The following is a 72,089-nucleotide window of genomic DNA, read 5'->3' as shown; positions in this document are numbered from 1 at the left end:
TCTCACTCTTTTGCACCTCTAACCTTCAGCTGAGGCTGAGCAGTCATTTTAGAAAGCTATTTCTTCTTAATGAATTCCAGTGAGTTAAAATAATTCATTCACTGCTAAATGTTTCTAGGAATTCTCTTTAAAACTTGCTAGTTCTTTCCAGCATGAGTTTATGCAGCTTCAGCTTCCATTCCTTTGACTCTCGTTACACTTTTGTCTTTTATATGGATTCACCACATCAAATAAAGCACTAAAACTCAATATAATGATTCTGTATCAGAATGCCATCAGATCTATATCAAAATGTCATCACATGCAGATAATGCTGCAACACATTGAGGTTCCTTGGGCTCAGCGAGAGTTTTCAAGAAGAAAAAAAATCCTGCAAGTGGAACAAGTTTGATGAGAAACAAAAAGATTTCCATACCCTGGGACTCACCCCCATTTTAGTGTGTTCTGTACAGGGGGAATATCCAGGATGGATATTTTTTCAATATGAAAATTAAGAGTGCTGCTCTAAAACTTGCAACCTTTACTCTGTGAATGGTTGTGTCCCGACTGGGTTTGGGGAACTACTTGAAATGTAGGAAAATGTGCAATTAAGAGCTTTAAAAATACGATTTGTTAGGAAACATTTAATAGATTAAATCCGTTGTGCCTGTTTTGCCCATAAGATGAAAGAGGAGACAAAGAGCCAGAGCTTTATCCTGGTACAAGTGGTAAACACAGGTCACCCTTTCCAGACTAAAACACAGTTGGTGGCCCCAATATTTTCAGGGTGTGTCCATGCAGGAGGAATCAGGAAACGCCCTGGATGGGGAGATGCACTTTAAATCTCTCCCTAAGAAGCAGTTTGAGCACTCAGAACCCTGCAGAGCCTTTCCCAGCAGTTCCATTGGAAGCTGACACCTCCTGACAGGCAGAAAGGGGGTGTGAAGCGGTGCCTAATTCAGCAAACTCTCCCTGCACCAGTGGGTTGTTGGCCACGTTGAGCAAGAGAGGGAGAAAAGTTCTTGTGTTTATTCAGCCACAAAGATCCAACAGCTTCTGCTGAAGAGAGAACTTTTTTTTCTCCCCCCTGCAATGGCTTTCTCCCACACTTCTGGATCTGTGGATCCACACCATCTAAGGATACAATTCCCAGTCCCATAAATACTCCATATGAAGAAAGTGATGCAAGTCTGAGTTTGAAAGTTCTAAGTGCCTGTGAGAAAACACACCCTAGAGAACTTAGAAATAGGACAGAACCTTAAAACACATCATTTTACTTAATAGCTTTTTTTCTCGAGGCATAAAATACACCCCATGTAAATGCAAAGAACTGACAGTGACAGTGTACAATCCCTCAGTCCTACAGTCGCTTTGTTTTCAAATTTAACAGTTAATTTTTTCCATCAGTCATTTGAGCAGATGATAAGTGGGAAGGGATTTTAGTCATAAAAACTATCATTTGTAAAGGCCTCATTTAAATATGCCTTAATTAGCATTTTCATAACTGAGTTATCAGGTTTCCATTAAACTCTGAAATTCTCACTTCTGTTCCCACTGGACAGATGTCCACATTGCAAAAATAAAAACTGCACAAAATCTTACAACACTAGAGTTGGCAGTAGCTGGAAAACAGTCTGGGAAGAGAGAATGAACAGGGAGAGCCAATCTTTCACCACCGTTTTCTGCACTGAATCCAACCATTGAGACAGTGTGAGAAAGTCGGGACTGTTGGTAAATATATCGTTTCTGCAGCGAGCAAAAGACAGGACTCCTGTCCCCTTGGCAAGGCAGGCTGATGCCTTCAATTTGTGCTGTGTTAAAGGAAAGCAAATCAACAGGAACTCTGAAAAGTTATAGGATTTCTCAAACTTTTTTTCCCCCTCCAGATTCTATCACATTTAACAAGCGAAGATGTCGTTCCTGGGCAGTCTTGGAATGATCCAGATCTGGCACAACTTATGAAACTGCTTTTCCCCAAGACAGAAAAGTACTGAACTTTCTTCCTGCACTAGAACTAAAATGTTTTGAAAAAAATCCCAAACCCACAAAATCCAAACTCTTTCTAGTCCAAAATTCTAAAGGAATAATGTGCACTCAAGCTAAAAGCAAAAGCCTAAATACATATAACACTTAACAATTATATAAACAACCTTTTACCTCTTTAGAAATACAGTACAGAGAATAATCAGCTACAATCATTGCTTTTGAAAATGCAGGATTTATACTGCACAAAATACTCTAAAAAGTAAAGAATTTTCTCCGCTCAACAAAGGAAAACTATCAGACTAAATCAGGCCATTGCAGTATTATTTGCAGCAATCATGATAAGTCAATTTTGGCTTAAACCATGATTGTTATAAACACTCACATAACATATTATTTCCCAGATGGCACCTCACTGAAGCAAATACATCAAACTTCTGTTTCCTTATTCTCAAATAAGGGTGAACTTGTCACTGGGATAACCTCCAGCAGCTAAACAAACTCTCCTCTTGAAGATGATCACTCTGGGTTGTGTTCTTGGAGATCCCTGACTCCAGGGCCAAAGTTTGGGCAGGAATACCTCAGTTTCCCTACAAAGTTGGATCATTCCCAAAAGGAGGAAGGCAGGGCAAGAAATGGCAGCAGTTGGTTTGGATTTGACTCCCAGCTGTGGTGGTGGGACCCAAGTGAAGGAAGTAGAGCACTGCAGGGGTTTTAATGCAAATGCAAGGTTGCCTTCAGCCACGGCCCAGGAGGGAAGAGGGAAGTGCTAAGACACCAGGGACTGAATTAATTATGTACATTGAGGCACAGACAGACGTGTTTATGGGATGGCTACAGCACAGCAAACTCTGCATGGCTGCAAAAAACTTGGCTGCTAATGCTGACTCTGCCACTGATTTGCTCTGTGACCTGAGGCAATTCACTGAAGCCAAAATCTCCCACCTTAGGCACCTTATTCATATTTAAACCCTTAAACAGTGACCTGATTTCCAAGGTGTTGAACATGCACCACCCCCACTGAATTACAGGTGACTCTAGGTATTAATACAGGAGTTCAAATTGAGGTTTATGTTGGAACAATTCAGTTATGGTCACTCTTGTCTGAACCAACGATGTTCCCCAGTGAATCCAACTTCCCAAAAGAAAAACTCCTGCCAAGAAATGCAGCAAGATAACACAAAAGACACAGGATCTGCATTTCTTGGTACAGAATATATACAAGTATGCAAATAAATACTATATATGTGCATGCATCTGTGCCTATATATGAAGACAGGCTTAAGGAAACTGATTTTTCTTCTATAAAGAGTCGAATGTTTATTAATTAAAAAAATTGAGAAAAATTAAACTAAATAAAGTAGATGATTTAGAAGGAAGATACAGCACTGCTATAGCTTGCCTTCTTTTCCCCTTGAATTTCTTCCAGGATTCTTTAGGTATCTGATTAATAACAGGGATGAAGACAAAACCAGGAGGCAGTGACTTAAGTTTCTTCCCAGATGAATGAAATTCTTTCAGCAAATTATGACTTCTGGGCTCCACCCTGCTCCTTGTTGCAGCAGGACATGGAAATAAGGAATGTCTTTTCAGGAAGCTCCAGCTCAAAGGCTGGTAAGCACAGGGTAGATATGTTAACACAGAGTTTCCCTACAAGTTGCAGGGATAAACCAGTTTATGGGAACAGGCTCTGCCTCCCCACAGCCTGCCACACCACACAAACCTCTCCCTTGCCTTTCTCCCATCAGCACTACCAGGTATGCAGAAACCAGGCTGCAGAGGAAATGTGTATTTTAAAATCAATTAATTCTTATCATCTACTGTGTGTCTTAAAAGAACATTTTACCACAGTCCCATCCTTAATACAGAAATATCATCAAGTAATGAAGCCTCCAGTTCAGGGATTCGATGCTTTTAATAACATTTATCAAGCAACTACCCAGACACCTTGGCTTCCATTTGAAGATGTCCCAGTGCCTCTGGAGAGAGCAGAGCAATCGTGGAGTTATAAAGGCACCCTAAGGACATTGTCTAAAATAGTCATTACACATCATTTTTAATCCAAGTATTCACAGTTATAAGTTTAATAGGCATTAAAGAAAAAATAAAAATGAAATATTTTTCCTCCTGCAGAGGATTAAAATGTGAACTCCTCGTTTCCTCTTCTGCCCATTTCCCCTTCCCTTCAGACTGTACTCCTGGGTGAAGTGTATCCCTAAAATCCAGATGTCCAGGTGAGCACAGGAGCTGCCATCACATCACTATTCCAACTCCATCGTGCAATGAACTCCCAACTTCGATTTCTCCCTGTTCAGCTCATCTTTGATTAGGAGTTGCTCATGCTGAAGATCTGCTCAGCAAGAAAAATTAGCCACAGTGACTTGCATTATTTATCAGCACTAATTCGGATGTACATTAATCACGTGCCATAAGTGGCTCCACAGCAGAGAAAACAAAATTAAAAATAGGACTGGTCTTCTCAGAGGGAAAAAGTTTACCTTGTGTTGTCACCTGTGTAAGAGATTTGCCTCCTGCAACTGGTTTGCATCAGCTCCTGCTGAACAGATGACACTGGTTGCAGTGAGCTAAAGCTCTGTAGTGGGTCTGTGTGTCAAACAAGAATCACACCTCAAGTTTGGGGCCAGATTCCTCCACCTCCAATGACACAGAAACCAGATTTAACACTAATCTTGTTAAACCACAAATTACAGCCCTTGTTAAATTATAAATACAGGACAGTGTGATTTTTTTGTTTTTAACTTTTGAACTGATGTGACAGCCGAGGTCATGCAGGGCAATGTGGACAAACACTCACTGATCCTCCTACAACCTGACAACGTGTAAACAGCAAAGATTTAGAAGATGATCAAAGACCACTAGAAAAAAAAACAAACCAACCAAAATCCCCCACAAAACTGTATTTTTATCTTTGAGAACATTTTGCACAGTGGGACAGTAACATTGACTATTCAAAATGAGTAGCATGAAAATCAAAAATTCATATATATTCCAATGCCAGAACGCAGGTGGCAGCTCAATCAGCCACGTGTGTGTCCACAGATCTCCCTGTCAAGGGCAGGAACATTTAAAGGCATTTGCAGCCCCAACATCCACCACAGCTTCAGGAAACCCTTCAGGTGTGAGGCAGAATGGAACCTGCCTTCAAGTACTCTGTCCTAAAATAAATAATCCAGATTTTTCCATATGCTTACTGGCATCCAGTTGCTTTATACTTCGGGTCAAGAAAGAAATGAAAAGCCTGACAGATTTGCATTCAGAAGAAGAAGAAACTGTTCTAGATGCTAAAACTGCACATGGGGAACAAAGAATGATCATCTTTCCCTGCACCAATAAATTGTTCAAACAGCTCAGACTGTAAAGCCACCACAGCCTGTCACAAATTCAAGATAAACCATTCCAGCAACAAAATTCTGTCTTCAGCTTTTGCCAATACAAACAAGTGGCATTAGAAATTCAGTTTTTATTTTTATATATGGCCTCTTGTTGCACATCTGCACAGAAGCTCCTGTGCTCTTGAGCCTAAGTGATAAGATTGGAAACAAAGTACATCTTTACTAAAATAAACATAATAATCCTAAAATAATTAGTGGTTCTCTTATGCTTTTGATGGAGAATATTTTGTTCCATGCTTTTGGTTTGGTTAATACCAGCAAGGAATTACTATTCAGCAAAATAAACATATTTCACATAATGAGCAGTAGAGAAGGAGTTTCTACATTGTTGGAAAGACGGAAGAAGCAAACAAGAATATTCCTGACATCCTCTTACCCTTAGAGAATTAAGGATTGATAATTTTTTACAGCATTAAGTACTTATATTTTTTTCTCCACCATTCCAACATCAATACTAAACCATTCAGAGAAAAAAGAACCCTTTGGCTCCTTGAATGCCTCTGTTAATATTTATTGGTGCAGATCTACAGTATGAGGCTACTCCAGCAAATGAACACTTACAGACAAGGAGTCTGAGGTCTCAAAACTTCTACCAAAAAGAAATGTTCAAGCACAACATTTTTAATACATGAGAAAGTTAAATAAAGCATATCACCATCCTCTACTTCTATCTCAGCCATAATTGCACTGAAATTCTTCTTATCACTCCAATAACTAACAGTATCTTATCGTGTAAGTGATTCTACATGACAATTAAGATCTGTTTGCCTTCAAGTAAATTTAAAGAGTGGTCTTTAATAAAACAGAATAAAGCAAAGAGATGTCAAGTATCGTCTGTGAGCCCCCCCATGCTCACCCAGAATTCTCCAGGATTAGCTTGCCTGGCAGTTTGAAAGCTGCAATCTGGACTTTGTCAACTTTTTGGCACTAAAATTCAAATGCAACCCAAGAAGATTAGAGCTGGCAGCATCACTTTAATAGCAGGTTTGCTGAGCAGCATCCCAGGGAGTTCAGCTTCACCTGAGATAAACCCCTGGATCGGGAACTTCTGCTCCCTGGGAGCCTGAGGGGCTGCCAAGGCCAGGAGGCCACCCTGCAGCACCCTGCTTGGCTCCTGAAATCTGGGATAATGGGAAAGCTCCCTCCTCCTGCCAGAGTTTGGGAATGGGCTAGGATGGGAAGTTTTGAAACCTCAGACACATTGACTGTAAGTGTTCATTTGCTGGAGTAGCCTCATACTGTAGATCTACACCAATAAATATTAACCTGACTGCACTCTTTGGATGTCTTTACACCTTTTTTTGACTTGAGTAAATCCAAACAGCTCCACCTCCACAGCCTCCACTTCTCTGCCCAGGGAAGAAAGCAGGACAATGAGATGGGCAGACAAATCAGGGGGAAGGGTAGAGCACAACTGCTGCACCTTCTGGTGGCACAACACACAGATCGTGCTCCTCAATTGCATCAAGAGGCTCTGGCAAAACTTCTGCTCCCTGGAATTCTTCTTTGAATTCTGCCTCTATTTTGGACTTGTGCTCTAAAAGTAAAATTCAGCACTGACAGCACATAGCTGGCTGGTTTATAGAACAGTTGGTGCAACTTCCCCAACAGGGTTACAGTGCTTAGGAGTTAGGGCCAAATTTTGTTCTTCTAAAACTGCTCATCCTTTCCCCAAACGTTCTGGGAAAGGAGCTCCAGCAGTGTCCAAAAGCAGAAGGATGGAGCAGCTCCCAGTGGGCTCCACAAAGCAGCAGGGTGGGGAAGAAACCTAACTTGGGATATATTCCCCAAGCCCCAGCTCTGAATGGAAACTCTGCCTGAATCAAGGCTTTCCAGAATATCTCCCCAGGCTTTAACACACAGGCAGGGGGGAAAGAAATAACAAATCCATGGAAGTGAGAGAGGAACAAAAAAAAAAGAAACCAGTGCAAGTGGGACTGAAGGAAATAGTTCTCCCAGCCTAATGCCTGGCCTTGGAATGAGCATAAAGAAGGACTTCTCACTTCAATCTACCGATGAAGAAAGTTAAACAGTTTGTAAAAGGCAAGTCTATACAAAGTGCTCTCTTAGAACCAGCTACAGGAGCAATAGATCTAAGAAGTCTGAATTTTCATATTTCAAAGACTATATATTTTTATCTCTAACCCCAGTAAGTGCAAGAGAAACAGTTACCAATGGGGAGGATGGGGGGGGGGAGAAAAAAACTAAAAACCCAGCCAAGGATAATGCATAATTCAGAGTCAGGAGTACTGGCCCCTGCCAGCTGGACAGCTCCAGGAACCTCTCCAGTGCTTTATTCAGAATTTCCTCAAGTGAAAGACGACAGTTTGTTAAAAATGACACCTTGGGGATGGATAGATAATCCCTCTCTGACTTCTATGTCATGTTTCCTCAGTTTACTTCAAGTCAAACTCCATTTCTCTGCCTTGCTCCCAGGTCAGCCCTGCTAATGAAAATCAAGTTGTCTTTTTGCTGCTATCAACAACAGTCAGAGAACAAAATGCAGGTTCTGAACTTGGCATGTTTAGTGTTGGGGATGATGCATAAGCCAAGAGCAGACAGCTTCATTTTCTTTAAGCTGGGCTGACCCTGCAGAGAGAGAACTGAGGGGGAAAAAAAAAGCCAACAGAAAAGTTTTAGTTTTGACTCGTAGTAGGAGAGTTGAGCAAACACGACATGACGTGGATGTCAGAGTGCATAATGGGACTGCATGAACTGCAGTGACAGCAAGAGGATATACAGAAATGCTCAAATTTATGTAACTAACCTTTGGAATACAGTTAGGATCTTTCATACCTTAATTACAGATATTAATATACTGATCAGAGACAAAATCAGAAAGAAAACCAGGGAAGATGCCTACACCAAAATCACTGTTTGGTTTTTTTTTTGCTCTTCTTTGTAACTTCCAAAGCCTACTTTTAAAGCTTTATAGCACATGGCACAAGTTACCTGACAATCAGAACAAAATCACATGCTGGATTGGAATACATGTTGCAATTTGCATGTCCCACCTTCCACTAGCCCAGGTTGCTCCAAGCCCCGTCCAACCTGGCCTTGGACACTTCCAGGGATGGGGCAGCCACAGCTTCTCTGGGCAACCTGTGCCAGGGCATCACCACCCTCACAGTAAGGAATTTCTTCCCAATATCCCACCTAACCCTGCCCTCTGGCAGTTCAGAACCATTACCCCTCATCCTCTCATTGTCTGCCCATAAATAATAAGACACATCTTCCCTCCCATATTCATGTGACTCCAAAAAACAAAGTTCAAAGCAGACACATAAACGTACAGTTCCAACAAGTCAACCAAGCAAAGGACCAGGCATTAGAGACTTCTGTCTATGTTAATTCTAAAGGATTGCCTCTAATGAATGCCACCACTCTGCATTTTATTTCTGCCTTTCCTTCATAATTCCTCTGATAAGAAGCGGATAAAAAGGTGCCAAAATGTTCCTAAAGAATTGGAGTGCAGTCCTATAAGCTGGGATCCATAGTTTTTACAAAAACAGAAGATACTCCACCAAGACATCTCAAGAAAACTCACAATGAGAGTTTAGAAAGAATATCAAACTGCTGTGAGTGTACACTGAATAAAGACAGGAGTTTATGTGGAAAGATAGATGTGAATTGGTGTGAATTTGTACCCATGTCAGACTTGCAGGAAGACAAGTTTTGCAGAGTGAGGCAAGATCTTCTTGTAGACATAAAAAATTCTAGTTAATTTTATGTAGAATAAAAATATGATTTTTTTTAATCTGACAAAATCAATTTTCTCTTCAATCTGATAATTCCTCATACAAATCAAAACCACACCCCTAAAGAGTCTGAAATGTTAGTTCTTTAGAGCATATCCATTCACAAAACATAGGAATTTGGTTATGGAGGTGTTCCAGCACAGGATTTTAAACAGAGACCGACTGCCCAGGGGAAAAGAAATCCTGGTCTGGGAGGGGATATCACAGCTCAGCCTCTCCACTCTCCTAGATAGAGATGCTGGGGTTAGTTATCAACTCTCTCAATTTAATTTTAAAAGCACTGATATTTATTTTGATTATTTTTATGATAGTCTTGGACTTCCTCCAACAGCTACATGCCTTTTTTTTTTTAGTACCAAGATTCGCAGAGAATTATAAGACATTTGTAACTCAGGGGCAAAGAGAGGCCCTGTACTCAAAATAAACGGTGGAGAGAACTTCTTGAAAGGAGTTTGTTTGTGGGAACTGTGTATATGATGAATTAAGGCAGGAATAACAAAAGAAACAAGTCTTGGATGCTGCAGCTCTTACAAAGTTGTGATGGATTGTCTCTTGCTTTCTGCGACTGCCAAAACCGTTTTATTTTTGCCTTTGCTCCCAGTCAGAACTGAGAGCACGTGACTCACCCACACAAGGTGGCAACCACTTAGGTTTTACTGGGGATGTTTTCCCAGACAATGCAAACATTCTGGGGGCTCAGACTCCCCAGCATATGCCAGGTTTGTTCACTGAGGAAGAACAACAGTGCTGCCAGCCCTGGCTCAGAAGCTCCCTGTTCTCCAGGCCTTCTTCCCCCGAGTCACCCAGCCTGGCACGATGTGTGACAGGGATGATCCCTTGGGATCACTGACCCTGAGCCCAGCCAGACTCTCTTGGCACAGATGGGCTGAGTGAACCCTTGGGTTGTTAAATTCCAAGCAAACTGATACCTGGATCTGTTGGAATCTGCATCAGAGAAACTGGGATTTCAGTACCAGGCCTCAGCAAGTCATTATCAGCCCCAAAAGGCTCATTAGCAGCTGTCCTGGGTTAGACTTGTTCATTTTTCCATCTTTAACACCAGATTTTCTACTAAGAAACGTGAGCAGAGCTTTCTGAGTCTCCACATCAGCCTGACTGAAGGCAAACTTCCTGTAAACTCACCTCAAACTTACGGCAGTCTAAGAAATAGTGATTTTATCACCTGCCATTTCTTTTTCCTTCCCAAACTGAGCACTTTTAGGAGTCACAGGTTTTAAAACTGAGCACGAATTCTCTAATAGTGTTACACATACTTCTTTCCCCCCCACTCCCCACCCTTTTTCCAAAGCTCATTTGAAAGGCATCTCCCAAACACCCCCCCTTTCCCAAGCTGTTCTCACCCTCATAACCTGAGCAAATCTCCTCAAATCAGGGGGCTCCTCACCTGCAAAGGACTTGGTTGAGCTTTAAGAGCAAATTTAAGTGAAGATTTTAAGCCCTGCATTTTTGCAAATACTGTTTTAAGACACTAAATGTCCTTGTTATATTTCAGTGAGGTTTAAATTGCTGTTAACTAGAAACAAACAAACAAAAAATTGTACTTTCCTGTCTCAGGACAACATACCATTCTATAATACATCATTCTTTAAATTAGGAGAGGAAAAAACCCACACATTCAGACAACACAAAGCCACATTTTTTAAACATCCCCTATTCCAAGGAGCACACTGCATGTTACACCCAGTGTGACAGGGATGGAAACTGTGTGCTTGGACTGAGTAGTAGAATTAATACACCCCTAAAACCTGCATAAATTAAATACTCTTGACTAAAATTACTTGTATTTTTATAGTATTAACATTTTTTTACTCATTGCAGGATGAATTACAACTTTTCCAGGTAAACATTTCCCTACCTACCATTTTCTCTCCATCCTACTTTTTTTAGTTATACTACGAGATATAAAAGGCATCCTGCACCAAAAATCTAAACCAATTTTTATCAGGGTGGCTTAATATTATACCATTAATGTCACTACTAAAAAACACAGGGAAGGAAAAGGCAGAATTGAATCTCACCTGCATTTTACTATTCCAACTTTCCCTGTGGAATGGGGAGTAAACCCAAAATTGTCACCCTCCCTTCTACAAAGTCCTGCACAGCTGGTACATTGTTTCCCTTCAGACACAGAACAGATCTATATAAAAGTGATGCTTAACAGTTTGGGGGGTTTTTTCCTGTCTTTTATCCTCTGGGTTTAATAAGCATGAAAGTTCAGGAGGCAAAAAGAGAGAGATATTTAATTGTTTTCATCCCCAAGTATGTTCTGGTGTGGGGCAGTTGCCAATTCCTGCAGATAATACACAACTGGACATCTTCATCCACGCATTGCCACCCTTCCCCACTTCCCAGCCTAATTAAGAGGCAGGTTGCACAACTTTGGAAACAAAACATATTGACTTTTGGTTTGCCCATCCAAATTTTGACACGGAGTGATTTGCCAAGGCAGAAAGTCCAAGTGCAACAGGCACACGTATCACAAACTTCCCCAGAACGGGCAGGCACTCACCCATTGGATCAACATCTTTCCATTTATTAGCATGACAAAGGACACAATTATTTTGGATATGCCTGAATGCAATTTTCATTAACTTTGCAATGATTTATTAACAAAAGTGTCAGGAATGTAATAAAAGCAGCAGGACTCCTCAAAATGCCAAAAATAATAAAAAAAAAAAATAAAAAGGGGGGGGAGGAAAGGAAGAAGAATACAGCAGAATTTCCAAACATGCCTTGCAGCATCAGGTCAATAAGGTTGCTTGATTCTATCAAAAGCATCACCATGGTGAGTGAACTCTGCAATTAACAAAGAGTGAGCACAAAAAATGCTAATATCTCATTTGAATGTAATTATGCACAGATTACTGTTCACTGGAACAAGAAAAGGGATTTTAATTGTCACCCAAAGTTACGTGTAAAAACAGGATTCCATTTAACTTTGCTGTTTGGTGGAGTCTCTACAAGACTGGGAATGCAGAGTTCAGGAATTTGGGTGTTCGGTGACTTTGTGAAGCCACTGCACTGACTTTTATCCAGAGTGCAACTTCCTGGAGTCCTTTTTGTCACCCCCTCCGTGGATGTTGGCAAGGTTAGTTTGTAATAAGTTTCCCCATCGTTTGCATTTTAATACTATTTGATCTCATTTACATGTTTAAATTTGTTCCCGTAATAAAATTCATTAGTATGTTTATCATAACCACATAATGAATATAGCCCTTATGTAAAATAAAAAATTGAAAGTACATTAGAGACATTACAAGCTGTTTGAAATTACTGTGCTTTGCATATTATACCTTATTAATTAAATTATAAATTATTTATTTATGTATGTCTTTAATCAGGGGCAAGCACTAGAACAATATTATATTAGTATAAGAAACACAATACAACTCCAAGCTAATTCACACGTGGAGCAGCTTTGCATCCATAGGATTCCTTCTGCCATGGGATGGCAATCACCATTCCCCCCACTGGGCAGCAGGGGACAAGAAACAGTTATTTAAAGGGCAGGGAGGGGAAAATGTTCCTTGTGCAAGTTAAAATTTAACTTGTTAAGATAATATCTCCTTTGCCTTTCCTTCTTCGGAGCATAATTAAATCAGATACGCAGATGGAACTGGAGAATAAATCATTATTCAAGCTAATGTGCCACATTCACATTATACAGAGTCCACTGATTTAAAAAAATTAATAAATGGAAAAAAATTCTGTCAGTGTTTTGAAGTGGTTTCTAAAGTTCAGCGGACAAAATTTAGCATTTTATAATCATGGAGAACGTTTGGAAAATACCACGAGGGTGTCAAGACAGTTGTTGGAGTTCACACTCCTTTTAACTAAAGTGTTAGAAAGAAAAATTAATCCACTGATGTGCAACATTATTACACCAAGAAAAATAGAGTTTATCAAAGAGAATTAATATTTGGAAGAAAACTATTAGGTATTAAAACCAAAACTCACATGATTACAGAAAAATGAGACTTGTATGTTTAAAGGTCAGTGGAATCTGCAGAAAATATCGAGGTATGAAGCAACTGAGAGAAATTAAAACAAGAAGCCAAGAATAAAATGACCAAATGCATAATTGAGAGAGAAGGTGAGAACAAAACTTGCTCTATTCTGATATTGAGAACTGGGGTTCAGGTACAATTTTAATCCCACTGGGAACTGTGACTTTCTCCACTGCCAAGGGGAGGAATATTGCTGTTGTGGTTGATGCCTGGTGCTTCTCCACTAAAAAACTGCCCTGGTAAGTTTTTAAGAAGTAGCCTGAGGAGAAGCTTGGATGCATTTCCCTGCATTCAGTATTCCCTCAGGAGACACCTTGCTCCGCTGTCTTGGATCTACAGCATCTTACCAGGATGAAGGTTTTTAATGAATAATCATAGAAGGTTGGAAAAGACCTTTAAGGTCAAGTCCAACTTTGTGAGGCCACCAAACACATCTCTGAGCTCCACATCCACACGTCTTTTAAATCCCCCCAGAGATGGTGGATCCAGCACTGCCCTGGGCAGCCTGTCCAGGGCTTGACAACCCTGGGGTACCCCCTCAGTGCCAGGAAACCACCAGTCTGTCTGAAAGATGTTTTTGTTTTGAGTCCCACAGTAGAAGACAAAGCGCCCTAGGAAGCTTTAGGAAGTGAACGTTTTGCTGGTCTAAAAAATAATCAGATGCAAATGTAAACTCCGTTTAAAAAAAGGCCCCACCGAGAAACCCCACAAACCAACCACACCCACACAAACCATCAACTCCACAAAACCCAACCAAACCAACCCCAAAACACAGAGGTTTTCCTGGGTTGCCTGTAGGTGCTGTGGTCGTATCACATCCCCACGGATGAGAAACATGCTGAGATGAGATCCCTGGGAAACACAGAGTAGGAGGCTGGGAAACTAATTCCTGTTTGAGGGATCTGGAAGCAGTACACTTGGCAATGCTAATGGTTGGACTGGGTCTTAAAGGTCCTTTCCAGCCTATGTGATCCTGTGATTCCATTCTTTGTGCAGAGGATATTGTCACAGATTTGGACTTCCTCGAGATGCTCTTGGACAGCAGGGGGATTTGGCTGAGCAGCAGGTGCAATTTTGGGTGTCACTCCCCTTTCTCCCACTTGTAGGCTCCTCCAGCCTATCCCAGATGTCCAGTGGGCACAGGGAAAAACATTTAAGTGGCTGAGGAGAAGGAGATATTCAACAACCTGCCTCGGGTCACTGTAAGAGAGGTGCAAAATTCACAGCACAGCTACTGCTTGTGCTTGAAGAAAGGACTAGAAACCATCTCATCTGAGCAGGGTGGGGTTGGGAACAGGCTTTTCCCCCCTGCTCTGAAGGAATGTTAACTCAGGGACACAAATACTGAGGAACAAGAGAGGAAATCTTCCATATCTGTGTGTGAAGGGCAGAAGGGACATCTCACCTGCCCTTCTGCCCAGGAGGCTTCATTATACACCAGCCTCCATGGATTAAAACAGGGGCAAACTCCAGGATTTGGAGTTCTTGGAATAAATGAATTTATCACCTCTTCTCAGTATTACTGGGAATTCAGAGTTCAACAGGAGGTCTATGCAAGAATGCAAAGCACCTCAAACACTCAACGTTGTTGAATAACTTAACAGATTAAAGTATTTATTGGTTTGGGGTTGGTTTTTTTTTGGAAAAAGGAGGTGGTGGAAAAACATCTCCATCATTACATAGAGCAGGCAACTGGTGCAGCATTTTGGAAAAGCCATCCTTTTAAATAAAAACATGAACAGAAGTCCATAGGGATGTCAGGATTTGACCCAGAAAGGACGTGGTCTGAGCTAAGTTCCAGAAATCAGTTTGGCCCATTTCACTTGGGCTGTAAGTTAAAAGGCCCAATTCTCTTCAGCAATAACACACTGAACAATCCAAAGACAAGCTGAAATTCCTCTCCAGTTCAGCCAGAAGAAAGCACTTTTAAACACCACGTTTCCCAGGAATTCCCCAATAAGCCAGGTAACATGAGCTCAGGATGGACAGAACACAACTGGTAGGGACTGTGCCCACTGAAGGTTGACACTGCAGTTTAATTCTGATTTTTTAAGGTCATTCAACAGGAGATTTTATTTTCCCACCACTGAACATTTGGCTTCATCTCCCAACCTATATCAGATACAGGACTCCCCTCAACCAGCCAGTTGGACTCATTGACCTGCTTTCCTCCTCCTGCTGCTCTGTCATACATTATAAAATTAATTTTAAAATATGACTCCTCTAGACTTTAGATAAGAGCTTATTAATACCTTAAGCTATGTCAGGATTAAAAAGGAGAAAGATAGATAAGCATTGATAAAATTGCTCTATTTCAATCAGGAAAAACATGCTTCAAGAAAGAAAATCTACTCGTTAATTATCCTGGAGAGGATGGAGAAGGGAGGATACATCTGGAAAAAATTATTTGCAGAGTTAAAAAAAAGAATACAAATATAGAATGGACCAAACTTAAGACTTTTACTGAAAAAGTGAAATACTTTAAAGTATTAGAACGAAAGGGAAAAAAAAAAAACAACAAACCCCAAAATATTTGTCTTTATTACCTTCCTTTTGGTCAGCAAAGCAACTATTTAACAGGCTATTTTGGACTGTCCTTACTCAGGTATTCTAACAAGAGAAGGAACAATATAATTTCTAGAAATATGTATTAAAAAAAAATTTATGTGTTCTTCAAGGTCCATGGTCAAAGTCAGAATGTAGTTTCCTTCCCAAAGTACAAACAACTGTACTTTGAGAGCTCAGAAGATTTCAACTTCAGGGATGAATGTTCAGGGAAGTTCTGAGTGTGATGGCAAACGGGGAGTTATGACACAAAATAACCATCACAGGAGGTAGTTGTGTCTGCTGTAATAAATCCTTCACTGGACTGAGTAGTAAAAATCTATTCAACTGTCCTTAAAGTATTAATTTGAGTGCCATGATTACAAGACTGTTATTACCTCAATAAAATTCATTCTGTTTACCAGTTAAAATATCTACGGTTTGAATACTGGAATAATCCAATTTAATTTGGATAACAATGTGAAAACTGCTCACATAACAATTGTGAACCATTTTCTAATGGACTTAAATTATGTGTTTGTAAAGGACATTGACAGAGAATGTATTTAATTTTCCTGAGAGAAAGCTGGAGATCTTTAAAGAAGAAACGTCTAAGCCAAAGTAGATTTAGATACTTCAACATGTCTTTAAGTTGGGGATCCAAAACAAAGGCATTATCCAGGTCCCCTCTGCCTTTCGGGGTAATAAGTGGTAATAAGAACAAAGAATAAAGCCCAACTTTCTCCACTTCTCTTGAAAATAAAGAACCACAAATATGTCTTAGCAGCAAGGCTGATTAGTGTGTATTTAGCCATTTGCAGGTGGGAAGGGCTATCCAGGTAATTAGAGAAAGTTGGATCAGCCCCTTATAAAAAGTTAGAGCAGGTACAGATATTAAAAAGCCCAACCTTAGCGAAGAAGCATCCTGGCAAGGAGAGAAGAGAGGGGCCCTGAATTTCAGCAAAGCCAGATGATATTTCTTTCCACAAACTGCTCTCCACACTGAATTGTGGACAGAGCACTCTCCAGGATCACAAGGAATGTTACTCTCTGATCTTCGAGACCTTGTGCTTGGCTCAGTCTGGAGCAACACATGTTCTGAACATACTGAGCCCGCTGACAGCGCTTGAAAAATCACTAATAATTGTTGAAATCTTTGCAGGACTTCTTCCTGTGCCATCACAGCGAGTTACTGCAATCTGCTCCTTCTAAATTCCTTAAAGGATCGTTCCTGTGCTCCTGGCAGGCTCCCAGTTGGACCCTGATTTTGGCAAAGCGCTGGGTCTTGAGTGTTACACACACACACAGCTTGTAAGGAAGCGTTTCCTGATGAAGTTCCTTCTCTCCCCTGTCTGAGGGCAGCAGCTGACCTTGGGTTAACTACACTGATTTCAAGGAAATGGAGCTGAAGGGATGAATTTGGAGCAGAGTCAGAGCTGAGTGCCATCGAATCACAGGGCAATTCAGAACAAACCCGCCTCACATTCCTTGTGCCTTCTGCCGTGAGCAAAGGCTAAGGATGAGAATTCTTGGGTTTGTTAGTGGAATCAAGATGAACAGGAAATTAATTGGATTCAAATCATGACAGTAAAATAAAAATGAAAAAAAGTCTACCTATCAGAAGCTTTATCACAAGCTCATCATCCTCGTTTTACCCCCCAGTAAAACAATCCGTGGCTGGCTTTGTTTTCAAAAGTTTTAAAAACCCAAAGGTAAACTCAAAATAATTACACAGGCAGGCCCTTCCTTTAAAAATGACACACCAATGTAAAGTAATAATGTAGGAGCCGATTCAATAATGGTCCACATTTGGATAAAATATGGTTCTGTATTTCATCATTACAGATTTCGGAGCCTGGTGACAAGAGAGAGATAAAGAGCCTCCAGACTCTCCACGACCATAACCAGAAATGAAATTCTCAAGAAAAAAACACAATAAGATTTAGTTTAGTGCAATGAAAATACAGGTCTTTCAAAACAAATATCTACATGTGTTTTTGGAATCAACACAAATACATAGAGATATGAGGGGGGTATGTGCACATACACATATATTGTTTGCATGTTTGCAAGCCCTGTGTATTTAACACACACATTCATTAATTCCTGCACAGCTGTATGAATTCCCAACATCTTTTCCCGTTGTAAGTGAAGGGTTAAGGATGTGATTGTTTGGAAAGAGTAAGTTTGTAATGGAACACCAAAGTTAGAGGCTACTCAGGCTTGGTTCGTTTTCACCTTCATTCACAATGGTTTTGAGAAGCCAAGAGAAGCTCCTGTAATATTTTCTCTTGCAAAGTCTATTTGTTAATCAGTAGTGGATCTAATCAAAGACCTAATAAGTGCATAATGGTACATTTGCTTCCCAGGAGAAACCACTGGTTTCTCATCATACCAGAAAATACCCCCTCACAAGGTGTAACCAGGATCCACAGACTCACTGCAACAGTCTAATAATTTAATTGCAAGCCCTTAGGCAGGGATAACTTAAATTACAATTAGAGAGCTCTAGCACTGCTGCCAACATCTGTGTGATGAACACTGCTCTGATTAAAGGTTTTTAAAAGAGAACTCAGCACTTCACACTCCAGAACGAGTCACTAGACTAACTTTGAAGTCCTCTCGGTGACTATTTTAATACTTGTGATGCACTCTGCCTAGTCCTTCCTGGGGGGATTCAAAGGAGCTGGGCTCAGTGTGGGGTCTGCCCTTTGAAGAGGGCCGTGCTTACATGAGAAATACCTTTTATGCAGGTGGAATGCACACAACACAAAGGCACTGACGGCACCAGAGGAAAAGCACTGGGCACAAACACTGCCTTGCCACCACCTCCAAAGACACAATGAGCTTGGGAAGAAGGCAGAGATCCCAGAGCAGCAGAAATACAAGGCCTGTCCTCATTCTCTGCACCCAATCCCAGTGGGATTCTCCAGTGGGCACCCCACATCCAGCACCAAGGATTGAGAGGTACCTGCAGGAGCACCCTGAGCCTTCCAGGGGAGCTCCCTCTGCTTTTACATCCATGCAACAGCTCCACAGGAGGCAGTTTTTTGCATAACCCAGTGATTTTCCTGTTGGCCCACAGGATTACAGCATGGAATATTGTCAGTCACAGAAACAGTGGCACACACGGAGCATGGAAGCAAGTCAAGGCAAACCTAAATTTGAGTATTGATGAATGTTGTGACTGCACCATCACACTCCCAGTCCCACACCAGTGACCACAGGGGGCAAGAACTGTTGTTTTAGAGCAAGAAGACCCCAAAGACCCAATTTCCAGCCCACTACACAGGTCCCAAACTCCAAAAGCAACAAAGGTCCAAGTGCCAAGAGGGCCATGAGTTTATTCCAATCCTACCCACAAAAACATTATGTCCCAACACGTGGCCTCCCATCCCAAAAGCAGTGACCTAGCAGTGGATGGTGGCATCAGGAGCTACTCATTCTTCATGGCCTGCCTGCAGAGCAGAGCCACTCCTGTGTGATTCCAGCTTGGGAAGCAGTCTCCTCTGCTGGAGAGGGCAGCAGTCCCGGGCAAACACAAGTTTCACACACGTGAAGCGAAAGAGCCACGATACGTAACTTGGATTTTGTGAAACACGATGCAAAACTCAGCAATGCACAAGGGTGACAGCTACACTGAGCCTCCAGTGTGTGAATAAAAACAGTTTTCCTTTTCTGACAGGAAATCCCACTGTTTGAGACAACAAAACAGAAAGAGCAGCGGCCCTTAAGATACAGCCCGCACAAAATAAACTTTTTTTTTTTTTTAAAGAAGAGGAATCTTGGCACATGGTAACAAAAACTATATAATTCTCTTGATCTTTAATCTCTATGCCAATGTCTGTTTTACAGATTATGGCCTCAGCTACTGACAAATCTGCTTAGTGAGTTTTTGGCTGACAAATCTGGCAACACAAATGCTGTCTGAAATACATTCAAAAGGCTAAACATTTTCATAATAGCTACTTTACACAGCTTAGTAGGTTTCCCTTTAGGACACCAATTTGATTTTTTTAAAGTGACAGTGTTAATTTTTATGATTACGCACAGAACTGAGATTTTTATTTAATACAGTGGGTCTTCTAAAGCTTTTCAAGGGGATCAACCACTTTGCCAACAGACGGGTGTTACAGCAGGGGTGATTATAGTAATTTTTCATGTAATTGGGAGTCACCATTTGGTTGCTATCTTTCACATGCTTGTTGCCTCATCATATAATCCTTCATAATGGGGGTTTGTTGTGCATCACAAGAACGTGCCAAGCAGCCAGGAAATAATAAACAGAGGAACCCCCTGGCTCGTGGGTAGCACGAGCGTTTTAACATCTGCCCAGCTCCCTTCAACTGCAATAAATTTCAGCTGATAACAGTGACCCAATACCAAGGCATTTTGTTGCTGTTGTTTTGAGGACAAAATCTTGAACATCACACTTCATTATCTCAGCTGCAGAGGCACAATCTGCGAGGACACAACTGGCTGACAAACGGCATCGCCTGATGTGAGAGGCCGTCACTCATCAGGAATTAGCAGAGACATCAAGTTCTTGCCCCAAGATGTCTGGGCTGTGTGTGAACAGCAGGAGTTGTCCTTTACAATTAGGGGCTGCAGTTGCTTGTATTAAATAATAAATAATTTCCCTGGGAATTCTGAAGCCAATGCCACCCCTGGTTGGGATTTCATCAGGTTTCCTCCAGCCAAGGAGGAGGGAGAGGGGGCAGTTGGCTGCAACAAGAGTTCTCACCACAGTCAGGCTGACACCACAGAACACAAAAGCACCTGCTTAACACCAAACCCAGGAACTGCACCCTCAGAGTTACTGGGATCACTCATTGGCTCCCAGTCAAGGAAGCACAAATGCACTCCACCAATTCCAAGTCCCTGGGAGCCTGCTGGAAGAAAAGAATTGCCTTTGGGCCATTTATGGGACATGACTCCATCATGGAGTCTGTTGTACTCCCTGAAATTGGACTTCACTGATTTATTGTATAAAACAATGGCAGAGGCACCACAAATGGTCCTGATCTTGTGCTGCAGCCTTTTCTCTGAGCCAAACTGAGATACCAGCACTCGGGAATGAACGACCAGCAACATAAAATTCAGGTACCACGAAACTGTTTTCAGGGGTTTAATAGAACTGTGACTCAACAGGAAGTGAAGAGCCAAGAAAAGAGATCCCTGTGTCACATCCCAGGTAAGCTGTGCAGTTCAGTCCTTGTCCTATGTGTTCAGCACAGATCCTACAGACACACTGAGCAGCAAAGCAGGGTTAGTCCTGGGCAAACCCAGGCCAGGGAGGGGAGGTCTGCAGAGTGGGCTTAGATCCAGCTGTGGTTGCTGCAGGGACACCATTGCTTTAATAGCACAGCAAGCACATGGAAGACTCAAATATGAGTGTTTGGAATATTTGGCTCCCATCAGCTTCAGTTTGGTGCTCTCAGTGACCTCATTGGAGTTCAAGTCTATTTAGCATAGCCCAAGATAATCCCAAAGGATTCTGTAAACTTGGGGCTTTATTAGTGATGAAAGAGATGGGATTCACCTTTTTGTTCTTAATTTTCTACATTACAACAAAAAACCAACAGATTACCATTAAAATAAACCCCCCTCAACATGTTACTAACCAGATCACCACCTACCACACTGAATTCTTCCTCTGACTGTTAGATTTATGCTTTTCTGTGTTGTCTGTTCAACTTTCATAGACAAAGAGATGGACAACACACAGCCTGATACACATAAGCCCTTTGGAGCTGTCTTTCCCACAGGCAGCAGAGCAGCCCATCACACAGAGCATTTCACCTTGCCTGGAGCCAGTCCCTGGAATTTCGCTTCCTACATCATTAAGATGAGAGGGCCATTTCCACAGCTATGCTTCAGTGCAACCTCCTCATATTACATCCACCTCTTGTTGCCTAAGAAAATGCACAAAGATTCCCATTTCAATTCCTGAAAAGCTTCTGAAATATGCACAAACAAACAGTACTTAAAGCTGTAGAACAGAGTCCCTGGCTGAGGAATAAAGAACACAGGTGACAGCCCTACTGGCATGTCCATCTTTCCCATCCAGCTCCAGAGCATGGCAACGTGTTTTGGCAAGTCCAAGAAGCCTATTTCTTCTGTACTTGTAAATTAATTCCAAAACAAAATGCAGTTCGTGGTTGGCCGCTTTCATCCTTCATACAGGCACAGTAATCCAGCACCAGCGTGTGTGTGGTTTTAATTACACCAAACAAAGCTAAGTGAGAACCCAAAGTACAAGAGGCACTACTTACTCCAATAAGACAGACACAAAACTGGCTCATGCTCAAGCAGCAAATTCTCTTTTATGTTCATTTAAGAGCGGTAATAACATCTCTGAAGGCACTGAGGAGGTGATGCAATGCAGGTAAAGAGATAAAGACAGCAGTAAATTCAGGCTTTGAAGGCAAATAAATTAGGGAACTTGTCATGTAAAGGAACAGATCCTGGAAAAATCAGACCAGAACAAAAAGCAGGGTCAGAAAAGAAATCAAGAGACTGCCAGGTAAGGGTGAGAGCCAACAGGATTCAGGTGGATCCCAAGGAGATGTGCAGGAAGGACAAGCTCAAGGAGCATAACTGAAGCAGCACAGAGTTATAGGACCTGCCTCAAGTAAAGGAAAATGCAGAGTCCACATCACACAGCACTGGAGGAGAAAACCCAAGAGATTTCAGGTTGGGACAATGTAAAAAACCACTTTCAACTCCAGAATGACCCTATTAAAATTAAGTTTCACTGAACTTGGTAAGCTCAAACACTAACATCCTAAAACTGACAACACTTACCTTGAAACCAAACTGATTTTTATTTCCACTAGTGCAACAATTCCAATATTCAGTACACCAGAAAGTTCTTACGTTGATTTTCGACCAGATTTATAACAGAAATTGTAGATCCCAGCAGCAAATACCACTTGCTCTGTACCAGAGTGAGCTCGGAAAGGTAGTCTGGGACAGCAGGACAAACACATTATCTTGACATTCCTGCTAACTGATGGGTTGTTATTAACTGTTGAACTGCTTAATTAGGTTTCCTAGTTAACAGGCTGTTTTGATTAGAGGGGACAATGCCCGAGCGTGGCTGAGCTATTGTTTCAACCCATTTGCAAATTCGGAGGCACCATCACTCAATTCCCACTCGGGAGGGTCTCAGGGAGCCGGGAGCAGAGCAGCTTTCCCTTCTGCAGAAGAGAACTCTCACTTTAGGCGTGAAGTGGGGGAATTCCACAAACCAACTACACCCCCAAAGGGCAACAGAGCTCCTGGGTCTGGCAGACGGGGCTCTGACTCTCTCCCCCACACCCAGGTGTGACCCTCCCTGCACAGCAGAGCTCACTGGCCCCATGACCAGGGCTGACAGCACAGCTTCGGTGGAGTCATTTCACTGCATTTGAGCACCTCAGCTTGGGTTCCATTTCCTGAGAGTTAACACTTGCTTGGTTCACCTGCTTTTTAAATGACATTTTCCCTTTGCATCTCGATGCCACAGCACAATCCTTTCCTGCTATTTTAGGTTCTTTCATACTCTTTTTAGAATCCTGCACTTTTCCTGCTTACCTTTTCTAGTCCCCAGCTGGTGCTTTTCATCTTTCTCTAGAAACCGCTCAGACTCCCAATCTAACTCCACGTTCACTCCATTTCTCCTGGCCAGCTGCCACACCTTCCAGGCCTGCTTTGTCATACTCCTCTTAAAAGACATGAAACCTTGACACAACCTCTGCTCAATTCTCTTGCAAATCCACCCCCTCCAGAAAGGCTGCAAACTGCCCAAAATTTCACAAGGTACCACCAATTGCCTGTTGAACTCGTCGCTGCTTGTTGTCCCCCTTTCTTCTTACTTCTTGTATTCATCATTTTTCCTCATTTTTACCCAGCCATGTAACTGAGAGACCATAACCACAGTCTTGATTTTATAATTAGACAAATAGTGGCAAAACTCCCAAGGAAATGCTGCTGAGTGAGGATAACATCGGAGGCTGCTCGTGGGGAAAATCAGGTCAAGTTCCATTCTGCATAACCTTCACAATCCTCTTTGCTTTAACACAAAGGTAACAGCGGGCTAAAGAATATTTCAAGGCATCTGATTCTTCCCCTCCAACTATTCAGATCTGTTCCATGAACTTTTGCCACGTTTTAATGTAAGCACAGGTCAGCACAATCACCATCTGTACTGCACAGCTAAAATAGTGCTCCCTGCCCCTGGAACACCCCCTTCTAAAACCCTGCAAGGGCATATCCTCTCCTTTGTGAGAAAATGGACTTTTATGTAAAATGCATAGTGCTAAGGAGCAAATTCCTCCTGTTCCCAGACTAGCCAGTAAAAGAAGAGTTCACTTTCTTTCCACACCGAGTCTTGACCTTCCCTCAGGTGGAAATTATGTACAACATGAGGCAGACATACCTGCTGAAAGACACAGTGACTCTCCAAATTATTGCACAGAAAACAGGTGGTAACGATTTTCATTAACTCCAGCTCTTTGCCAGAGTTGATCCCACAATCCCACAGTTGGAAATCTCAGTGCAAATTCCCAACTGCTGCCATCATTCCACTGACTTCAGTCTCAACTGATTGCAATCGTACCTCACATCCACAGATTTTTGTCCCTTATTCCTGTTGTGTGAAGGATTGAGTCTTGAAAATGCTGAAATCAATTCAACACTAACAAATTCCTCCAGTCACCAAGTAATACCAAAACCACCCTCAATAATACAGTCGTGTGGTTACTTGGTGACACGAATCCCTGGCTGTGTGCAGAACAAAAGCCCTGCATGTTTCAGCTCTTGGGAATGGCACGGAATGGATTCCAGACAAATCAGGTTTGCCAGCTTGTTGGGGACACAAGGCTGCTTTCCCTCCCCATTTCACTTGTTGCTGTCAGAGGCACAGATTTCTGGATAAAAACTAAACTCAGACATTAAATCATTCAGAAGCATCTTGGCACGTTCAAAGCCTGTTTTGGCAACCCACAAAATCCTACAAAGGCATCAGGAGCCATTAGGGTCCCAGCCTGGGAAATGTTATTCAATACCAAGATAACACAAATCTTGCACCTCACTTCTCTAAAAACCTTTAACAACTTGGCCCTTATTTGTCTTACCTCTCCCAGTCCTCCTAAATATTTTAGGCAGTGCTTTCACACTGAGTGATTTAAATTAGAGCAAAATCCAGCATGTAAATCTAATGAATAAATTTCATCAATTGCAAGCTCCCTGCTGCAGGTTTTTCTGAAAGTTCTAGAAAAAAAAAAAAAGAACTTCATAATTGCATGTTATTTATGAAGCTGGAAGACAACTGGAAAGCTTCAGTTGTCAACCAGCACATGGAACTCTGCTTCCAAATGGAGGAAGTTTTCAAGCCCTCCCTCCATGAAGCAGGAGTTCAGCTGAGTTGTCAGGCACCACCATTAGTGACCACACACAAATTGAAGCCTTTTTCCACATGTGCAGGCTAGACAGTCATTTTTCTGTGCTGTAAATTAATGGTCTGGGTTCTTGACAGACATGATTTTTACTTTTCTTAAGGTGCTGATTTTTTTGCTTGCTTTAAATGAAGATTTCAGAAAGGGTTATAAGGGGGCCTCTGAGATAATTGTTATTAATTAGTAACTATTTCCACAATACACTGGATTTACACAGGAAGCCCTGATGGCACATGTTGACCTGCTGCCAAATGATCTGGATGAGGGGATCAAGGGGACCTCAGTCAGTTCACACATGGCACCAAGGACAGAGAAAAATAGGGGGGTTATGATATTAATAGTATGATATTAGAGTGTATTACATACACCTTGGCAGTCCTAGGAGCCTGGGAATCTGCAATAAAATCTCTCATGAGTACACAGGAGAAAACAAAATTGCAGTCAACTGCTATGTCCTAAGGAAAAAAACACTTAATTTTGACTCTGCAGCAATTGGTGCTACCTCCTGCAACATCTGTCTTGCTTCTTCCACTGCACTCCAGCTTATTTCTAGGAATACAAACATCATCACTGTCTTCTCGGGCTCCACTGCCTGTGCTTTGTTCAGAGCCAGTCTTGGGAAAAATCATCTTTCTTCTGCTGCTGAAGTGGCTGCATCTGCCAGACACAGACAGTGCTGACAGCTACACATGGGTCAAGAGTGGGATTCAGCTCCTATACAGCAAGGAAGAGTCTTGATGTTGATGTTAACAGGGACTGCATCCAGATCCAGAAGTTCTAATTTTCCTGCTGGAAGCCTTCCAAAAGCTCCCAAATGCCTGAGCTCAGGCTGGAAGAATGAAGATAGCCTCCATAGCCAATAAAGATGCAAGCACACAGGCAAATCCTTGGGAAAGGGGTAGGAAACAGAAAAGGGGGAAATAAAAAGCCTTTTTGCTCTATATGTCCTCAGCCAGCCTCTTACCTGGCTGTCAGGTCATGGCAGAGCACTTTGCACTCACATACACAATTTGTGAGGTATAACATTCCTGTTCTATTCTGGACAGGACATTGTGTCCTTATCGCACAGGTGGGAATGAGGATCCAAAGGGAAAGGCACTGGTGACTGGGAGCACTGTTCAGCACTTGTGCTGCTGTGCTCCCTGCTGCAGGAATGGGCTGTCACCAGCTCTGCCCTGGCTCCAGATCCTGCAGATACTCAACAGCAGCTGCCAAAGCCACAGCATTTTCTTCCCACCCTCTTGCCAAGTGCACCTGCTGCCCAGAGCCCTCGCTCTGCTCCTGCCACAGCTGCTGGTTGCTCTTGTTCTCTTCTTTCCTCTTGTGCCTGAGGTGTATAATGCATTCCTCCAGCAGCACTGGAAGGAATCTTTAATCCTTTTGATTATTAAGGATGGAACGCTGCTGGTCAGTGACTCACGGGGCTCGTGCCACATTTTGAGTTGTTTGCCCGGCTCCAGTTTCCCCAGAGCAGATCCTGGTCCTGCAGAAGGAGGGATGAAGTGGTTCACCTGGACCTTCTTGCAGCATCATAATCTCATCTGTGATGGGTGTCTACAGACTGCTGTTGTGTTACATCCCTGCTGCTGCACCTTTGTACCTCTGCTGATCCTTTTACTCTTGCCACTTCCATCACAAGCTTTCCAAATCTGGATTTGCTCACAAAAGTAAACAGTCAAAAAATACAGCCCCTCCAGCCACCTCTAATTGCTGCAAAGTCCAAACCCATCCATCCTCACCACATAACCAAGGCAAAATGACACAATCAAATGGATAAACCCCACACTTTAGCAACACTGATGGCCAGCACCACGAAAACAAGCCCAACCTGTGAACCAAGGGCCTCATTTGTGCTTTGCTGTGAGTGATCTCGGCTTGTGCTGCCAGGGATCCATCACATTCCCAGCATCACTTGAACTCAGGGGTGTCTGTCTGTGAGTGCACAACACAAAGCCCAGCAAACCCCCTTGAAAGTACAAGTGGTGGCACTCCCTGAGATCCAGAGCCTGCAGGGAGCAGCTGCTCACTCTGAGGAGCACGAGCCTTTCATGACAGCCCCTGGCTTTTGCTTTTCTTAAAATAAAAATAAGAATAAATAAATAAAAAAAAAAAGAAAAGGCAAACAAACCAATGGCACAAGTGCACCACTGCTGGTGCTAAAAGGATCAGGCCCCTCTGGTGATTTCAGATGTTGCTCATTTACTCAGAAATTAATCCTCCCTCCCCTCATATTCAGAGCCACTTAACGCCAACCAACAATTATGCCATCTGATCACTAAAAATAAAATAACTTTTCTTCTTTGTCTCCGAGTGTATTCCTTCAGGACCCATTTTTTTCTGCTGCTCAGTGAGCCAGAGAGACGGATATTATGAGTTCTGGGTGTTTAACAAACAACATGACATGCCACACTCTTGAAGAATACAAGTGCAGGTCTTCAGCTTTCACAACAATGGGTCTCATTTTGGGAGTAAAAATAAAAGGCAAGATTTTAATTTGTTTCATCTTTTGGTTATGTAAGAAATGTAGCCATAATAGCACTGAAATGTGAGCCATGCTCTGTCCAGAGAATGAATCCTGTTATGTTTTATGAGCAACGTTGAAAAGATAAACAGCATTAAAAAAAAAAATAAAACACTCCTGAAAGACCAGAATAAACCTTACGATACTCTTGGTACATATGTAACAATTAGGAGCTGGCTCTTACAACCTTTATTCCCAACAATATCAATAGGATTACTGAGTAATCCTCAGAGGGTTTCAGGATCAGACAATAGTGTTCTGCTCAGTTTTCATAGAACAACATATCTCAACACATCTTTAGCCAGAAAGTAAATTGGTCGCGTAGCAATTCTCCAGGAAGGTAAAACAGAAAGGGCTCTCGTCCCTCTCTGCACAGAAAGGCACCTTAATACTTAATGTGATTAATTGAGGGGAGATTAATGACTGAGTCAACAATAATTCCCGGCCGGAGTGTTTGCATAGGAGTGTGTGGCTGTGCTTGCAGGAGTACACTTGTGTGCAAAAATCAAACACAAAACCTGATCACATGTTCACAGCTGGAAACTGTGTTCGGCTTTATTCAGTAAGGTATAAGGCACTATCATTTAGCTCTCCCACAGCAGGAGGAAAAATGGTGCCACAGAAGAGAACTATCACATCAGACACACTCCAGGGGTCTCTTTTACCTACATTGTTCCTCTCCCAAATGTAGCTCTTTAAATTTTAAATAGAAAAAGAAGACACGGAAACATTGTGAGCTACAAAAATGTCACGGGGGAAAAAAAACGCGGCAAACATTTCTCATTAAGCAAGGTAAATACCCCAAAGTTCACCTGGGCCTTTGATGGTGCACTGGGTGCCTTTAAGACTTAAAGAAACACCCACATCAAAGTGTTGTCTTAAGATAGTGGGGCTTTAGTTCAAACATAGCCAAGTTGTACAATAGCTGATGTGGTGAATGTCTACACTATTTTTATACTGAATAAAACATGGCAAAAAACCCCAGGCTGGACAGCACATCTGAAATTTGTCTCAATTTTTTTCAAGTCAGACAGGATGATGTGTATGTTCATATTTTCACAGCAAGCTACACCCAAAACATCAGCTCAGCCTTACACTTCTTCCTTGCATTTTAAACACTGCCCAAAATGTTCAGAATGCACCAAACCCCAGTAGAAACACAGGCAAAGCACACAAATCTCACCAGTGCAAATAAACACAGCAGAGATTTTTTTAATTCTTGGTGTATTTTCCAAGGTAGAAAACACACCCTGAGAATTCAGAGGAATATGGCTGAGGAAGAGCTTTCCTCCAGAAGACACTCAGTGTCTTTCCCCCTCATCTTGCCTATTTGTGTGCATCCATTTCCCAATACAACTTCACTGGGCTTATTTTAATTCCAGGCCACAAATATTCTTCCCCTTCTGCCACACCTGAGCCCGTGCCCAGCTCCTGAGGAGTGTGGGAGCCCCTCTGCATCCCACTACCAGGGATAAGGATCCCACAGTCCCTCCCATCTCCTGCCCCAAGGGAAAAAGCTGCACAGAGCCAACAAAGGTGCTCTGGAAAGCAAGAGGGACATCACCCAATGGAAGAATAAATGCTTTCCACATATCCTCCAGGGAAATTTGGTAGCACTCAAAAAACTTGGAATATATTTTAATCTACCTGTTACCAGTGATAACCATTAGAGCTTTCCAGCACTGGCTTTGGGAAACCATGACTGATGGTGGAAATCCCACCTATGGAATTACCTCAGTATTAATACCTTTCTTAGGAGATGCCTTGGATCTTAATGATGGTGCCCTGAGCAACTATTGCTTGTTTTTATGTTTATCACATTTAGTGGAAATTGAAACACAGCTGAAATAAAACAAAGTAGTGCTCATTCTGCCTAATACATTCGTTAAATATCAATATAAGCCACTTGAAATGATCGACTGGGTAATTAAAAATAGAGATGAAAAAGTGTAAAATTACTGTTTATCTAAGAGAGCTAAAAAAAGTTCACATGAGAAATATTGTCAGAGTGCAAACACGAACTGCCAGACCTACCTTCGCTGGTATCAAATTCTGAATAAAAATACATCCATTAAACAAAGGTTTAAAGATAAATTATTTAAAAATACATCAATAAAACATTAAGCAACGCTACTCACTAAAGAAATACAAGGCCAGGCAATCATACCTTCCTTAGCCATGATGAAATCATAGAAGGAAAAAAAAAAATGCATAAACCTCTTGATGTAGCTCAGTGATGTATTATTTGATAGGAAACACTTTCCTGCGAGTGTCCATTAAGTGATGCTTACACTGTAACTCACAGTCTATGGCATCCATATGAATCTCAAATGAATTCACTCCTATCACTGCTGGTTAAATGAATACTGTGTGGATTGGGGCTCTTTTCTGAGCAGATGCAATCTGTTCATGTATGATGAGCTGTGTCTGAATTGCAGGGGTTGCAGTGGGCTGGCTACAGGAAGGTGCAGAAAGCAGCACGAGAGGTTTATCCAGCGGCACGAGGAGAGCGGGAACCCGGGGCATGTTCTGAGAAATGGGAGGGGAAAAGCAACGGCAGAACACGGCACAAACCAGATCTTAGCAGTGATATTAAGAGCAACAGGAATGCACACACAAAGAATAAGAACTGTTATTGTGTGTTGACAGGAGAGAGAAACAATGCACCAGAGCGTGAGGGAAAGGTGCTGTTGGGAAAAAGAATTCGGAACAGAAGGGAACAGCCTTCTGGTGGGTAAAGATTAGGTAGTGATTGAGGACATGTTGGAAAAACAACCTGTGAGGGAGACTAATTGTGAGCAAAGATAAAATAATACAAAGACCTGAGAAAATGGCAGAAACAGGTAAAAACTTGTTTCTGAGAGAGCAGCACAGGGCCATTCTACCCTCCCAGGCCAGGGATTCTCTGAGAATTGGCCACAACAGGAGGAGGGGAACAGAAATCAAACAGGTCTGAAACACAGGGAGAACCACCTGCTTTTTCATAAACAGCCAAACAGAAAGAGTCACAGAACAGCCAAAGAGTCAGGGCTCAGTCCCACAGAGAGCCCTCCTTTAGATTCAGCCAGCCTGCCAGGGGAGCTAATCCTGGAACCAGCCATGATCCAACCCTAGAAAGGATCCTCAGAACTGCTGCTGCCACTTGTAGCTCCCGCTGCTCCTTCTTCACTTCACAGTGTTTCTAAAACAGATCGTCTTGGGCTTTGAAGAGTTTACTCAACAGGGAGATGAGCAAAGAAGAAGGAAAAGATGTTAAGGTTCCACTACTGCTGGGGCTCAGGAGTAGGACTGGTTTACTTGAGCTGTCTGCCAGAACCAACACTGCGCCTCTTAATGAATGGATCGTCTGGGGGATTTATTCCCCATAAATGCTGGCTGACATGGAGGCAGAGCAGGGAGCCCAAACAGGCTGAGCCACTCTCTCCCTTCCATCAGTGCAAACACACACAAGACTGAACTACAGCCTGAGATTGGCACTTGTCAGCAGATCAGTCTTTGTCCTCTTGTGCCCTGTCTGGGCCATGAGTCATTCCAGTTCTACCTCAATCTGCAATAATCAAAATGAACATATTTACAGCAAAGGGGGAAAGAAACACAACATACATACAAGAATGGTATTCCCTCTTTCCTTATTTTCAGGAAGAAAAAGGGTATAGATATAGTATCTTTCCCCCATGCTTCCATAAAAGCACATTTTGTGCCAGCATTTTAAAAAATTGCTTTCTGCCTTTCTTTTTTTGATGTTTTCCCACCTTCCTGTTAAGGTAGCTCCTTTCTCACAGAGACACACACCAATCTTCCCTCAGGATGAATCTCCTTGCCAGAACCATAAGGAGAGGTTTGGAAATTGCCATAAAATAAAGTCTGTTCTTAAATAAGTACTGTTTGATACGGAGGCCAACAACTGAAGAGCTGGAGCAGTTTGTCCCTGGTTCACAGTCAGAACAGCTCTGATGGGCTTTGTTCCCTGGGTTTGGAGATGGCAATGCTGGATCATCCTCTGATGGATGTGGGGCCAAAGCACAGGGTGTAGGGCCAATGCCATGGTCCCGAATCCCACCAAAACCCCAGAGTAGAGACACCCAGCTTGGGCTGGTAGCCTTTTTGTACAGTTTAGTTAAAACTGTCTCCCACCACATTTTAAAAATACATGACATCATTGAAAAACTGAAATCTAGAAGGGGGAGGGGAGAAAAAAAAAGATCATAATTGTGCAATAGTTAATGTTACATTCAATAGTAATTACTTAACACACACAAAGCTCAATTGCATAACCTACAATTCTCCCACTTTGTGTAGGCTCCTTTGCTTCTACTTTAAATAAAAGAAATTCTTTTCATTTTGTCAAGAAAACTTTTCTCTACCTCACTACTGCATGACAAGGGAACAGATGGCAATTTAAGGGGAGAATTTATGAGAGCCACAATCTTAATGTTGCATAAAGAAAAGAAAAAGACTCGCATCAAAACCACTGACAAATGTACTTGCTAATATTAATGCACTCCCCATTCATCCAATATGCTTCCTAATTGCTTTTCTGTACATAATAATGTGGCACCTGCTGCTCAACATTGCAAGCGCATCAGGATTTCTCCAAAGTCAAACAGCTCTGCAACTGGCCCTCTCCCAGTGATAAATGTAGAGCACTGTATCACACACAGTTCCTGTCAGTGGCATAATTAAAATTTTATACTTACAGAAAAAGATAGTAAACAATCAGTTCTTAAATGGATTCACAAGAGGAACTCTTGTTACAGCCAACTTTATAATTAGTATGCATCATGTAACGCTAATATATCCATGACAAGAAAATAGGAAAAATGTAGGAACTCGGTTGTTCTCTTTAATGCAATGTTAAACTACACACCAAAAAATGAAAGCAATCAGCCTATTGTTATTTCAGTCTTCTATTTCTGCTCTTCATTTTCCATTGAAAATAGCTCGGCACATTTTGCACTGGAATGATGGTCGCTCCCCAGTGCCACATCTCTGGAATTTTCAAACAGCCACTAGGATGGCTTTCAGCTTTATGATGTTTATTCATTTTAATTTTACATTAGACAAAAAATGTCATTTATTTTTCACAGAGTCCGGGCCAAAAACGCACGCAGTCTTTATTAGCTGACAAAACTCCCACTGACAGAGACATCCCAAACATTTCCCTGGATTTTTGTGCCGATGTTGGTTGTGCATCATCCCAAATGTGACAGGTTAGAAGCAAAAAAAAAAACCAAAAAAAACCAAGAACAACAAAAAAAGAAGCCTCCACATGAACTGTCCTAAATGAACTCCCGAGCCTGGCCATATTAACACAGAGATGCCACATGCTTTCTGCTTCCCAGGGAAATATCCTGTATGTGTCCGAGATGGAATGCACAGATTTGCATAATGCGTGGGGACCACGGACACCTCGGATTATAATCTGAATATTTATGATCCCGTTGCAGCCTGCATCTATATGCACCTTATAGATACTTCTGCTTACAAATATGCTGTTCACACTCCCTGTGCTCATTCAGACCTGCACAGTTCTGATTAGTTTTCTAATTGTTTATAAATTATTTGATAGAATAATTCTGGCAATATGACTGTATGAGAGTCTGCTCTCACAAAATCCAAACACTGTATGTGTGCAAGTCCATACTAATTTAGTGCTCCAGAGTTTATGCATCCCAATACATATTTTTTTAACTAAATCAGTGGTTTGCTTTTTTAAATGCAAGCTGGGTACTATAGTTAAGAAACTTTTTTTTTTATTCATGGTTTCTATTACTTCAATTTGTAACAATATTTTAATTTTCTTCTGAGAAACAGGGTGGGAAAATTATCCTGTAGCCTATTCAAAGGAACATTTTCAAATGCTGTCATTTATGATGTTACCAGCCGAATGCAAAAAGAAACGCTTCCATCCTTTTTCAAGAGGAAAAATTTGCAAAAATAATTTTGAGGGGAAATTTTTTCCAGATCCAAAAATGAAAAGAATATTTACTTTTTACCAATCTCAGTGAAATATAATCCATGCTTGGAATGTGAATAGGCAGGGAGACAATTCCAGATGCCCCCCATTTTGACAGACTGCTTAGAAAGGAATAGTTCAGATCGAAAGCTCCTTTATCTTCACTTGGTGTGAGGATGGGCCTGCCAAAAATTAAAATACCCTTCCAAATTCCTGCTCCTGGGTCCCAGAGAGGTGAAGGCTCCCGAGCTGGGAGGTAACACTGAGGTCTGAGCCACACCTGCATTTCCACGGGGGTCTTTTCAAACAAGAATGGGGGGAGATTATCTCCATTTATAGCGCCAACATTTTCATTGAGAGTGCTATTCCTTCAAAGGAATATTGCAGAACATCTTTTTAAAATGTTCAGGAATCTGAAAACATGAATAGCAATGAACCCATTTCTATCTAAACATCCTCAGTGTCGGCCTAACCAGAGCTATCAAAAGCTTCATTCTTACCAGCAAGTGAAAAATCCTCAAGTCAGGCTCCTATCACTCAGTTCCAGAAATGGCCCCATTTCAGGGGTCAGAATCACAGCGTCAAAACAACAAAAGGCAAATATTTATTTTTATTCTTTTTTAATGTAAATTCCCACGAACAAGATGGTCACAGGGTGTAAAGAAAACCTGGAGGTGACCTCCGGGATTTTTTTTCTGAAGATGAACAGAACAACTGCTGAATTACAAAGGTTTGGGGAAATCTATCATTTCAGCCTTTGCCAATGTAAAAGAAAAACAGAGAAAAAAAAAAAACAAACCAGCACCCAAACACAAGCCACACAACATTTGCACAAGAGGTTGGAGTGGGGCAAATTCAGGCACCAACTGAACTCCATTCAGAATAATTTTGATCAGTAAATATGAAGAGATGATTCCTTGTCACCGCCCCACTAATCCTGCTACTTACTGCTGCTAAAACTCTAACTCCCACTGTTTGCAGTGATACAGAATCTGGACTTCTCAAAAATCCCCTAAAATCTTCCTAATGTTTTCTATATTCTTTGACAGGAGAAAAAATGCCTGTTCCTCTCCATCAGTGACAAAGGCTTTTCCTGGTGAACTGGAAGAGGCAGGGAATGGATTTCTGTGTAAATAACAGGCAGTGGCACTGAAGTATTGGCTATTCCCCCCTTTGCTTTACCAGATCCCTCTCAGCAGGAAACATTATCCTTTAATGCAGATTTCCTGGATTTCTAGCAGAATCCCTCACCAGTTCCCCACGCAGCACATGAAGGAGTCAGACAGCACTTGCAATTCTATTAAGCACCATTTTAGATTAACCCAACTTCCATAACCTACCTAATATAACACATAAATATTAATACATTATAGTTATTTCATCTAATTAGCTTTTCATTGTTTTAACCCAAGTGCAGGCTCACGTCACATTCTCCAGCTCTCTAATCCTGGATGTACTGGGCACAATGTGATAAATGGAAACATGTTCCAAGCTAATTAAAACACAACTAAAAATCTCAAACCGAACCCCTCCGTCCCTGGCAAGGACCATTTTTTAATTCTGATGATCCCACTTCATGTCACCCAAAACTTCTGCCTCTGGAAAAAGCTCCAGCTTGCAGGAGCTGTGGCAGCCTGCCTGCTCAGAGGAAGAGCTGCTGGGGCTGCAGCATCCCAAATATCCTCTCCAGAACAATTCCAATTCCGGGGCCCAGCCTGGATTTTCAAGACCTACCCGGACGTGCCAGGCTGAGATTGCAGCAAGGAATATTTGCCCTTTCCAAACAGGACCTTTTCTAACAGACACACTGGTGGAAACTCCTGTGAATCAGCTGTGGGCTTCCCAGAATTTGCATTTTCCCTGGGATATGACTGTCTGGTTTAGGCAGACTGACCAGTTTAAGCTGGGGCTCAGTTCTTCACCCAGTACCTGGTCAGCTTGAGCAAAATGTCACATCCACCTACATTTGCTTGTTTAAATCTGTTTATTAACAAGAAATTCTAGTTTTCCTTAAAAAATATATATTTAAAAATAGGAAAATTTTCAGCCCTCTTGTTTACAGAGAAAAACTGAAAGTATGTCCCAAGTATGTATTTCAGAAGGTAAAAAAGGAAAAACCCCAACTCCAACAAATGCATTCATTTACAAAAAAAAAAAAATCAGGTGATTTGCAGCCCTATCTCATGATTTTTTAATGCTTGGGTTTCCAACAATGCAAATGCTATCATGAATAATAAAATTTTAAAGCAACAACAGTGATGCCTGTGAAGAATAGGAAACCCAAATTTTTTGGCAGAAGGGCCGGGGGTGTGGAATATTCTGTCACAACTTATTAGAAAAGTCACAAATCTTGCCACAGTCAGGGCAACACGAGACCCATCAGTTCACAGGAAGTTCAAATACCTCCAGGATATGGGTAACAACAGATGAGGAGAAATTTAAAACTAAAAAAAAAAAGAAGTGTAGGGGGAAGAGAAACAAAATTAAATAGTTCAAGTGAGTGACTACATAGTCATTCTAGGGAAATATAAATAATCTCTTGCAACTTCTCACAGAGAGATTTTGTAAAAACATGAAAAATTTGTTTTCTGTTTTTCAAATGTTTACTTACAAGTATCTTCCCACCTCAGAAAGTATTTAAAGTGCTTCATTTTACCTCATGCATATACATACACTGAAGTTACTATTAAATGTTAAGCATATACCTAAAGCATTGCTAAAAATGGATATTCCTCCCAAATAACAGTGTTGGGCATTCCGAAATCCCCTCCTACTATAGGAATTAAAGGGAAGAGACCTTTAGTTCCAACAGCTTTCAGGAGTAGCTGGAGCAGAGAGAAGACTTCCCAGCTAATCTTTCTGTCAGATCCATCACAGGGAAAATGAAGGGTGGGATAAACTCCCCAAGTCCACTAAAAATATGTCATTAGCCAACCATATTTTAGCATGCCAAGAGAAAAAAAAAAAAAAGCAAAACCAAAACCTCAACTTTAACAGATTTTTTTAATCCATATTAGTCACAAAGCCTTGAAAAATTCCAGAAGAACTATGACTTTCAAAGTGGTTCAAAACTTGTTGTAAAATTATTATAACACATGAGGAGTGCAGTTATTTAAGGTAGAGCCTTTCCTGTCAGTGTTCCTTGTCAAAACAAGCAGGTCCTCCTTAGGTAGCACACTGATAAAATAACTATGCTGTGTTTCTCAATGTAATATGGACAAGAATTCAGAATAAAATGTTTTTCAAATCGTTGTTATTAAATCCATGTTAAATGTATTATGTGCTCTATGTCATTTTCTACCAGCTCTGCCATTAACTCCAGAGCAGCTGGTGCTCACTGCACTGCACTGGAATATAATGAGCTCAGATATTGCTCACAATTCCAGAGTTAAGCTGAATACATCCTCCAACCACAAAACTGAGCCTGATTTCTACCTAGCGAGAAGTTAAAGGGAAAACCTGCTTTAATTTAAAATCATCAAGGTTTTCAAAATATATATAAATATATATATATGTACAAAAGCAACAAAGAAAAAAAATCACAGCTGAAACAACTCCAAATTTGCTGTTTGCCACGTGCACCACCACAACAAAATCATTTAAATGTGGCTGTGCCTTTGTGACTCGTGTCATGTGGCCCCTATAGTGTTAAAAGTTGAAAACCCTAGAAGTAAAGGCCACGTGTGGTTACTGGTTTGCTACAAAGTGCTGCTATATGGTTTCTATAGCTTGGGACTTTAACATCATTTTATCAGCTATCATTACTGCTGGATACAACTCAGGGATGTCTTTAATGCTAATTAATCCTCCTCACACTTGGCTCCTTCAGCTGCTTCTACAAAGGAGACAAAGGCTAAAAGTCCAGTGCCTACAAAACAGCCAGGACAGGGAATTAGGAGTGGCCTTGGACACCATGGATCCAGCCCAGGACACAGGCTGGAGACAGAAGGAGGTGCCCCAGCATGTTCAGGGAGCACAACACAGCTCCCATTAAGCCCAGCAAGAAAACTGGGTGTAGAGGCCCAGGGAGAAGCAGTAGCTCCCAGTTCCACAATAATATCTGTGAATGGCACAGCACAACTTTGTCCTGAAGGACAACTCCTGAGAAGAGACATCATTCATCAGGAATCCTGTAATACCAGTCTCCCTCTCCATCTTCCAATTCATTTCTTGGGGTTCATGATTCCCAAAAGGGTCCATAGATGGATAAGCACCTCAGCTGAGGATTCTCCTTGAGGCCCCGAGAGCTGCATTAAGGCTGCTCCATTTGGTCATGGTTAAAATGTGTGACAGGGACAGGAGGAGCTGCTCCACACTTGGTCCTGCTTGGATACTTCACCACCTAAAAATTCACTTTGGACATTCATTTCAAACCAGACTACACATAGAGTAACACTGTCTTTCCAGGATCTGACCCCACAGGGCCCCATGGATTCAGGGAAAGGGTTGCTGTTACAGGCAGAGCGTGACTGCTGGGGGAAGGAAGCTTTTGCCCCTGAGAGAAGAGTTTATGAGAGTAGGGAAAGTTATAGTGCATTTAGGGTGGGAAATAAATGTTTCATGACTCTAAAATGGTACATCTGTGCGTAAGTATACACACACACACACACTGGAGTTTTAGTCTGTAAAATAAATAGCTGTATTTCCTTCTGGATTGAAACCCAAATATCCATCCTTCCCAGTCATAACACATGGAGCATCGGGTTCAACCTTTTCAAGTGGCTACTGATTTTGCACACCTCAAATTGTAGAAGCACCATGGAAAGTGCTGTTACTGCTCTGGATTTTGGAGGAAGAGTCAGCACTTTGAGCAAAGTGGCACTTTCTGAGAGCACCCAAATGAGGTGTCCCAAAACCAAAGTCATTGAACACATTTGCTATTGCTGCAGTTCCAGCATCCTTGGGCCAACCTTACCTGATCCCAGTGTGCTTAAAAACTCCTGAAACGCCTCTCAAATGTGGCATTCGAGCTCCTGGCTCTTATCCATCATCATGAACTCATTAAGATTTTCTGTGAGTCACTCCAGCAGCTTCCCTGGCATCACAACCAGAAATTAAAGCGTTCTGCCCTTTCTCTGATGGAACTTCACAACTCTGCCTGTCCCCCATCCATCTACTCCCATTCCAGTGCATCCCTGGCAGCAACAAGAGCTCTGACAGCTGCAGCAACCCCAGACTGCAAGGCCACAACCTCCTCTCTTCGAGTCCTCCCTTAGATCCCTCTCTGCCTCAATGTTTATAAATAATCACAGAATTCCTTACAGCCAGATGGGTGGAATCTGGCCTTTACTATACAGACACATATTAAATATTCTTTAAAATGCAATGTGTACAAAAATATAAGGGAAGGAAGGTTTGTAAGGAGAAAGAATATGTTTTATTGAACTAGTTGATAGAGTTTGAAAAAGTGGATATGTTTGTTACTTGACTATATCAATTCATTTGGTAAATAAGATTAGCTAATCCTTCCACCTCTCTCATCCAGAGACAACTACAGCAACAATCCTTCTGGAAAAACGTTTTACTGACCCCCTCCTCTGAATGCACTGAGCTGCAAGTTATGCTCCTGCCACAGAAAGAACCCACAGCAGGAAACAGTTCCTCAAACACACAAGGCAACCAACCTCCAGTTTGGTTTAAAAATCTAGATGATGCTCAAGTCACACAGGGGAAAAAATATGACAACAGCCTTTATAGAGTATAAGCCCTCGATAACTAGAGGGATACAAACATATGAGCACATATTAAAAATATACACCTGCATATTACCCATATACACATATAGGTGCTCAGCTCATTACCTAAAGTGACATGTGGGAATATTACAATAATGATGATGATGAAGGAAGGTATATTATGCTGTGGGGAGAGGGCTTTATGCATGTTTTATTTGCCTGAGTTACGGCGAGTTGTGACTGGTGGTGACATTTGGCCATACTGCAGCCTCCAATAAACATAAAACAAAGCCTACACTGCCCCTTTAAAGGCGTGTTTTCCATTCATTCCAGGGGACTGAAATGTGTCCTAATGCTTCTGAAGGGTTTTAATAAATATGAGGATGTATAAAACGCCGCTGATGACTCAACTGCTAAATCACTTGGAGCAGCTGCAGTGCCGGGTTGTCTTTTGAAATGCGTTCCGTGGGGTGATTACCTCAGAGCAGGGCAGTTCTCCCCTGCTAGTGCAGGATGCATTCGAGGGGCAGGTTGAGTGTTCATTGGAGTGTGAGTGCCACATCCACGTGTGGCACCGCTGTGCTACCACGGCAGGGCTGGGGGGAAGCACACCCAGCCTGCTCGATTCCTCTGCTACATTCCCTCATTTCATCAGCCACCCTTTCCTCTTCTTAGGGCTGAGTAAGGCTTTAAGAAAAAAAACAGGGGGTTTGTCTCTCCGGTTCACCCAGTGCATTATCATTGTAACATTAATCTTGGTGGAATGGGTTTCATTTCATCTGGTTGCATTTCATGGCTGTGTAAGAGTGTAAAAAATGCACTTTGATTTTCCGAGGGAACATTAGCACCTAACATTAGTAAGGGTAGAAGTAAAGCTCTTGTTCTAAATAAATTTAACAGGCACGCTGACATCAGAGGCAGGGCTGTAATAGTTTTGCATTAACTGATGATTTTTTCCTAAAAAGATGCTCTGTGCCAATAGGATAAAGGGCTGCTTCAGGAAAGGACACTTTCCACTTAAAGAAAGTCCAATATATTTTTATTAGTAGAGGTAGCAACGAGTAATTTCCTTCAAAACAATATCCCATAGTTTATACACATTCTAGTGGCCATATTTTAGAGATATAATAAAGTAATTGGGCATTGATAAGGTCCTGAATATAACACAGGAGCCACTAAAACACAACAGAAGCCTTTCTAAAAGTTAAAAAATGAAAATACACAATTATTAATTAAGGAACAGCAGAAGTAAAACTCCTCCATTAAATATGTTGCTGTGGGGGTCCCTCTGACTGTCTTGAGGTCAAATGCTGAGGACTGTGAACAACATAAACCAATCTTTTTAAGATTACAAACACAGCTTCAAACACTCCGTTAAACTTTCCAACCACTGGCAAAAAAACTTTTTATCAACTTTATGTGTTAAAAATGAGAGTTTTTTGTGGCAGGCCTCTCCAGATCAGTATAAATTCAATCCAATTTAAGGCACAGTAACGATGTGGGCAGTCTCAGACTATTACTTTCAATGGGATGGAGTCCCTAAGGATGACACAGACTTAGTCCCATTGAAAGTAATGGGGTAAGCAATCACATGCCATTACTTTCAAGGAGACTCAGTCTATACTATCCATAATAACATGGTAATATAAATCTGGACTGACTCATCAGCATGAAGAATGAAAATGTAAAAGAATGGCAAAGCTGCAAACGTGCACCCTGAGACAAAAAACAGCCCCTCGGTTTCTCTGCATCCATAACTCATCCATGCTGGAAGTTTATTACGGGAGAGGAGCAGGAACAGGCTAAAAAGGCACAGGAGCACAAGGTGAGGTGCTAAACCAAGAGGAGGTTCCAGCATTTCATAGTAATTTTAGTCATCACTACCTCTTCCTCTTTCTTCCCCTCCCCCTTTTTTTCCAGTTCTGGTCCTTTAAGTCCTCAATTTAATTTTTTTTTTGTTTCCTAAATCCAGCAATATGAAAAATTTGTTCATGGAAAGTGCCTCTCTATAAAGTCATTTCTTTTTTTTTTTTCTCCTCAGCGTACCACACAGACAGCTACAAATAGCCTCTGCAATCTTCCCCTCTGCAAATCAAAGACATTAATAATATATTAAAAGGATAGATAATTCTGAGCAGGTGGACAGGGTGGTGATTGATCCATTACTGTGCAAATACCTTGGTAATGGCTTGTAAAAACTTAAGATCCACAAAACAAAGAGATAACAAAGCTCCACCATTAGGACAGACACATTTATGGTTAGTAAATTTTATCCAGATTAATAGAAAAGACCAACTCAAATCCTCCACTTGATCTCAGAATAATGCTCAGGTTAGCAAGGCTCAGGAGGAAAAGCCACTGGGAAGAGGGAAAGCAGATCCCCCACCTTGTGCCAGGGAAGAGGATTTCTTCCCATGGGAAGTTGCCACAGGTTTGAGCAGAACAGCCCAAAGCATTTCTGTGATGTTCTCACAACACCTCAAACCCCTCTGCTGACCTGCTCGTTTCTTGACAAAAAAATAACTCCAATAAGAGCTAATCTGTCTAGTCTGCATAAGCCAACTCTTTATTTTCCATTGCCTGCAGAGTTAAAAAATATGAATATAAATGTTGATGTAATATATATTTATACATATATGCATTAGACCATTTCTTCCCTGATGGAGTGACAGAAAAGAATTCCTGTGGTTGCTGAGCAGTAATTGAGGGCATTGAATCTTTGCATTCCAGAAATTGTTTCAAGGATAAAAGTTGGGTTAAATCACAGGCACCCTAAAAGTTTGGGTGAGAAGCCCAGCTAGTGTTCCTCATTTCAGTTTTCTAGGGAGTTACATGGCTGTGATGCAGTGAATCAGAGTTTAGTGGTTGTCAAGTTATAATTGTCAAGGAAAACTCTAATTCTGCTGAAACCAGGATGGATTTTGATATATGGTACAGGGGCATAAGTGATGTTTTCCAGCTGAACTCTTGCTCTGAATCACAAAAAAAATTAACAATATAAAAATCAAATTATGTAAAAACATATGTACATGAAAATAAATATTTAAGAATTAACTCAGTTGTTCTGTAATGGTAATTTCTGTTTTGCAGGAGAGGGGGACAGGAACTAAATTCAGTTCAACTTCAGGTTGAAAATGGGCTATGACCCTTAAAAAATAAATTAAACACTTCTACAGACCAAGAAAAAAAAATCTCACCATATAAAGCGTTAGAATTAAACTACAACTAGTTGTAACTTTGAACTGTTTACTCAAATCTCTATCACTGCATATGTAAAACACAGCTCTTAATAGAGAAATGTGATTTTTTTAATCCCTAAATATTTTCCTGTCTGTTTGTGCACCTGCATCTTTGTAAACAATTTTTAAGTGCTGAAAAAAAAAATAATAAAAGCTTCGATGTGCAGGATCACCTTTATAAAAACAATTTGTGCTGAATGTATTTGTCAGTGGCAAAGAACAGAAATATTTTAAACATTAAACCACTGCACTTTTAGGTATAATTTCATAAACAATAATTAGTAATGACAAAGGTAGCATAATGGAAACTGCCAGCTTGCTTAGCAAATATGCTATAGCACATATATAGTACAGACAGCTGTACTACTCACTTGTGCATTGCATCACACCATAAAATTAGATTAAAACATTATAGTGCTTTAACAATCTTTTCTTATAAAGTTATTTAAGTGATTGCACAAACAAAAAAACCCCTCAAAGCTAATTTTCCTGAAGCATTCCCCCTCCCTTCTCATTTTTTGAAAAGAAACTAAACCAAAACCAAACGGGAGGTGCACGCAAACCCTTGGAATACCACCACCTTTCCCGATAATTCTGATGATTTCTTTTGGATAATTTACATTTCCAAACCGTGCTGCCACGTTCCAAGGGTGGTTATGTTTAATTAGAGTTTAATATTGCCTTGGATTTTAGCCAGAGGTGGTGTTTGATGCTACACCCAGATCCACGGGCACGAGGAGCAGCAGGGACTGTCCATCATCCCCCAGGAGTAACCCACTGTACTACACCCAGGTGTATCTTCCACCTCCTCTGCACCTGCTGCCAACACTCACTTCCTACACTGAAGGGATACAGGTTGCAGTACCAAACAGAAATCCAAGTTATTTTCAGTTTTGGGGTAGATTTGGAGTGCAGTAATAATAAAAATAATAATAAAGAAAGGAGGTTTTTCATGGTTTGTGTGTTTTAAGTTCACAAAAAGAACGCAGTAAATAAATCATTGATACATTAAGAATGATTACCAGCGTGTAAAGTGGAATTTGAATTACCTTAGATATATTACCCACAATGCTTTTCAAGGCAGCAGCTAATTAGCAGGAGAAAGGTCATGCAAAAAAAAAAAAACGTGATTAGAAGAGGTTGAAAGAAGAAAAAAAAAAAAGAAATAGCCACATATTTGGCCACAGCCCAAATTTCCTTTTTGCCACTGTAACTGAAAGCCATCGCTTCAATATTTAATGAAATGCTTATGTTGCAGCACCTGGTCACATTGTGAGCAGTGCCTAAGCACTGCCTCCCCTGTGGGTCATTACTGCAGCCATCTGAACGGGGGCAAACTGCTCAGCCACTACAATAATGCCACTCTTTAAGAATCTACAGCTACAAAACAGCAGGAGACAGAGTTACTTTGGCTCTGATCTTGGGAAAAATGGCTGGGGGCAAAACGCTGTTTCCTCCCATCAGAGAGTGTGGAGTTCGCAATAATTCTGGGAGTCAAAGCCCAGGCACCGGCCCCAGCCTGGCTGCCCTGCTCTGCTTTGCCTCCCTGCGCAGGAGCCTCGCAGCTCCCGGTGAGAGATCCTTGTCAACAGGAAAACAGGAGTTCACACTCCCCTGCTAATGATCCGATGCATCAATAGCTCCAACAATCACAACAAGCAGATGTCCTAAGTTAATATAGACTTTCCTGGGATTTTACTTGTGAAACAGGGCTTTAAAAGGCATTAGTCTTTTGTCCTCACTAGAGATCTGCTAAATCCTGGCACCAATTCCTTGGGTATGTGAACCCCAGCCTAATGGAATTTAATTACTTTAGTGGTATTAATCATCTGTACAGTAGAGCAAAGAGTATTTTATTACCACTTTTAAGGGTTATCGGCACATTTATTTCAAATGAACTGTCAAACTGCATTACGTGGAGAGCATGCCAGGCTGGAATCCTGCAGCACAGGTGGGAAGACATTTGCTGCTTAAAACTCTTGGACATGAGGAGGATGCCTCTGCCTCACACAGGATGCAGTTTATTCAAGATTTAAACCAAACCATCGATGCAGGGATTTCTTTTTGTTCGTATCAGTTTTTGTCAGCTCCTGATTTCTGGGCTGCAAAGGGTGCTCTTCTCCGAGGAGAACAGGAACACCAGTTGGCACCAAATAACCTGTGACACTATTACAGGATTAGTTACAGAACAGCAATACCAGCCTTGTCCATTATCTGGCAACAAGCGCTGGCTCAGTAACACGAGGCTTTTCTAATTCACTTAAATACATAAACCCCTTTGCATTCACATACGTGGAAAAGCAGATTTTCACTCGGTGTAGCTTCTATACTGTCTTTGGGGGGAAAAAACCCAAAAACGTATTCCTAAAAGATGCTCACCAGGTCATCAAGAGGTGCCTGTTGGTATGAGTTTACAGCCCCAACAACCTCAAAGAAATCAGGTAAGACCCTGGTGCTCATTTCTGGCTGCTGGGCATGTTACAGCATATTTTACACACTGCAAAGTTCCAATTGTACCTAAAATCCAGCAAAAAATCACACCTGTTGAAAGATTTGCTTTTTACCCCTTTGGAGCAAAGTTTCTTTTCGTCTGGCCTTCAGACTCTGCCCGGGTTTCAGCCCTGTCCTACACCTGGTTAAAGCACATTGTTTTACACCCACCACGTCTCAGCCATTCTGCACAGAGCAGCAAATGAGAGCAATTTGTGACACAAGATACTACGACATGTGGGAAAGACACATAATTAGTGTCAGAATGAATGCATTTGCTTTTTAAAGCCTATTTGTCCTAGGATTTCAAATGAATCAAGCTGCTATGTCTCTCTCAACAGCTCCATACTGCTCTATAATGAATTAAAAGCTAGTGTTGCTAAAATGTGCAAGCTTCAGGAATAAAAACTCTATGCATCTCAAAACCAGGGATGAGGGGATCTTAAAAGGCTCTAAACTCTAATGTAGCCTATTTTAAAGCCTTCCAAAAAACTAACCCATTTTACTAAACAGAGAATTCTCGAGTGAAATCACCACTTTTCATGACAGATTACCATGAATTTACAAAGCTACTTTGAATCTTGTCTTTTTAAAAGGAAAACCTCCGACTTTGCCCATGTCTCACTCAGGTTTCAGTCCCCAGCACTCTGCAGGAGCAGGGCACACAGTGCCACATCTCAGTGCCCCAGACAGACAGTTCTCTCTCAAACCTTTCTCATCCATCACTGTTTCCTTCCCCTGCTGTCCAGATAGTCAGAACCATGGCCTGTGAGGGAAGTGGCACAGTCAAGCACCATCACAACACTGTTGTGCCAGTGTCCCACACCCAGGGACAGTTTCGACCATCCTTTAAGAGGAAAAGGGGCACTTTAGATTCTTACTCCTTTTCTGTATTTACTCACTAATTGAAACTTTCCAAGACTTATACCTGCAAGGTGACAGTCTGTGACTCTGACCACAGGTAACCCCATGAATATCTTATTAGATAAAGGAAATTAGGTTTTGGTAAAGTAGAAGAGAAACAAGGCAGGCTCTCCTTGTGATTACTTGTCCTTTGTTTTCCAAAGCCATCTGGCCTATAGGTTACACCTCTTCTGCCAAAATATTGATGCCTTTCTGTATTTTAACCATCCACAGTGGATTAATAAGACAAATGTGGTGCCCAGCAGAGTCTCATCCTAGTGACCCTAAAAATGAGTTGGGAAGTACATTACAGAGATCTCAGAAAGCATTTTTCTTCCAGGTACTTGTAATCTTGATTCATTCCCTTTCTATTAACTGGGGTTAGTTACCACAGAAAAACTACTCTTTAGCAGAACATGAGGTTCTCCCAAAATTAACATTCTGACTAAGCCCAAGCACCCAGGCTTTGATGAGGGGAAGAACACAGTAGTGACAGGGCAAGAGGGAGTAAGCAGAGCATCTCTGCAGCTACCTTGGTGCTGTTGGTGCCAAACATATCCCAGGACAAAAGTAATGCCCAGCAGGCCACAGGCCCGTCTGACAACCCCATGGGCAGTGTGTGGTTCTGAACCACTGCCCACAGAAAGCCCCTGCAGAACCAGGCCCAGATACCCTCCTGATCTCCCTGTGCAGCAGAGTGTTCCCCAGCTGGGAAGGTGCCATGTATTCCCAGCCCCAGGCAGCTGCAGGGACAGCCACTCGACCTCAGGAGCTAATAGGAAACCCCCGTTTTTAAATGCCACTTTATGATTAGGTAACAGAACAAACAGCCCCGTGTTGCTGCGAGATAAATGTCTGGAAAGCAGGCGGAGATACAAGGCACAGCCAGATGCCTCCAGTGACCCTGAAAGAATGTTATCTTAATGTGATGCACACCTTTGACTGCCTCGTTGTGTTTAATGCATGAGGTAGCCTCAGACACAGGTCCGGGAAGAGTTGTGAGATATCCCACACAGCAAGTACAGCGCTGGACTAGCAACTACTTCATTTCAATATTTACAGAGAGATTGCTGGCCCGGGGAACCAGCCAGTTTTATCACTTGATCTGAAGCATCCCGTGTATCACAGCTCAGGCCCCACAAACAAATCTCCTAAGGCATCCTGCTTATGGAAAGAAGGGCAGCATCAGACTTAAGATAGGAAAAGGAAAACATACTGTATTTTTTAAAGTGAAGATTCAATTTTAAAAATAAGGAAGTTATTCATCAGTATAGGGACACGAAAACTATGCAGTAAGCCCGATCTTGTTCTGATTAAAGCCAAAAGGAGTTTAGTAAAAGGTGGGAGAACTGGGCCCGAGTTTTACATTGGAGACCAATTTTCTCCCGTAGCAGTTGCTGGAAAGAAGAAAGCCCGCCCGTTTCTTTTTCAGGAAAAAAGGGCACGTTTCTCGCCTGGTTCTCAGCATTTTGTCGTCACTCCAGTGAGTGTCTGGCCATCACTTTTCGAACCCGTGGGGTTGCACAAGCTAAACGCGGGGAATTAGCGCTGTGAAGTTCAAAGTCCAGCTCTATTAGCTTGCAAAGGAGCTGTTAAAAGCAGCGTCTGATGCGCCAGGAGTGTCAGGACTTGCATATAAACCGAATCCTGCAAAAACGAGCCCCCGTGGAAGTCAATGGGATTACTCACAGTGCAGGGAGTTAAACATGTGCATACATTTCGGGAAGCCTCATGCCGAGTACAAACACCCCTTAATGCTCTGCCTTGCTGAACTTCCCCGCAGCATTTCCAAGCTGGCAGAGGTGTGCCTTCACTAAAACTCCAGAGTGGGGCCAAAGTTTGCTGTTGTAAAGCTTAGCCTAACCCACAGATGCTTTTAAAAGGCAACCTCAGCCCAGTGCTGCCCAAAAGCAGCTGATGCAAGCAATCAGCTGGGCGTTTGCAGGGCTGGTCTTTCCAAAGCAGTCTGTCCCTCGTGGTTCAGCTCCAGCAGTTCTTCCACGCTTCTCCTCCCAAGAACAGGACAAAGCAGTGGTTGGTTCTGCAGAGACTCTACCTTACCAAGCTTCACCTGAACACTGTTACTATCATTTATTTCCCCAGCACCAGAGGTGTGCCCCTCATCACTGGGGGACATCCCACAAAGCAATCCCATTTTCCTCAGATGTCACCAACCCAGGGACCTTTTTCCATCTAATACAAGACCTGGCTGATTACTAATATCAATTAGTTGTGCAAGAAAACCCCAGGCTACGGAGAACTCTTAGCATGTCAGAGGCTCCTCTTAGACTGAACTGCAACAAACTCCAACAGGCTCCATACCTGGAAGTGCCCAAGGCCAGGTTGGACAGGGCTTGGAGCAACCTGGGAGAGTGGAAGGTGGCCCTGCCCATGGCAAGGGGTGGAACTGGATGGGCTTTAAGATCCCTTCCACCCAAACCATTCCATGATTCTGTGATTCCAACAATGCAACACTCCCAGGGAACAGCAAATGCTTTGCTAGCATTCAGCCCCATTTAGATTTTGCCACAAATAAACTATTCTCAATCAAGATATCTAATGGCCTTAAAAAAAAGTTTATAGTAAATGTAATCAGAACTAAGATTTTTAGAAAGGAAGTAATTTTGCAAGAAAACAAGCAGTCGAAAATAAAACAGCTCCTTAAGATTTCTGAGGATCAGCTTTGACCTGATTCTCCAATTTCTAATTAACAGTAAAATAAGGAATGATAAATTAAGAATGTTTTGATGTTCTTCACAGAATTTTGAATTATTCTGAAGTTAAATCACACAGTGATCTCTCACTGTCTCCAAGATACTATATTGGAAAGTAATTGTTTCTCACCTGCCAAATGGAAAAGAATATTTGCAGTCACACCACAGCCAAAGTTCTGACCAAAAAGGTTCAGATTAAATTTCAACAATCACGTTCTGTTTATTAATTTCTTTAGTAGATACATTTGTTTTCTAATGCAAAAAAGTTTCAGATAGACGTGTCTCTTCCAATTTGTACGAAATATATCTTCACACTCCCAGTTTAGCTCTGCACCAGGACAGATACACAGCTTTGATGGAAAACATGTTTGGGAAATGGGTAAAGAAAAAACCAGACCAGTGTGTCCACAGAAACCAGCTGACCTGGGCAATGGGAGCTCAGAAATTATTGGAAAGTTGGCACTTTGGTTGCAGGCCTTGTGGGCTCCAGTGTCTGAAAGTTATAAAGAAAATAAACACAGGCACTCCCTTTGGAATTCCTGCCCTTTTAGGGACTCTGTGGGACTACGGCAACATGAGGAACATCAAGATGTGACACTGAACATTTCCAAAGAAATGCAGACAGGACAAGAATTCCTGAACACTGAGCACCTTCCCTGGTGAGGAGGCCACGAATCCAGCTCCTCAGAAAAATCCAAGGCTCAGACAAGCAAGGATTGAAATAAATACAGATTTATTGGTTTTGTGAGTAAAGGCAGTATGGAAAAAAACCAATCAAAAGAAAAAAAAAACCAAAACAACACAGTATTAGAAATGTGGTTCCCTGAGATTAGTTAGTTACATTGATTCCACATCTACACCACCCAAGAACAGCACAAATTTGAGCATCCACACTGGGAATTTATGAGCATAATACAGTGATGGATCTTTAACCAACATTAACTGGACAATCCCTGCCAAAGAAAGGGGGGAAGGCAGGTCTTTATTCCTCACTGAAAACACAACCTCCTGCCAGCAGCAGGGGAATCCACCTTGCATTCCCAGCAAGGTCTCATCCAATTCCACACACAGACTGAAGTGTTCCTCTTAGTTTATCCTGGCAAGGAACCCCAAGGTGTCTGTCCTGAGGGATGGGACAGACAGACCCTGACCAGCTCTAGTTTCCCAGTCGGGGTTCCTGTCCAGAGCAGACCAAGTCAGGTCCAGAGGATCTTTGTCACCCCTCCCTCAGTTCCCACCACAGCTCCAAACCTTGGGAAGCTCACTCCAGATGCCACCCTCCAGGGAATTTTCCCTCATGCTTTTATGCTGCCCCGTAGGCATCCAATGCACTTAGTCATACAATTAAGGGTGATTTTTTCCCTGAAACCAAGCTTGATTGGTGAAAATGCAAATAACTTGGAAAATTGCATTTCTGTGCAACAGATGTTATTCTTACTGTGTTCAAATACTTGGTTGAAATATAAAGCCTAATTTTCTCTCTCAAAAAAAAGAAAACATAACAGCTTCTAACAACAGCAAACTGTGATAATGAAAGTTCTGTGGAATGCGTCACCGGATCCCATTTTGGAGCTGTGCAATGCACAGTGGTTTTGTCTCCTGATTACCAAAGAATGAGTGTCACCAATTGATTTTATTATTATATTAAGACTCCAGTCACATACAAATTCAAATCCATGACTGAAGACCTGCTGATGGAATATGACCACCCTTATTCTTGCTCTCTTAATGATCTTGAAGGGAGTTGCAGCTCTCCCTAGTAATGCAGAATATCTTCAAAGCCCAACTTCTCCATCAGACACCATTTCTTTTGGAATATTTAAAAAAGACTGTTCTCTCAGGAACACCCCCAGTTTGAATTTTTAAAATAAACAAACCATATATTAAAAGAATGTCAGATAATCATGAAACAGAATCCCCTATTTCAAGTATTAAGAAAAAATATTAAAAATCTAGAGAATTTTTGGCACAAGGGAAAAAAAAAAATCCTTCTTTGCCATATCTCCTTTCCCTGTTTGCATGTCACTGTGGGGCTGGGAAGAGCCTGGCCAAAGGTACTTGGTGCAGATGAACACTCAGGACTGCAGATGTGAAAGCTGATTTGAAGAGACAGAAGTTGACAGTCTGTACAATCAGTTATTTAGGGATCTAATTGAAATTGCTGATACAAGCAGCCTGTCGCACTGCATAAAGAACCTTCGCCATTAACAATGATCAATAACAAATCAATAAGATGAAAGTTGAATATGTGCTCCAGGAACAGTAACAAAGCATCAGGAACCCACAGACAACCACGAGGCTTTTGCCGGGTTTCATCTCTGGATTTTGCAACACTTATGGAGTCCCTAAAATAACTGTGCCTGACAAAAAACCCTGTCTGTGTGTACATCTCTAAAGAAATGAGAAGTGTGCAGCTCCTTGCTTAGTTAGCTCTGTCTGCAGCTAATTAGCATCCTGGATGTCTCCACAGAACATGTGTTGGCTCTTTTCTCCGATACAGGCAATATCTGGGCTTTCATGTTATTCAGATGAGATAAATGCTGAACTTGGCTCTCACGTTCCCGTTATGCTAAAGAGGAATTTCTCCTCTGCAAAGGCATCCCCAGCCCTGCAGACTCTGCTCGGGTGTGTGACACAGCCAGGGAAGTCAACAAAAAAGGTAAATAAAAGCCACAGGCCACCATAAACCACTGAAATGTTCATATGTGCAAATAAAATACTGACACTAGGCTACTTCTGGAATTTCTTACATCCATGACATTGCTACTGTCACAAAAGCTACAGTTTATATTCCTGTTTCCCACTCCACAAATTTTGTTTCTTTGGGAACACTGAGAAGCACTGCAAGAGGGAGTGAAGTACTATATTAAAAAAAGTCAAATCAAATCGGTTCAAACATCAACATGAACACATTGGTTTGGCTGGAAATTGAGATATTGGGATACTTCCTTGCCATTCCCAGCCTAAATAAGATGAAGCATCAGAAAATCTGCACTGCCACTCTCTTAAAATTGATATTTTGAAGGTTAAGATGATTTTTAAAGTTTCCAAAGACCATACAAGAATCTGTTCCCCTGCACTGGTGGCACCCGGGAGGCTGGATCCTTTTCAACTTGCATCATCATGGATACAAACAGCAAAATTATCATTTTCTCAGTCAATAAAACCTCACACTCTCTGCACCAGGCTACAAAGCACAAGGGTATGAAGAACATAGTTGAGTGGTACAGAAAAAGGAAGCACCATGTGAATCCCATGGCTAATATTACCCGTGCTGTGTAAGTCACACAACAGGAATGAGCTCATTAGAATCCCATTTTTGGACTTTTTTCCCCAATAAGCCTCGTTTCTCTTCAGATTCCACGTTCCCCAGCACGTGACAAACCCATGCTTGAAGGAGGGAAAGCTCAGTTTCATTCCTTTATTGATCTATCAGACAAGAACTTAATCAATCTTCTTTATAAGCTATTAAAGCAGAGCAAGAGGAATGAACTCACCTGATACATTCAGCATTGATTGCTTCTTTCTAGGAACTGAATGTCAGCCTTATCTGCCACTACAGCTGTGATTCTATTCCTCAGAAACAAGTTTTTCCCCTCATTAGCTCCCCAGAAATAGTGCAATTAAAAATGTATTTGAGACAAAAGAGAGAATATGGCCAAAATTAAGTGAACAACACTTTCATTTAAGTTTCATTAGTTAAGTGTGTTGCAGAGAACACAGGAAGATCCAGGCAGGTTAAGGAACATCTGCTAATGAAACATAAGCTAGTCCATCCTGTGACCACCCCATCACTAATTCCAGGGGAAACTCTGCATGCCAAGCAACTCTGGAATCCAACAACAGGAATTTCCACTTTACTGGACCCATCAAAACTAAAAGCAAAATTAAAAAAAGGCAGCAAACACACTTCCAACCAAATTGAGAGTATTCAAGGGACTTCCAATATTCAAATTATCGTTTTAGGTCAAAAAAGATTCTGAGTTGCTGAACTGTGCCAAAATAACTTTATTAACAAGGCAACCTTACATGACATGCATTTATGTCTAGAGTACCTGCTGGGAACTGTAGCTCAAGTTCTTCCATTGAAATCTCCCACAAGACAACTCAACAACTACATCACCCTCACTCCCTTTCCTAATCCTCCTTTTAAAGGAGTTTAAGGGCTGTAGGAGGGCAGGTGAATCATGGGAAGTGTAATTTGCAATTACAGAGCCTAATTCTGAATGGGGAAAAGATGGTAAAATCACAGCTAAATGACCTCTGTTATCACCTCAGTTATCACCTCTGTAATCACCTGGTTTGGGGTGTAGCACCACAAAAGGGAGGAGACTCAGTGTGGAAGTGATTGGAGAAGAACAAATAAAACATTTCTGTTTCATAAAACAAACTGCTGGGCTCTTGTGGCAAGCAAAGGTTCTGATATAATTGGATTTATTTGTAGGTGTTCACCCCACCAAACATGGTGCTAGTTGGCAGCTTTTATGTGATTTGAAATGGAGGCACTGATCAAAATCAGAATTTCCACTGGACGGAGAGCTTGGGGGTTTTTCTTGCTTTACCAGGAGTTAATGCTCACGTAAATCAGGGTTGGAAACTTATGATAGCTGAGAAACACCTCTAAAGTAACCAGTGCAATTCCTTAGTCACTCTTCCTTATTGCTGTATTAGACTTGTTATGCCTTCATTTACCACAAACAACCTTTAGGATGCAAGACACTGGAGCTGGAAGAGGCACAACTGCCACGTGTCAACAACTCCTCCTGGAATCTCAGATGGAACAGAATGGAAAGCACTTTGTCTTGCCAAACAGTAAAATAAAAATGTTGCTTTGGAGCTCTTCTATTTTTTTTTCCTTTCACTGGAAGGGAAAAAACAGCCTTTGCTATTAAGCGTGTCTATTTTCATGGGAAATCCTTCCATTTGCAATATCTGCATATCATGTTTAAATATCTCCCCCAGGAAGATATACCACTTAATAATGCTCCTGTTTATTTATTGCAAAAATCAAGAATAGCTGGAAGTCCATTATGAGAATCTTTTAGCAAATTTAATTAATTTGTAATTAATTTTATTGGTATTTATGAGAGAAATCTTTAATCAGCATAATTTAGACTGAAAATTACAATATTAACTAATATTAATTAAACAACAATGTAATAATTTCAATAGTTTTAATTATTTTTAGAATAAATTACCTGCTAGTCAATTCTACACTGCTTTTGAAATTAATTAGCCAACTTAAGCATGCTCTGTAGCAAGGGTAGAACATGATGTCTAAACAAGGCAAGAAATGCTGCTTCCAAGTGTCAGCTGGGCTGTCACAGTTTAAAAAACTGCTTTTTCATCCTAATTTTAAAGAAAATGTGTTCAGCTTAAGCTCGGGGGCAAGATGCTTTTTCATCCTAATTTTAAATAAGCTGTGTTGTGTTTAAAATTGAAAGCAAGCTTTCAGATAGTGCAGGGCCTTGGATTTTGGAGCTGCCTTTCCTTTTAGTCCCTTTCCAAGTGGTGACTATATCATCTCTCATTGATGGAGCTGAGTTAGTGTAATCTCAGTATTTTTACACATGCTTGGAGTGAAAAGGGGCAAAAGAGAGACATTTCCTCTCCAAACTTAACAGGAGCAGCAGACAACAAGGACCTGTCAGGTTATCACCAGTGCATGTGATAGAAAAATGAGTTTCCTACTGAATTCTTGCAGCTGAAGCAGCCCCTTCTCCTTCTCACACCATTTCTTCCGACGTGGGACAGACCCAAGAAACAACAGCTTGCTGTTGAAAATACAATTAATAGGGAAAATGTTGTACATCCTATAGCCATGAAGTGCCCTGGTTCAACTACTGATGGTATGGCTGTAAAGCTGCAAGTTCCCTCCTGTAAGCCAGAAGTTCCCTTCTGTAAGATACTTTGCATGGCTTTCCACCTTTGGACACTCCTTGGAATTTTCCAAAAAGCGAGAAAACAGGTGAAACCCCAGTGTTCCTTCTGGGTCTTAACGCTCCGAGTTTCACTGTGACAGTGTCAGGCCTCTCAAACACCAGCTATAACCAGTAACAAAAGGACAAATCTTGTTGCATTCAGCACTTCCTTTCCTAAGCACTGATAGTTTGATCCATGAGGAAGAGCAGGGTATGGATCCATCTCCGTGCTGGCCCAGAGGAGTTACAGGCTGGGTTTGAACCCTGGCCTCCCACGACATCAATGTGCTTTCATTGATCTCGGGGTCACCCCGGTGAGGACCAGAGTGAGTAAATATTGCAGCGTTACAACAACTTCCCCTCAGCTGTTTGTGCTCTGGGTGTGGAAATCCACTGCCTGAAAGTTCTTTAAATGTTGCCACGGTTTTCAAAAGCGACTGCTCACTTTGGGAAGCTGAGTTTTACCTGCTGAACTCGGAGCTCCTTGAAGGGATGAATTTCAAAGGGCAGCTTTGCACACTCTGAAACTCAGACCATGGGTTTTTTTTTCTGTTATCAGGCCAGACATTAAACAGGTTTGGTCATGGCAAAGCCGTTACAGATACAGAAAGCAGAATATAGAAACAAACAGTGCTCAAAAGGTAAAGTACATTCTCAAAGCAATACATTATCTGGCAGGGGAACTGTCATCATTATTTCCTTCAGACTTCCTCAGCAAAACACCTCCATGACCTTAAAGGAATTATACAGAATTACTCCAATGAATACAGACCAAGTTTCCAAATGTATTTTAGCAACTACAGTTTCTTAAGGGCTTTGGAAATTCTTAGAGTGTGTTTATTTAGCCCTTTAAATTCCTGAGGATCTTAGGAAAGCTCTTTCCGAGTGTTGCAGGACGGGCATTGTTCCTCTGACTGTCACAGAAGAGACTTACAAGCAGATGGGATGTTTTCCAGGGAAAAAGTCCAACTAAAAAGCTGACCTTTAAACAGAAACTGTCCGTGGTGCAGAGGGTCAGGTTGGCACCCACAGAGTTAAACTGACTAAGTCTACAACAAAGGGAAAAATATTAGCATTGCTATCTGTGTAAATGACATTAGTAGCAAGACTGAATTATCTTCTGAATTATTTTATTCCAATTATATTTTGATATAATTCAAGGTCTAGTGATTTTTTTAATGTTTGCAGTCCCCCAGTTTAATACCAGAAAAGCAATCAGTCATTTGTTTCTCAGGCACCAAGTGGCTGGAATAGTTTTTCCATCCATTTGAAAAATATATAATCTGTATTTGCCTTTAAGTATACATTAGATGACTGTTGTAAGTGATTTGTAATTGTTTTTAAATTGTTGAACTTATTTTAATATGTATTTGCAATTATACAGTTATTTAAATGTTCATGTTATAAGCAGTTTTTTTGGATTAGCAAATTGTTCATTTGTCTTTTGGTTTTTAAAAAGGGTAAATAGGAAAAAGACTAAAATGTCCTTTATTGGAGCATTTTTATTATATTGCTTATTAAAAATCTCCTCTGTAACAACCGACAATATAAAAAGTTGAAAAGAGACCTAGAAAAATATGCAAAATGATGCATTTGGAAGTCCAACACTCCTTGTGTGTGGAAAGGCAATACAGGGGCCAGTTCAAGACTTAGGTTTTCAGTAGTTCAATGTTCTGAGTTTCCAAAAGTTCCTCCAAATACAAAGGCACATCTGTTCACATGAAGGTATGATGTTAAAGTACCAAAGCAGTGACATGCATATTGCTTAAATTAGCTTTATTTTGGTTTACCTTGATGAGAAAGGCTGTGTGCACAAAGAAATTATGCATTAATTGGGTGAACTGGTACAAATTTCTGTGTGAATGGACATCAGTGTCACCCAGAAAGCCCAGTACAGAGACCCAGCTCAGCCCAGCAAAGCCCCACATCAGGTTTAGCCACCCAACCCTGCTCCTGAGAGATTCCAGCAAAAGTGAAAGAGAAGTGGTAAGAGACATCCTAAATCAGAAAAGGAACAAACATTTCCCATTCCTCAGGAACAAAACTTGTTTGACCAAGCAAACTAAGCAGGAATCGTGTGTGAAGGGGTTTGGGCAAATTCTCTCTTGTCTCTGAGAGGAGCAGTACAGAACAATCCCATTCCCAGCTCAAATCCCAGCTGGAAGCCTGCTTAGCAAAGCTGGCCCTGAGTGCCTTGGTGTTCCCTGCTGAGGGTTTTCATTACCTGCACCAGCACCTGACTGGCTTTCCAACAGATATTTTGGATTTACTAAGTCCAGGCACCTGAGAGACCAGATGTCTTCCCGTGTCTAACAGAGCCTGGTGCTTTTTGTGAAGGCTCCACTTTTTCATCCTTACTGATGTGATGAAGCCCAAGCTCACTGTCTTGCAGAAGCCCCTCAGAGTCTTATTTATTATCCTTGGCATTTGAAAATGGAAGTGGTTTTGTGGGATCAAACCCAGGTCGTTACTGTCTAATGGCCACATACTCGTCTGTGCAAACTGGATTTGGTAGTTCCAGGCCTGATTCCTAAAGTATGTTTGCCATTATTATTTGTCACCATCGACACACCTGACAACACTTCCAGAGGCTTTCTCAGGAGAGCAGTGAGGGGCCCAACAGCCCAAAGGAGTGAGCTCTGGGACACGTCTGTCCATCTACACCCCACACACCCCACTCAGCTTCACGGTCAGGGTTACACTGACACGTGTCCAGAGCTCTGCCAGGATTAGTTTGGCAGTGCCTGGTGCTTTCCTTCATCTCCAGGAACTATTTCCAGCTATTCCTTAACACACTGAACTTCTCACACATATATCCTTGATCCCTCCCACTGACTTGGGCCGTGACCTCTTGCAGTATCCCAGTGTATATGTGGAGATAATGAAGGGCTCTCCATAAGCACCTTGGGATCGATCACCATCAATCAATTATCACATTATCAATTCAGGGGATCAATTATCCAACTCCTTTTGTTCCTTTTTCCTTAGGTACTTAAGTAGCAGAGTTAGAAGAGAAGCTGTGTCCTCATGGATTATAATGGATTTTCTACCAAAGAGAGCTCAGGATGGGCTCCAACAGACCTATGATATTTTAAAAATTACTCCTATTCTGGACAGGTCAAGGCATGGCCTCCAAGCCAGTTGATAGATTGTGTAAAACACAGCCAAAGAGAAGAGCTACACAACAAGCTGCAGTGTTCTTTACTCTCACTGTCTCAATTATTGACTAATTTTGATTAAAATCTTTGGCTAATTGTCTTTTAACATTTCGTAAGCGTGCATTTATCTAAATCTTACAAGATCAGATGACACTGGAAATGATCATCTGAAGCATAACTTTATTTTCAGCTCATTTTTGAAGCTCCTATAAGTTTGTAAAGCAGCAGTTTGGAACAGAGGGCCCTCTCAGGAATGTGGGCACTGGCCCTGGGGCAGAAAGAGCCCCTGCCCTGATAATCCTCTGGAGCCTCCTTCTCTTCCAGGCTGGAGAGCAGGCAGGAATCTCCTTGGAAGAGCTGGATGCTCCACCAAACACAAGCCCTTGCTTCTCAACACAGTGGGGATATGGAGCCAGCTACTGGCTGAATACACAAGAATAATCCTGACCCAATCCAAAGGTTTCCTGCCTGGAAGTGGAACTGTGTGAATAGTCATATTTTTATTTTCCTGCTCTGTACCTATTTTGGTAAAACCGGTATTTTTCTGAAGTTACACAGAGCTAGAGCCACTAGGAGAACAAAAACCAGAAAACAGCAGTAGCAAAATATTAATCTGGGGGTGAGAATTCTCCAAGCTGAGAATAAAACATGAGAAAAGAAGTTATTTTATATTTGCTTTTAAAATGTGTAACGCGACAATTTCATTGAAACATTTACATTTAAAAATTCAACACACATGTGGGACATGCACATTTCTGATGGGATTGACAGCACACTAATAAAAAAAAAAAAAAGCTCCTTTCATTGTGCTGACTAAGATTTCCCTGCAGCCAACAGCCCAACAGCACTGGCATGTGGATCAGACATTTGTTGGTTGAGTACTGTATGTTGTCCTGGTAGGCTTGTATACAAACAGGAAAAAAATCAGAAATATGTTGTTATCACAGCAAGTGAAATGCTTGGGCAAGAAATGAAGCATTTAGTCAAAAAGAAGGTTATTGTGGGCCTGCCATTTATCAGGTTAAAAGTCTAGGCAAGGCACGGTTGTGTTTACACACAAATACATTATTGATTTCTAGCAGTTCATTCATTTGCATAAAAAAATCTGTATCTAAACAGGATCGTCAGCTCTAAGCCATATGTACTAAGAGCTTGACAGACTAGCTGGTATTTAAAAGTGTGTGTCTTACATAAGGCAAAATGGAAAACATTGAAGTTGTGCATTGCAGGAAACAGAAGATTTTAACAATGCCCAGGAAAACGCAGCTGTTGGGCTTTACCTGTTCTCAGGCACCGGAGCTGCACACTTGAAATGCAGCTCCTTCCAACAGCTTGGTGGATTTTGTACCATAACACCACTTCAGACATTTGTTTGAAGGCAAACAGCAACTCTGTTTTAGAAGCAAAGCCATTCAAATCCCACCCAGTCCCAGATTTTTGCATCCAATTCCTGCAAGTTTCCGTAGCACAGAACAACATAATGCTGTTCTACAGACAGACAGGCACAGAAAAACTCGAAGGAAATGTTCTAAGGTAAACAAACGAGGTTAAAGAGAACAGCAACAGAGACACCCTCAAGATTTAATTATTCAAAACAATAGTTTATCATCTGTTCCTGCTTCTGAGCTACATATGGGCACACTCCAGAGCGAGCAGAGGGGACGGCAAAACACAGTTGCTGCAGTTTGCTCTTGGCTTACAGGAGACCTTTGGAATTCTATCCTGGAGACAGCACAGACAGAATGCCAGAGAGGTGCCAGCTTTGGATCTTCTGCACCCTGTGCTGAGGTTTCCTGCCTAACTTATTTATCTTGGTTCCTTTCCCTCCTGGATTTTATTAATCTGAAGATTCCCAAGCTAAAGTTCTGAAACTTCATTGCAGTGAATGTAGTGGAATTGTTCTCTTTCTCCTATTGCTGCATACACAGCTTTTCAAAGTATTCCACAAATACTTTACAAGACAACAAAATGAAGGGTGAAGAGTCAGCCTTTGGAGTATACTAACACAGATCCTTGGGATGAGGTCTGGATCAGAGAGAGACAGCAGGTCTCTGGGCAAAATAAATACTGCTGGGAACAGCACTGGGCAGGGACTTATTTTAAATTGGAATGAAGAAAGTTGCAGCAAAGAGGGGCTGAAATAAATGAAAAATGCCAACTCAGCAGGAAATCCCAGGGTGGGCAGCCTTTCCGAAATTAAGCTACTTTTGCAGGCATATGAAAAGTCTTAGGAAAACAAATGTCCCCCAGAACTTGGAGCAGCCATCTTTTGGTTACCCAACCATGCCAAGAGCAGCTCGTTCCAAACAAGTGAAAAAGTGAACTCCCCTGCAAAATTCCAGCAGATGTTTACCTGCAGTGAATGGCAAAGCTGTGGTTCTGATCTCTGACAGACAGTGCCTTAGAGGAAGAGATTTTGTCAGAGCTGGATGAACCCTCAGCTCCCTCAGTCCCATCCCTGTGTGTGCTGAGCAGGAGCAGCTCCAGCTGAGTGGGAATATACACATGGGAGTGGCACCTGCACGTTGGTCAAAATGTGACCTGTCTCACTTTACCCTCCTAGGAAGAGAAAGAAATAGTTACTACTCAGAGAGAAAGAAGCTGAGCCCATTCCTATCCATCCCTGCAAGCTTCCTCCAGCAAACCAACAGCTCCTTTCTGGATACTTTACCAGTATTGATCTGGAGATCAGCTGCCTTGGATAATAATGCTGCCTCTGCACCCTGGCCAGGCCTCAACCCAGAGATGTGCAGCTGAGAATCAGTGAGCAAAAGACACAGAAGTTTATTCACACAGAGCTGCTCTAAAGCCTGGACATGAAGAAAATTAATAAAGCTCTGAATTCATCCCTAACTCTCATTTTAACCTGCTGCATGCCTGTCTGCCATAAATAAATATTCAGGGGGTTCTGTGGCTGTTCTAAGCCACAAAACAGTCATTAAGTTCAAACATCCCACCCTCTCCACTGCCACTTAAGCCCCCTCTACTGACACGCCTGATGCTCTTTCAAATATTTAAACACTGGGATTTTTAAACAAACCCATTGAATTTCATTGGAATTTGGGCACTCATACTCCTTCACCTGCTTTCAGTATTTCAGTCACAGCTCCTTAATGTTTAAACACTCTCTGTAATTTATTAACTCCAGGAATACTTAGATATAAGAGAAAAAAAAAATAGAAAAACCCCACCCAACGAGTTTTAGATGACCCCCCAGGACAGGTGGAAGAGCAAGCACATAAATTCAAGTTTAGGACTGACCATATTATGGACTTGGGGAGGATTTGCAGGTCTCAGCAGCTCTTGTTTCTGTAAGACACTACATTACATTTATGTGTACCATTGCCCTCTACAGGATGGAATTCGGGATTTATGGAAGTGCTGCAATTATTTTGCTTTCTAGGAGCTCACAAAGCAGCACATATTTACTTCCAAAGGTGGAAGACTGTAATTTTATCACAGAAGGTTCTGGATTCCATATCTGATGACATATTCTGTGATATAAAAGAAGCAACCATGTATACAGTGTGCTGTGATCAGCTGTACAGAATCATATTCAGAATAATTCCTTAAAAAAAAATTTATTGTAAATACAAATGCAGAAAGCCCTTTTACCTCCCAATAATGTCTTTCTTTCTATAACCAGTACTTTGTACAGGACATGTGCAATAAAGCACTGTTGAATATCTAGATTATTTTGGAAATACATGCCACTTTCAAAATGTGAAAAGCATTTAAAACATACAAGTACCAGAAGAAACCTGCAAATTCTGATTTGGCATTATGAGGGCACAGTTCTAGCATTTTATTGCACCGTTATTTGCAATTACGAGGCTGCAGCAGCAATTCTGGTTGCAGAAGAATAAGATAGTTAACTTTTACATGATATTATGTACACAATATACCTGTATATTCACTTAAAATCTGGCCCCTGGGCACACTCAGGCCCCTGGAAAAGGTCCACGGTGTAAACAAAACCCGAGGTGTGTTTATGAGCACAAACTGCCCCCGAACGAGGTCTCAGCAGAGCCAGGGAGCAAATTTGGGGACCAATTAAAAAAAAGGCAAAGTTCTCACAGAACTCCCATCTGAAATTTCGGGCTTCACCAAGTATTTCCCTCTGAACTTTAAAGTGCACAAAAATAAGTTGTAGCAGAAACACTGAGCTCATCTCAACTTCTCTCGCTCTCGGAACAACCACGGCTCCATTTCACACAATTTTCAGATTTTAGATTCAATCAAGTGATTTTTATAAAGACAAAACCAAGAGGCCACTGCTTCAAATTACTTGTTAACAAGGTTACCTTCATTTAGAGATTACACTTAATGTGTAAACCTCATACTTATAAAAATTGAGCAGATGCAGGTAGGCCTTCAAAAATGGGATGAGACATCCCTACCAGGGCTTTCACTTGTGTCAGTGTTATGTGGATCTTTTTTAATTATTATCCACCTTGCTTTTTGTTAATTACAGAAAAGAAAAATATTCTTTATGGAAAGAAAAGTTCTTTAAAAAACAACATTTCAGAAAAGCATTGAACAAGACATTAATAACAAAGTGAAAGGATAAGCAGAATGGAAGTCTGAAAAATTCTATATTTGTATTATACAGGCATTGTTTTCATTCTTGGCACCTTATTTTTCATGTGCATAAAGAGAACACAAGCTACAGCAGGGTGAGACAAAGATCAATGCTGAATGTATTACTTGGCATTGGTCAGACTCAGTTTAATAAGAAAAGAATTGATCCATTAAGCTAAACCTAATTCTTGGCCGAAAATGGTTGAAATCTCTTCTTTATAGTGCTAGCTTCATAAAGAGCTATAATATTCAGAAGAAACAACTCAGAGCTGAGTTTAATAAGATTAAATGTATTGCAAATATACTTAACCAGAATCTATCCAGTTGTTAATGATTACTATTAATATCAAACAATTTTTGTATAGAATTTTTTATTAGAGTAGTTGTAAAATACAGCCATGTGAAATGCAATATAAAAAGGGGGTTAGGTAATTTGTAACAGCTACAATTGCAGAACCAAAACCTTCACCTATAAGATATAGTAATTTTTTTTATCAATCCAGCTCCTCATACAAGTGCAATTCAATTTGTAAAGTATTTAAGTGCCAGTCATTAACACTGTATAGTAAAGTGCAGAAGGACAGCATCTACTATATGTGATTGTGTTATTATATGTGAAGAGACTGCAAAATAAATTACTTTTTCTGTCAGCAAGGCTGGAGACCTATTGTTAAAACACAACTTCAGCTGTGTCTGAACCACTCCACAGAGCCCTGTTTGCCAGCTCTGCCAGCTCCGAGCAGCTCTCGGGGCTGGAAGGATGCCCCGTGCTGCCAAAGGGACACGCTTGGCAGAGTCCTTTGCCTCTGTCACTCCTCCTCTGAAGACCAGAGGTGTCCTGAAAACTGGAGTGCTCATCCCAAATCCCTGGAAGGTCCCGTCCTGCAGCACGGCATTGCCAGGACAAAACAGGGAATATCCCCACCTGGTGAGCAACAGCAGTGGGCTGGGAGGAGCCTGCACCTCCTGAGCTGTGCCCTCTCCTTGGGCAGAGCCAGGATTAACACACCTTAAAATTCTGCCCAGCAAACAGCCTTTTTATGTATTTTTTTTTTTCAAGCACCCTTTTAAATGTGTTTTATAAACGGGATTGTATCTATAAACATAAAAGGACAAGAGCAGGAATTCTGCTTCACCCAGGATTTGAGCAGGAGAGGACAGAACTGGAATCAATTCAGAGGTGGTTACAATCTAGTTACAGTTTTAATTAAGATGACAATGTGGCAAAAATACAGGCACACAAAAATCAAACCTGTGAATTCAGCAAAAAGAATTACTGAACCAGCGGGTGAGAGGGAATGGAAAACAGCACTGGAGGAAAAGGCCAGGGAAGGAAATGGAAGGTACAGAAAGTCAATTATTACATGCCCGAAGGTTGGATGTGCTGTCTGGCATCAGAACATTGTGTGTTAAAATGTATATTGAGAATGAGGAGGAAAATGCAAGAAAATTAATTTATTAAGAGGGCATATTTAAGGCACAAAAATACAGTTAGGCAAGACAACTAGAAAGATTATAGCATGAAGTTAAAAGACTCACACGCTGATAAGGAAAGCAAAGGGGGAAAATGAAAGTTCACATAAGGTGAGGAAATTGTAAATAAAGATTTCTTTTCAAGCATGTCAAGAGCATAAGGTCACTGAGGGAAACAGCAGCACACCTATGAAATGGCAAATGGCAGTTTACTAACAGGAAGGAGAGACTGCTTAGAAATGAACTCTCTATTTTATTGTACATAAAACAAGGTTGGGACTGATGACAGGATCAGACATAAATTTCCTGGGGGAGGAAGAGTAAACACCAAAGAAAATCAGTAACATGCCAGAACAGCTCATCAAGAAATTAGAAAGTCTGAAGGTTGACATAACTCCAGGAATAGACAGAATTAATTCAGAGCTCAAAAAGATACGTCAGAGGAGATAGAGGAATCATTAGCAGATATATTTAAAACCTGTCCTGAATATGAGCTGGACTGAAGAGAGGTTAGTGACAACCACTGTCTAGAAAAATACAGAGCCCTGACTTCACAGCCATGTCACACTCTTGAAACATTATTATTTCAGGAAACAATATGATTAAGAGTTTGTGTAGCTGCAAGAGGAATTGCTGGCACAGCTGACCAAAGGGATATCAGGCCTAAATTTGCCCTCAGAACTTTTAAAAGAAGAATTACAAGTTATCGATCCCAACTGAAGGTACAAGCATATTCCACACTCTTTAGAAGAGCTTCTGGTACATTAATACATAGAAGAGTAATCTAAAGGTCAGGAAGGGAGGGAACTATCAGTGAGATGACAGGATATGCTACAGAGAAAAACTTGCCAAAGAAAAGAAATGGGGTAAAATTCAAAATGCCTGAAGCACATTCAGGCTTGAGAGACTGAAAACCTGCCGGAGTAGAAGATTGTAGACAAATTTATGTTAATAAAGCTAACAGCAAATAACAAGCAGAGAAAGGGATTAAGTCCAGGTCTCTCACACTGATGTACTTCATTAATTTCAAATTTTTCACTATCTAAAAAAAATTAAAAATTAAAAAATCTTCCTAATACTCATTTCCAAGAACTGTATCTCTCATTTGCCTGTTAATTTACTCAGCTTTGTGAGATGCTTGTAAAATTCCTCTCCAGACTTTTAAAATCTTGACCACCCCAGAGAGCAGCAGATCATCTGCAAATCTTGCTCAAAGTTCACCTGATTTTAGAACACAGCAATAATGAATAACATCCTCCCTAATCCAGCACAACTGATGGCACCATTGATATAAGCCTCAACTTTCTCACTTTGGCCACAATTCTTGGATATACTTGCACATTCCAGCAGACTAGAGAAGGAATTAGATTTTTATTTTAAATAATACCTGTTGTTTTATACAAATCACAAACTACTTGCAACAGAATACTCTTTAAAATCAGGCTCATTTTTAACTTCCAGTTTTCCAGCAGAGTAGCTCGTTTTAAAAGGAATTTAAATGATTATCGACATATTAGTTACAAGCAGTGGAATGGTGAAGTCATTGCTACAGAAATGGGAAGCTGACAATTGAAATGGAAACATATCCTGAGCAAAAGAAAAGGGAAAAATATTTCTTAATTTCCCCAGCCACAGGAATGAGTCCCTTTTACAGAGCAGGTTGGCAGGTAACATCTTCAGAACAAAATAGAGCAGCAAAAAAACACATGTTTAATCTAGACACAGTTACTGTCCATCCAGAAAATAATCTCTTCCACTAAAAATCAGATTACCTAAGTCCAAGCCTTGATATATAAATATATACCAATGAGATGATGTGTTTTGTCCTTTATCTCCATTTTGGTGTTTCTACTGTCTACTTTGTACATTCCTTGCTAATCAGGCACAGCTGCCCTCAGCCTCAAGGCAGGATGTCATTCACTGCTATTAGAAGTATTGCTTTGAAGTAGAAGAATGAAGATGGAGTTCATACCTGTTTGGTTGTTAATGCTTCAAGAGGTTTGCCATGAATTCCTTTAGACAAGCAAAAATTACAAATGCAAAATTAAAAAAAAAAAACCACTAAAAAAATCTGAAGTGTGTGATGTTCAAAAGTACTCAGTTGGCCTAATTCTGTTAAGAGGAGAATTCCCTCTGACTTCAACATATCAGAGTTCAGCCAGCACTGAGCACAGGAAAAATCCCTCCATCCAGAATGAACTCTGAGCAATGAAGGTTTACTTTTTATGACTCGTGAGAGGGGCACATTGGCAGCTCTCTCTTTTTATACACATCTCAGTATGAACCAGCACCAGCTTCTTGATGAAATTAAGGTATCTCACACCTGTCCTTTAGGAGTGAGGAGACTTTTCTCCACATCTGTCCAGCCAGATGAGAGGAAGTACCAAAATTTATGTGAAACCCAGTGATGATGATGAACATCTTTTATGATGGACACCTTTTCTGATGAACACCTTTCAAGCAGACTGGTCACATAAGACATGGTATGGCCAGCTGACAGTCAAAGCTTTGAATCAGTACTGAGAAGGAATGAAATGAAACTACAGCACCAGTTTCTGGAAAACTTTTTGCATCCAGTGCCAAATTCTCAGAGTGAAATAGTGCTCAAAAAGCTTAGGGGGGAAAAAACAAACCACAGTAAAAAAACCCCACAGAGAGCTCTGATTATCCCGTCTGTGATTTCTGTCATGCTTATGGGGTTTCACTCACTGCAGTTTTTAGGGACTGATTTAGTTCTGGTAGGTGGAAAACAAATAGGAGTGCCCAAACCCCAGAATTTATCACATAACTTGATTCATGGGAGTCCCTTAGTGCTTTTAAATGAAACTATTAAAGAATGACAGAAAAAGATACTGGGAAGTATCACTGTGGCAAAACGTGTGTGCAGTTTCTGTGAGGAGCAGGTGGGGAATAGGGGAATTCGTTAGTTAAAAGGAGCAAATGAGGGAAAAAGAGAAAAAAGAGAAATTATGGCACAGCTAATAATATGCCTGTTATACCGTGAATGCTCCTGCATTTCCTCTATTTGAAATCTGTTACATCTTATTGTCTATTTTGCTTTTTAATTTTCAGCATGGGCTCCTTCAGTGGTGTTCGTGTTGAACTCAGGAGTTCCTTGTTTCAAATTGTAGTGGAAACCTCATTTTGAACAATTTAGTCAGGCAATGAAGGAAAGCTGGAGGTAGTCAGGCAGCAGAGGTTTCTGCTATACCTTAGCATGCTGTCCTGATTATAGTGCTATTATAGTTTGCTGTTCATAGAAATCAAGGAATTTATGAATCATTAAAAGGTGCAGGTGATAGAGAAGTTATTATAATAGCATTCAGAAATATTACAGGAACTATCACAAAAGCTACAGTGGTAATACCATTGACGGAATATAAATGTATTTGTGGAATTATGTGATAGCTGAGGATGTGGATATGCCAAATTTTCAGCCTCCAACCAGTGCATGTTTTCGATACATGGCTACAGTTGTACAAAACTGGTTTGGGTGTGTAGAAAACGTACCAGAGCTCATTAAAAGTACACTGTGATTGTGTAAAGACAGTGAACTGTGAAAACACAGGCTTGGGAATATTAATAGGTCTTATACCAAGTTACTCATTTTCTTTTCTTTCACTCAAAATTACTCAGTGTATCAAAAATATATCAGGTACCAGATGCACCAGCCCTTAATGACATTAGTGGCCAATTACTCACATAAACTCTGCGTCTCTGAGAACAAGAATTCTTACTTTATTTTTCATTTAAACAATGGATCTGTGGAACAACAGCTGAAGCATTTCTTTTAGTGTGTGTAAACATCAGGCATTCAAAAGATAGGATATAAAAATTTTGGGGAAAACCATTACTTCAGTTATCCGATGACTTAATTTCTAAAAGTGTGACTTTCTGAATTTCAAACACCTCCTAAAAACCTGAGCAACTAGTACCTAACGTGCACTGCCACTACCACCAAAGGCATCTGTATTTGTATTGATAGGATTGTTTTAGATAAATAACCATAAAAATTAAGAAGACCACACTCAGATGTATTTAGGTATTATGTTTTCATGGCCTTATTCGCTGGATTTTAAAAACACAAACCCTTTGAACGAAAGCAGTAGAAACAGAACAAGATTCAAGGGAAAGAATGACGTTTGTTACACGTAAATAGAATTTGTTGTAGCCAAAAATTTGCTGACTTTTTTTTTTTTTTCTGGTCTTTCTCACACGTATCATTTTAATCGAGTGTTTAAATGTCTGTGGGACTCACCAGGGCAGACCCACAGCTATCCTGCTGCTCTGGGAGTTCTCAGCCCTGGTCATTTTGCCTCGTAGGACACTCTCGCTGCTCCTCACCTCAGCCCTGTGCTTAGTATTTTTCCAGCCTCCTTTAAAACAAAGAATGCGGCGGAACCCGCTAACTAGAGCCCAATTCCCCTTTCTCCTCTTTGAACTAGGGAGGCCTGGCAGGTCACGAAGGGGCGGCGGGGCAGCTTTGCAGGCCATTAACAGCCGGAGCGCCAACACCTCCCACACGGCTCCACTTGTTAGAGCCGCGCTCAAACTTCCCCTGCTTTGATGGCCACCGAGATTCCTCACGGGCAGCGCTCGGAATACGTTCAAGGCAGAAGGAAAATAACTATCTTGACCAGTCTGCCCCGGGTTTTTTTGCCTAATACGCAGGGGGAAATAGGCGCAATTCCTCAGTTTTGTGCTAGTTACTTTACCTTCCTCCCAGGGCACCTCGGGGAAGTCCTTTAGTTTTTCCAAGTCCCGGTTTATCCACCTGTGAAACAGCCCTTCTTGCCCGACTGTGCTGCAGAATGTGTCTCCCCTCTTCCAGAGGCCCAGCCCTTTCCATATTATATTCACAGATTCTTAAATTTAACAAACTGTAAGGACTAAGAAAAAAAAGGCATTTAAAGGCTGGTCATTTGTTTCCTGCAGCGTTCCTCAGCAATATCACATTGGGCTGTCTGGAAAAAGCACACTGCTGGCATAAAGACCTGAGAGAACAGTAAGAAAACTATGGAAAAGGTAGGAAAGAAAGTGTTCTTTACCTGTGAAGAGTGATCTAGTTGCTGGCAAATCCCAAGTAATAGTAAGCTGTAATTTGACTCTTCACCCTAATATAGCTGAGAGAGAGGAACTTGTCTGTTTTCACAATGTTTTGTCTCAGAAATGTTTATCAGTCCAAGAGGCGATAGAGGACATCCCATAATGCCACCTCTTACTGTAGTTAATACTTCTGAGAAGGACTCTGTCTCTGTCTTCAAGTTCCATCATAATAAAAAAAGCAATAAAAGAAAACTAACAAGTGCATATAAAGTGAATAACTATTTCTGACAATTATATATTTGTCACCATAGCTGCCAAGTGATGGAATCACTTGCTCTTCTGTCACAATTGAGGACCACCACAAACCAGCTATATAACAGTTTATTTTTGTATAGCACATCACATTTTAATCTGAAAGCTCTGCAGAACAAGGGCAGGATGGTGAGTGAGGGACCAGAGCTATAACCTGTCCTGCAGCAACCTACAAAAGAGAGTCAGGGAATCCAGGGCAAAAAATTGTTAAGGTTGGAGATTTCAGCCTGGCTGGGCAGCCTGTTCCAGCATTGGCCACCTCCCCAGGAGAAATTCTTCCTAAACCCTAATCAGAATTTCCCCTGTTGCAGCTCATGCCCGTTGCCTCTTCCCCTTTCCCTGAGCACTTCTGAATAAAGTCTGGCTCTGTCTCCTCAAAAGGACACATCCTCTCCCATCACACACTCGAAGACAGAAATAAAGTCTCACTTTAACCTCAAATCTAATTTTTCAAGAACAGTCCAAAATACCATGTGAGACAAATTACTCTGAACTAAATTTATGTATCTCTGAAGGAGAAAGTGTTGTGTCAATCCAACCGGGATTTTAACTTTTCCTAGAGACGCTTCTGATAGAATTACTCATTGATAATTGATGAATTTAAATTACTTCTGACAATTAACAAAATTACAAGTGCAAAGTCCTGCTTATTGGCAAATATAATGTGCTGGAATCTGCCTGCCTTCTTCATGTAATATTCCCTGTGCTGGCTCCCCAGTGGGATTTTTCACAATAAAATGAGCTGGTTTGTGCCCAAAAAGCATATTGTAATAAAACTTTCCCTTTATAAAGCTTATATTGTGCAACACATCCTCCAGAGTTGTGTAAATTTATATTGTGCACTTCTGGAGGTATCCAGCCTGAGGGCAGAATTATCAGAGAACTGCCACACTCACAGGAACACAAAATCTTTCCTTAGCAGTAACAGGTCACAGAACTCCTGGCAGATAACGGGGGTGGATGGATACGAGGATGGATGCAAATCAAAAAGGGTGGGAGAAGGGAAGACTCTCAGCATCCACCTAGTGAAAAGCTGCAGATGGACAAAACCTTCCCAGAATCTGAGTAAGTCCCAGGCACAGGGTGCACATGTGAAAGATGACAACTGTGTGTGAACTCAAGTGTAAAGCTTGGAAGTGTTACAAACCCAGGGCATGGTTCTGTGTGTGTGTTTTAATGGAAAACAGAGCAGAGAAATGACAGGCATCTGACCCTGACAGCTTCACAGGGATAGCACTTCCATGAGGAGGATTGGTTATTCCCACTGAGTGCCACAGGGCTGTCCAACAGGACAGGCAGCTCTTCCAATTTGTACTTCTCAAATGCAAGAATTCATCGTGGAAAATGCAAAACTGGAAATGCTTTTAAATTTAAACCGTTTAAATATGATTTCTCCATAAGCTGAAACTACCACTCTCCTATTTGGTTCTCTAATCTCACATATCCTTTGTTTCCATTTCAGGGTTTCAAAGACTGACCAGCCAGGCAATGTGATTTCTCTGTTTCACACAGGTAAAAAGCACCTTTACAGAAGTGAAAAGCACCATGGAAGAGATAAGAATTAGGCTCCTGCTATTTAATAATTTCTTCCATCAGCTTTGTAATTTTAACAAAGGGTTGATTCTGACTTTCCCTTTGGCTTTGGAAGCTCCAGGTTACTTAACCAAAGAGCCAAATGTGTGCAGTGGTGTCAGTAACAACATCTGGGGAGATGCATAGTAAAAAATAGCAGAAGTGTATCTTGTTGAGGCTTTTCTTTCCCTGTGTGAGTCATTTTCTGCATATTTCGCTTGACAAAAAGTCATCTTTATTTCTGACGAGATATTTCCTTGCCAAATTTGATGCTGTTGGTTGCCAAGGAAAGACAAAACCTTCTGCCCCTTTACCTGATGCTTTCAGTCAAAATATGTGACCAGCAACCGAACACCTGGACCTCAAGCCCCTGTTAAAACATCCCTGCATTATTTCATCACCTTTATGGCAAGGCTTAAATGGGGCTCCCGACAGCTGAAATTCTCTCAACTCCAATGTTTTAATGAAACTACCAGTGGGGATCAAAGGTTTCTCTCATACTCTGCTTCCTTACTAAATGCATAAGGTCCGGCTGAGCTAAATGTCACATCCTGACTTGCTTGATTTAGCCCTGCTATTTAGTAGTAATTATGGACAGAAGTCTCATTTAGGGGTATTGATCCAGTCTTTAACATGAGGAATAAATTCAGCGGCTGAGCGATGGAAAACACCGGAGGAATTCTCAATTCCTGGATCTCTCCAAAGAACAAAGGAGCGGCGGCACGTTTGCCAAGGCACCGTTTCTCACACGCACGTCTGGAGTTAAACACACTCCAAAAGCTTTTCCTCAGGGAGGAGCCACATCATGAACCACAAAAAAACCCCTGTGGCCCATCAAGGAAGCCACGTGTGCAGGAGGTTCCAGTTCTGCCTTCCTGGAAGTCAGTATCCCAATCCAGGAAAGCATTTAATCACATGTTTCGGTCCATCAGGATTCATGAGAGTCCTTAAGTATGTGCTTATTTTTAAAAGATGCTTAAGTGCCATTGATTTCAAGTACATGTTTAAGTGCTGTCCTCAATATAAATGATTTCTGAAACCAGGGTTGATGGGAGTTTTATCACTGATTTTAATAAGAGCAGAACAGGAACGAAGGAATTTTAAGAATCCCAACTGCTTAGCCAAATTGAATGTCTACATGGCAGTAAGGGAAGTATAATCATATAACATTGCATATTTATATTTCTGCTACCTAAGTAAAGACATTCTGAAATTAATGAAAAAGCCTAAGCTCCTCATGCTAACAAAAGACATTTCTTACTGAAGGGATAAGAACTTCTCTATCTCTACATCACTCTAAATTTTTACCTTTGTGCATATTTTCTTATTTTAGAGGTTTGCGGAGGATTTTTTTCAGACTAACAATACAATTTTCTGGTTAAA

This window comes from Corapipo altera, unplaced genomic scaffold, assembly GCF_003945725.1.
Source record: "Corapipo altera isolate COAL_440 unplaced genomic scaffold, ASM394572v1 70, whole genome shotgun sequence".
Lineage (NCBI taxonomy): Eukaryota > Metazoa > Chordata > Aves > Passeriformes > Pipridae > Corapipo > Corapipo altera.
Note: the sequence above shows the minus strand (reverse complement) of the source record.